Below are 61,831 nucleotides of genomic sequence, written 5' to 3' on the forward strand. Positions count from 1 at the left end.
CCTTTGGAGCACCTGTAATGGTTCTTACTAATTTCTGAGAAACTGAACAGTTTTGGCTATCAATGAGGCTGTCTGCAAAGCACTGTAAGCTTTTTACCTTTCTTGCATCATATTGATGACAGCAAACAGAGTCTGGCATTGTTAACAATTTCTCAAAAGCACTGATATCACCTAGGGCAAACAGCTCTGTATTTTGTATCTTTTTTTCCATGTTTTGCTTTTTAATGGGTTTGCTTTTATGAGGGAAAAGATCCCACATAAAACATTTGTTTTCTAGATCTCAAATATATCATGACATCTGACTCAAACCCCAAAGCTGAGGAGCCAAGTTTAACACCCACTTTATAGCAAAGCCCCAGTCTAAAAATATTTAGCAGTCCTAATTCCCTCTCCTTCCTCCTCTTTTTCCTTCACATGATGGGAAGCCTCTCAAAACCTCATTTTAGCATTCCCAAACCATTCCAGCCAACACAATCTGCCCCTTGAGAATTTCACAAGCATCACATAATCTAGCTATTTCCTAGGCAGAGCAGTGTACTCCTGGAAATTCCTAAAGTGCTTCTGCTACTAGCAACCAGTTGCAATTACCGTATTTCTACACACTGGGGGGGGGTGGAAAAAGCCTGCCTGGACAAATTCTATCAAGTTCCCACTGCTCAGTTCAGGTAAGCTGACATCAAGATAGCAAGTATGCGTGTTTAGCCAAATAGCACACATAGAATTAATTTTAAAGTAAACATTTGAATATTATCCTAACTGATTTATATCCATTTAGGTGTTTATACACATGAACATTACCATAATATGAGAAACCTGATCTAGTTGAAGATGTACCTACTCATTGCAGGGGGGTTGAACTAGATGACCTTTGAAGGTCCCTTCCAACACAAACTATTCTATGATTCTATGAATATTAAACAAAAAAGCATAAAAAAGTATTCAGAAATTAACTCAGTAGTCATACAAAGTCTCCATGTTGCATTAAGGCAGTATTATAGCTAGATATTTATGTTTTCTTTGTTTTTTGGGTTTTTTTTTTGTTTTGTTGTTGTTGTTGTTGTTTGTTTTTTGTTGTTTTGTTTTCATCTCAGAAGGACATCATTTAATCTAAGGACATATTACCTTTTGGAACACCAGAAATGCCATGGCTGAAGCATAACCTGCAACACATAGTATGAAGCAGAAAGAATGCAGGCATGGCCTTATTCAACATATTTATTCTGTGAAACAGAATTCAATTGAATTACTTAACCACTAGATTTCAAGACATTAAAGCACCTTTAATTTTACTAAGGTTACCTATTTTATTGAAAGAAATTACAATTCAGAAATTAAGAGTCTTTCAAATGTTGCTTCTTACATTTTGCCTTTTCCTTATTGACATTTTTTATCATGGACTGTTGCTGTGTTGTATGCAATTGCTTCACCAGCTTTATGTACTTCTGTTTTCTCTTAAAGCACAGATACTTCAACTTCACAGCAAGTTGAAAGCCACTAGGTGATAACTTTGCTCTGCTTAAGTCAATGACAAAGTTACCAGAATTTCAATCACTATGTGTACGGGCATGCTTTTAAATTCAATGTTCATACTGAGTAGCTAGCAGAATTACTAAGTATATAAATCATGGTAATAGTGATATAGTATTACACACGTCAATGCAGAGTGTAAAGTCCACCTACACAACTAAATTGTTGAAAAGTTGTGAGACAAGTTCGTGAACTTTTATATTGCTACAAATAACTTCCTAACTACAAAATCAGATAATATCACTGGGTGAAAAGCCCTTGGTTACATGTATAGTGGCAAAAGCTGTAGGTGAGTTCTTTCCCATCTGACTTAAGCCATCAAAGTATGATCATCAAATGTATGAGTTTCACAAAAGAGAACCATCTTTGTATTTCTAAACTTTTGAATTTGTATTAGGCACTTACAGAGATTAAAAATCACTTTAGATGATTAAACCCAGGAAAAGTGAGTCCTGTACCTAGTGTTTGACTGACTCCAGAGATGCAGGGGAAAAAAAATCCGAGGAAATAGACCTCTTGTGGACATCTTAATTCCACAGATGTAGTGGACTGCTGTGTGGAGTACTGAGACATTTCATAAGATGTCTTGTAGAATTCCAGTATTCCAGGTTTTATTTCCTTTTAGCTGCCATAGATTACAAAAACCACTCCAGGAGGATCATCTATTTGTATCATATAAAGGACAACATATTCTACTTTCACTCTGTAGAATCTTGGAAAATTGGATGAAATAATTTCATTTACTAATTCACCAAGCAAACAATGTTGAGGTTCTGCTCAGCTAAAATAGTATATGAGCTCATATATTACTTACAGATACTCTGAACTGACCTTAAACTAAAGAAAGGGATACAGAGATGCTCATTATTACTCACTTGAATAGAAAAGATTACATATTGTACTTTTTAGAGAAATTCACCAAATTAAGATTTTCTTATCACTATATCTAATTGCAAAATGTAATTACACTTTGTTTTATACTTAAGTAATAATCACATAAAAACCTCCTGTACAATTTGATAGTAAGTGGAACTAGAAGAATCAATGTTCCTATTAAAATTCATTGAAAATGAGAGTTCCTGTATTGTTCTCACGTGTTAGGAGTTCTATAATCTTTTCCTATAAAATAGAAACATTTACTTAGTAGTCTTACAACAGCTTTTAAAACATTACATCAGCATACTAATTAGGGAACAACTTTGATACCTTTCCAGCTTCCAGGTGGTTCCTTGTGAGGAAACAATTTCAGCCCCAGTTGCTGTTATCAGGTGAGGAGCACACTGAGAAGTATCAATGGGCTATCATCTCCCTCAGAAACATTTAGGGGGGGAAATGAGTCGTGCAACAGGCATTTTTAGCATTCAAAGAGCTGACATAGTCTGGTTTCATCAGTTATAGTATAGCTGGCCAAGGATGAATCACCATTCCCTTTGGACACAATTTGGACAGATTTTCTTTTCATTTTACTTTCTTACTTGTATTCTATGATCCTATTAATTGGAAGTGGGGTAATGTCATGATGGGTCCTTCCAAAGCAGGGATGAGCTGAATATGAACGCCACTACTCTAAAGCAAGCAGAAGAAATGGTTCTGATGAAGGTTCTGTTGGCAGAGACACACTCCAGTGTGTCTGTTCCATACTAGGACAACGTGGCTTGTTTCCTGTCTTTGCTGGAGTCTACTTTCAGAGATAATCAGAGGGTAAGTGCCCAGCTATGCACCTCTACCTTAAGCTTGTTGAGTTTATGATGTCATACATCTTCCATCTTTACAAGAAACTTCTTGATTAGTCTGTTAGTATCCAAATCAAATAAATACATTTTATACTCTAAAATAAACAAATTAAGAACTTACTCTTTTATAGTTGACAGGACAGACCATAAACCAGTAAATAACATAATTTTTTTTGAAGTAAAAATTTTAAACAGAGAAAAATGCTGATGACCCCTATCTGCATCATTCTTAGAAGCCGTACAAGATGTCACCTGACACTATGCAGCTAGAAGATTTCCAGTTGCTTTTGCTTATATTTCTGGAGCTTAGAAATAAAGATAACTCACCTGTTATTACCATTCTTTTGGCTTTTTTTTTTTTTTTTTTTTTCTAAAAAAGGCCTTTCATAGGCTATGTTATTTGTTTTGTGGTGTGCTCTCATCTTTAGCATTTTCCAGAGACACCTGAAATTTCTGCTAAGATTAAAACTTCACCTTGTCTGTGGTAGTTAGGGAGTGTTATATTGACTCAGCTTTCATTTCTAATCAATGGAAGTTCACTGGAGAAGTTGTGCCAAACCAGTGTTAATTCCCTGATCACCCACACTGTCAGAAGGCAATGTTCGCACTTTGTCCTCTAATTGTGCCTGTGGGGTACCCTTGCAGCAGCCCGGAGGGTGGGCTGGCAAAGAAACCATGAGGGAGCTTGGGTAGAGATGAGAAGGAACAGCTCTTGTCACTGTCATCACTGGATGTGGGTGAGCAAAATCTTGCCAGTGCAAAGTCAAGCAGGTTATGTCAAGCAATCAGTAACATGTTGTCTAGCCCTGTTTTTAAAATCTTAGATATCTTCAAGATGAAATGTTTTCCAGATCTTTTTGTGTGTCTAGGACCATGAATAATAATCATGATGCTTAGGATGAGAAAAAACAAAAACAAAAATAAAACACCCAACACTTGTAACAGGCGACAAGGAAAAAGGATTTCAAAATACCTTGGCTAGTTAGGAGTCTCCTGTTGTGCTAGTCATCATTAAAGAAGTAAAAGCAAAATAACTAGAAAGACCTGGGGCCACTCAGACAAGAAAATGTTTGTACATGAACTTAATGACTTTCCTTTATGTATTACTTGAGAATACTAAAGATATATCCTGGGAAAATATTCATAAAACATCGCTGAATTTTTCCACCCAGCATGAGCAGTTTTGTAAAATTACTCTTTTGACCAGCTTTAGATGTAGGACAAAAATTTAATTTCAAGAGCATCTTGGCAAGTAGAGCACGACTTCTAGAACAGACCACAACAATACTAATGTGGGACAGGCTATCAATTTTTCTACATTAAACTCTACTAGTTGCAACTAAATTAGGAGAGAGCTTTAAAAGCATGCTTATTGTATTAAGAGCTTTGTGGAAGCCATTAGGAAAAACTACTTTCCAAAAGTAGTAAGTAATATTTTGAAGGTTTTTTTCTTTCTCTGCTTATTTTTATTTAAAAAGAAATACTTGTGTGAACATTTCTGTTGCTCAGAAGTACATTTGTTCCACAGGGATTTTGATCTCAAGTCAGGAAAAAGCAGCAGCAGCTGATAAAGTCCTGTATGTGTATTTTTATGCAAATATCTTTAGTGATCAATAGAGAAAAGTGATAAAAAATATGCTCTAGAAACAGAATTATTTCTATATAAAATGTTTTCAGAATTTCCCATGAGAAGAAGGTAGTTTTAAAAAGTAAACTGCAAATGCCATCTTTAATCTGGAAAAAAGAAAAAAAAAATCTGTGCCAAGTTTTTTTCACAATATATTTATGAGCATAAAAGTAAAGATTAAAGGGTGCATGCACTGTCAACGTCGGAAACAGTTCCCATTAATTAAATATGTGCGCGGTTCTAGCTATTATGTTGAAAATATGCCTCTGTAAGAACATGTAGCTTAGCAGTCCCTGTCATCTAGTCACCAGTTTACTCTCAGGGAGAGCAACTACTCCAACAACCAAATATTTTAAGCCTCAAGAGCTTCAACAGGGCCCAAACACTGTCCATGTTTTACTACCCTTGTTTGGTTAGGTTATGCTGCTGTACTGGTTTGGAGTTTCAAGAGACACTTTGCCTTCTTATCATCTAATTGTTTTTTTTGCTCTTCCATTGTAATACAAATCTGTCCTTTCCCGTTATTCCTGTCAAACCTGGGAGCCCCCTGGTTCCCACTTCAGCTCTCTAGAATGCACAACATAAACCTGTGGTGAACAGGGAAACAAAGGTAGAGACATATATAGATGCACCATAGATCACCATAATGCATTACATTTGCTTGCATCATCACTTTTTACTCAGAGAGGTGAAGCTGCCAAGTCATTAAAAAACAACTTCCAGAAAACAGTTCAACTTAGGCTATTTTATCCTTGCACAAATACACAACAAACTTGAATCTGAGGCAACCCTCTCTGTCCAAAGAGCAAGAGTCAAAGCCCCTCCTTTACCCGTGTACCTTTCCTGTGCCCAGCAGAGCCCATTTCCCCTGTAGTCTGACTCCATCCCCCACCCTCCCTGAGCTGGTAGGTGCCAGGTAAGTAGGAGGCTAAACAAAGTTCAGATGACTTGAGTTAGTCCTTTCACCATGACATTTTGGCTCATAGAGGACCCATGCATACACATAGCCCCTTAGGCTGTTATCCACAAATGCAGGGTGAGCTGTACCTTTCTGATGTCAATTCCCCGAGACAAGAATCTGGCTTTATGTTCAAATTATGTTAAAAATTTCTTAATATCATCCTTAATTCCTAAACTGTATAGACAAGTCCCTTAAATCACTGTCCCAAGCTGATCATTTATCAGGTCAGAGTGAGGCCAGATTCACATCCTTCACTGTCCTTTGAGCAAAGAGATAAGGTATAGTACAAACCAGCTCAGCCTCAGTTCATCCTCAGTAAGAATTAAGCACCTTCATTTTGTAGTAGTTTCAGTATGTATTCAGCTAAAATATATTCACACTGAATCTAACAAATACTTGGAAAATTACAGATTCTTTCAAATGAAGGAAAATTACAGATTCTTTCAAATGAAAGACAATTTTAGGTGAAATTCTGAGACTAGTTAGATATCAATAGGAAAGTAATCAACACTGGGCACAAATAACTTCCTCTCTTGACTTCTTGCATGCACTTTCCACATTAAAAAAAATTCCAATTATTCATAAACTTCTCAGACAAAAGCCAAAAGTAATATGCAAACACATAGTTACAATTATGGAATCTTGATTAAGCATTTGACTGTAGGTGCCACACAGTTTAGGTTAAATGTGCCACGTTTATCAAACAGATCAAAGAGCATTATTATTAATAAAAATATTTTTATATTCCATGAAAAATTCAAATTCTGAATTTTTTTCTATTCAAAATTGGGTGAGGAAACAGTTTGAATAACACTCATCTCCAAAGCTGCTTAGGACAGTTAAACTACTTCAAGTATATAAAATATAACCAGTTGGGCTTGACTATTTTAAGGTAATTCCTGATATTCTTTCTTTTCAATGAGGAAAAAAGAAGAAAAGGAAAATTCAAAAAAATATAAAATGTTAGTTTAACATATTTGGAGTAAAAATACTAGTGTAAACAGATATTGACAAATTTAATATCATAATTTTGGCTAATACATATTCAAACAAATAGTATTCCCTGATGGAAAATTGAATATCAACAAATTTTCTAATGGCTTTGAGGATCAGAAATTAGATGAAAGAGAATGGAGGTAGAAAAAAATTGCATAAATTGGCATTCAGTGGATGTTCAGACAGCGTAATTTACATGGATTGGAGACAGAGGGACGTCATTAAAGGAAAAGCAAATTATGGGATAGTGTAAGTCAAAATCTGTTCCCTTAGAACTTTAATTAGTCACCCTCATAATTGCTTTTTCTCTTGCAGGCATTTCTACCCCTTCTCATTCAATCTACACTACTCTAGTGCAACACCTAAATTCAAGGATAAATTACATGTTTTAATAAATGCACCCATTGCCTGACAGACTCAGTCTACAGCTTGTCACTCTATGATCCTGCTAAAGTTAGGCCAGCTTCAATGGAAGACTTGCTTACTTACCGCAGCCCTGATTTATCTGTCACAGAAGCTCCTTACAGTGAAAATTTTATGGTAGCAAATATTTATTTTTAAGGATTATTTTATTTGATTAAATACAACAGTGCATACTGTTGCACACAACATGATTTATATGGCATGTCTGATATTACATTTATTTCATACTGTCTGTGCCATTTCAGCTCTCAATGTACTATAACGCTGTCAATTGTAGGTTTGAGTAAATAGTTCATTCATATGTGTAGGATACTTCATATTCCTCAGTAATCATCCTGTGATATCTTTAAGGCCCAGAAAGCATCACTAGATCATTTTATACTTGATGTATATTTTCAAGGCTGTTGCCACAGGACAAGGTCTAGGATGTTGTTTATTTATTTGTCAACTGAAAGCTCAGATTGTTGAGCATTGTTCCTGGGCAAGAGGTGAAAAATATTTGGACTGACTGTGTGCAAAAGTTTTTCAAATGATGACATTTTCAGCCCTGATCTTTCTGGCCATCTTCCCTATCATTACCAATTTTTTGACATAATTTTTGACTGTCATCTCTGGATGCATTTTCCTCATATTGATTTTACCAATGCTATTATATGAAGCATGCCATATTCCTACTCCTACTCACAACTCCGCCAACCACCCATTGTCTTGCCCAGCCAACTCACTGAAATAGGAATTCAGGATGAGTCAGTTTTCTGCTCAAAACCATGAGCCCTTCTGAAGTCACTGCTTGCCAGGAAACAAGGCTTCCTCCAGTGCATACAGTTTTATTCCTAAATATATAGATCAGCATTCGAAGTCTATTTTGTTTGAAATCTCCAAGGTGGCAGGATGAACCAGCCTGCAAGCGTGGCTGGTTCATCCTCTCCCAGGTTGGGCAGGGGATGGAGCTGGTCCTGACATATCAGACCCTGCCATGGGACAGGTTCCAGTCAACAAAGCCAGCATCAGCGGTAATGTCAGGACACAGATGCTGGAGCATGTCTCACAAGGTACGGCAGCATTCTCCCATTTAGTAAGCATTAGTAATATGTCAGGGAAAAAGACTTCAGAAGGCAAATAATTAATTGAGCAATAAATCACTAGTCATCTTTCTGCCATTCTCTCAAGCAATCTATCAAATCACAGTAAAAATGTTTGGGTCCGGAGATCACACATTATCATTTTCTCCACAATAATAACAATTAACAGTGCAGTTTTAAGTTCTTATGTATGAAGAATGTTTCAGCTTTTTCCAAAACAACAGAAAAAATAGTAAAATCTTGTGATATGCTTATGAGACACAACCTGTTAACAACTGCTGTGACTCCTTGGCAACTTACCCAATCTCCTCTTCTGATTTTTCTTTTTATAATAAATTGCCTTCATCTTACAGTTTGACGTAAAGACTAAATGGAAATGTTTGAACAGTACTTTAAGTATGGAAAAATCTTCCCAAAAAAGAGTGTGTTATTTAATGAAAAATATATTATTAGTAAAGTAAAATTGTATTATTATAAAAATTATATTCTTATAAAACAATAGTTATATCATAAAATACATATAATACAAATACTATCAAGTATTGAAGTAAATGAAACAGAATATTTAAACTCAATTTCTGCCAAAATAATTTAAGAATTAGCATGATTTGTATGTAGGCTTCTCTCAAGGTTTTATTTCTAAAAAAATTATTTTTAACATATTGTTCAACTTTGAAATTAATAGCATTTTACTGATAATCCTTTAAATTTCTTTTAGTTTCTTTATTCTCAAACCATTGGTAGTTATTTGCACTTCTGTGAGATCTGAAATGAGCAATGAAATGTTCTGTTTTAAAGCACTATATTGGGAAAACCTTTAACAAACTGAATTCATTAGCTTAAGTTGCAACTACGATGTAAACAGGCATACATTAAATACTATAATCACCATGTCCTTGCACTTACCTTTATGCTCATAGTTACAAGGTAAATTTACAGCTCCACAGAAATTGCAGACACTCAAAGCCTTGAAATACTTGCATTGCTAATCTAAATTTAGAGCAAAATGATGTAAGAGCTAACTTCCTGCAGCCCTGGTGAGGCGTGATGCCAGTGGAGAGTGGGTATGTCTGGGATAAGGCCATGGGGCCTGGGCAATGGGGTGGTGCTTGTGGCAGTGGTGGGTCAGCAGAGCTCTTGCCAGTCACTGAGTGGATGGAGGAGATGGGATCTGGTGGTGTTGCTTGTGCTGCTTTCTCAAGAAAGCGCCATGGCAGGAGACCAGCCTGCATGTGATGGGGAGTGGAGGGAAATCTCCCCATGCCTTGCCCAAAGAGAAGTGAAAAAGAAGCATGAGCTCATCTGCTGCTTGCTTCTCGGTGCTCAGACCCCTATTGATCAGAAATTAGTTTATAGGTGAGAATCAATGAATTCAGTCTTATTAGAAAGGAATTGCTTAAAGTTTATTTTCAGTTTCCAGAACCAAATCATGAGATGTGTTAAACATGTGCAACCTTTGGGATAGATCCGATGTCCTAGAATTTCATTGCTTTGTCCACAGCATGTTAAATCAAGTGTGCCCCAAATAGTAAGTAAAAGACAATTTACCTATACAGGCTGTTGTCATGAGATGTTGGCAAAATCTGACATAGGACTAATTATTTTTAGTTTCTAAAATTTACAGGGCTTTTAGAAAAAGTTTAGGGGAATGGATAAAGATGCAGGGAAAAAATGTTGAAAGGAGAAATAGACACATCCCTTGGAAATCTTTGCTCACAAGAGTACTATTGGTTAGACTACGAAAATACTGTTTTAAAGTCTCTCATCCTCCTACTTTGTCTTTATTCTTTGTTTCTTCACCAGTTCTTGGTGTATTCAATCTTTATTCTGCCCCCTGACTATGCCAATTCACGGCTTGTTCTCACAACCGGGAGATGCTTTATAGACAGTGCCACCGGCTTATTTGAATTTAAGGTAATGGAAGCAAATAACTTTTTAGTGGCAGAGAAATGAGTCCAGAACACTTACAGCTCATGCTTTTATATATTGCTATACTAAAGTGTTAAAAATGATGGCCTGTAATTACTTTAAAATACAATTTCCACTTTGAACATGCTAGAAAATGCTTTCTACTAGGTGAACTCTTAGCTCTTGACCTCTGTTCTTGTGCACAGTTGTGAACAGCCAGCTGGAAAGGTTGTATGTACTGCTACTCTTCCTGCATGTGCATATGGTTACTGACACTAAGGACTACATAGCAGTGACCCTTTAATGCTCCTTTGCCGGGCAAACTGTATTTCATTTTTAATTTAATATGGAATAGGATTTAATAATCATCTCAGAATGAATTTGAGAAGGAACATAAAGTCTAAATGAGGAGAAATCATTCAGTGAAAACCATTCAGATAACATACAGTTTTATCAACTCTGGTAATTTTACTACTATGCAAATGAGGAATTTGCACGGTAATGTGTTTTTTTGAAAAATGATTTGTGGCACATCACAGTCTTAAAAACATATCTAAATACAAGTCCTTATATTAATTTAATGAAAGTCTTTATTCATGTCGTTGCTACTCATTTTAAAGGTATATGAAGTCACTTAAACACCTATATTTCCTTCTTATCACTGTTTTTGGTGTATCCAGTGAAACAATTTAAGACTACATCAACCAAAATTGCCATAAAATATTTCACTAAAAATATTCAATCTAGCGCTCAAAAACATTTCATCCCCATAAAAATGAACTGCTAATGAGATCACAAAGTTCTGAATGAGAGCCAGAAATAAAATCAGACTAATCTAATAACTTCTTCATGAAAATTTTAACAAAAGACAAATTAATTTAGTTAAATTAAGTATGCTCACAGTCTAGGGTAAGAAACTTCAGAATGGTCCACTCACTTTTCTCTAGTAAACTAAGTGAAAATCACAGATACCACAAAATGGCTGAGGCTGGAAGGGACCTCTGGAGATTGCCCAGTCCAACCTCCCTACTCAGAGCTGGATCACCAGCTCTGCTACACCAGGCTGCTCTAGGCTGTGTGAAGATGGGTTTTGAAAATCTCCAAGGAGGGAAACTCTATACTCTTTTTGGGCAACCTGTGCTAGTGCTTGGTCACCCTAACAGTAAGGAGGAGTTTCTTGATGGTCTAGGGAAGTGATCATTCCCCTGTACTCGGTGCTGATGAGACCCCACCTCAAATAATGTGTTTGATTTTGGGCTACTCACTAAAAGAAAGACATTGAGGTACTAGAGAGAGTCTAGAGAAGGACAACAAAGCTGGCGAAGGGTCTTGAGAATGCTGAGGAGTGAGGGAACTGGGGCTGTTTAGCCTGGATAAAAGGAGGCTAAGGGGAGACCTTATCACTCTCTACAATTGCTTGAAAGGAGGTTGTAGCATGGAGGGTGTTGGTCTCTTTTTCCAAGTTGCAACTGATAGAACAAGCGGAAATGGCCTCAGGTTGTGCCAGGGAAGGTTCAGATTGGATGTTAGGAAAAATTTCTTCACCAAAAGGGTTGGCAAGCGTTGGAACAGGGTCCCCAGGGAAGAGGTTGAATTACCATCACTGGAGGTGTTTAAATGACGTATACATGAGGTTCTTAGGGACACGTTTTAGTGCTAGTGTTAGGCTAATGGTTGGACTAGATGATCTTGAGGGTCTCTTCCAACCAAAACAATTCTATGATTGTGATAATACAATGTTCAGACAGAACCTCCTCTATTTCAGTTTGTGCCCATTACCTCTGGTCCTGTTACTGGGCACCACTCGAAGAGTCTGGCTCCACCTTCTTTGGACCCTTCTGTCAGGTATTTATGCATACTGATCCCCCTGATTCTGCTCTTCTCCAGGCTGAGCAGTTCCAACTCTCTCAGCTTGTTCTCTTGTGAAAGATGATGTAATCTTCTTTGTGGCCCTGTCTAGACTCATTCCAGTAAGTACATATCTTTCATATACTGGGTAGCATAGGAGCGGACCCATGACTCCAGACATGTCTCACCAGCACTGACCAGAGGTGAAGAATCGCCTCCCTCAACCTGTTGGCAACTTGCTTTCCTATTGCAGCCCATTAGGTTGTTGGCCTTTTTTCCATGACGTGCATTGCTGTCTCATGGTTAGTTTGTTGACCACCATGACCCCCAGGGTCTTCTTTGTAGAGTCATTTTCCGGCAGTCAGCCCCCAGATCATACTGGTGTCTGGGGTTATTTCTTTCCAGATGCAGGACCTGGCGTTTTACCTTGTTAAACTTACTCGATTTCTGTCAACTCATTTTTCCCACCTGCTCAACGCTAAAACCACTATCTTATCATAGAAGGCTATCAGGTTCACTAACCACTATTTCCTCTTCATAAAGCCATCCTGACTGATCACGATCACCTTCTTGTCCTTCAGGTGTCTGGAAATTTTTTCCAGGAAGATTTGGTCCATTGCCTTCCCAAAGATCAAGCTGAGGCTGACCACATCAGGTTCCTCAGATCCTCTTTCTTGCCTGTCTTGACAGGAGTGATGTTTGGTTTCTTCCAACCCAAAGAAGGCTCCCTCAATTGACATGATCTTTCAAAGTGACACCAGTCAGGTCAGCACTCAAGAGTGTGTCACATCAGGTCACATGAATTTGTGTATATCCAGTTTGTTCATATGTTCCCTAATCTGATCTTCCTCTGTCTTCCTTGCTCTAGACCTTCCTGCTTGTCTCAAGGGCCTAGGATAACTGAAGGTCAGTCTTATCAGTAAAGACTGAGGTGAAAAAGGGATTGAGTACCTCAGCTTTGGTCTCATCCCTGATCTGGTCAGCTGTGGAGAGCATGGAGAGCATTATATATGTGCAGTAGTGTAGGAGAATTGGCTGTGTGCTGATGTAGAACCTGAACAACTCTTTTATACCCATATTGAGTCTCTCTCAAGACCTTTTCCATTGTGTCTGTGATGCCCTGTCTCTGTGGGAGATGAAAAGCCAGATAACAGCCATCTTTCCCCTCTGTCACTTCACCTGGCACAGCCCTTGCTTCCCATTTATTGTGGGTTATACCCAGCCTGGCAGAGTCTGTTACCAAAAGGGGCAAGCTGTGAGGACAGTCCTGCAAAAAAGTGTCACAGTTTGCACGTGGGTGGACTTAGTAGTGGTACTTGGTACAGGTGATGAAGAGCTGGAGGGAGGACAGCAGATGCACAACTAGCTTGTGCCATATTATGAACATATGAGATAGGATCAGATTAAAAATATCTCATCTATTATGGGATTTTTCAGGTCTGGCAACACAGAGAAAACATCATGGATGCTACTGTCATCCCTTTTTCCTCCTGCTCTTTGTTTTTCGCATTTCTCAGCTCACCTTTAATCTGTTTTCCACAGGTTGCTAACTATAAAACAGCTAAAAGGAAAATCTATCTGGGTAACTTGTGGACACATCTATTTGTACAAGATTTTAGCTGCTCTGAGGGGTTGTTTTGTTTTATTAAGCTGGATAACAGCTTATGGGGAAAACAGCATTTTGCACATATAATTAGGAAGGTAGGATACTCTGTTTCTGGAGATGTACAGTCAAGAGCTGGGAGATTTCAGCACTTACTGAAACAAATAACATTCAAACATCTGAAATTGCTCCTGAATATATTTTAATTACGGTGTAAGCATGGTAATAAAGGAGTCCCAAGAGAGAGAAAATATTTGGATTCAAATATTTATATTGTTTGGCTGTTTATCTCCCACACTAGAGCTATTAGGTTTCTCACTGATGAACCTTTCTGCTGGTTTGTGGAGTTAGAGTTGGGGTTGCCCTCTGCAAACAGGGTGCTGAGCCCTGCTTCAGGCAGAAACAACAGTTGTTCCCATGCTGGTCAGTGACAATCTCCCTTTTAGCTTCCAGTGTGACTTTTGGCTTTGATCCTTTTGTGTTTTGCTGTTCTTTTGACTCCTTTTCTTGACTCCTGCAGGCATCACTGTCATAGTCTTTGATTCCAGGTCTTGGCACTGCCTGTCAGTTGAGATACCCCTGGTAACAGTATCAGGTCTGCTAACATAGGGAAAGGAACTGGTTTGTTGTACTGTGTCTATTTTATTGCACTGGCTTGTGGAGTTCAGGAGGAGCTGGACCTACAATCAAAAGACTTTTCTTCTTTTTAAAGGGGTTCTGAAATTTTATTCCACTTTTCTAGATGGAGATAGAAGTCTTTCCATTTTGTGTCTTGTGACCAACGACCTGGTTTGTAGACATAGTACTTGTATAAAAATGTGAATATATTTTATTTTTTGTCCAAAACCCACCAAGTTTCAGAAATTAAGAAGGTCTTGGAGATATAACAGGCAACTGACCACAAACAGAGAAGAACAAGTCAATACTTACTATATCATTGCTAATTCTGCGAGCTATATCACAAGTGTTTTGATAACAGCATGATTTTTCTCTTGTTCAAGTCCACTTCTGAGGCCAAGATTTTTAATATTTTATTAAAAAAATAAACACATTGTTACAAAAAGAAAGCTGTAAATGAGAGGCCAGATGTTATTGAAGTCTCAGCACTCAGTCAGCACTTTCCCCGAAACTGTACACTCTTTTTTTAAAATTGCATAAATTTTAGAACAATCTGATGATTTTTGAATCTCTGGCACTGACAACAGTGATATTATACTAGTGTTTTAGAGCTTAGGGATTTTTTTCAATGTTCTCAAACTGCAAAACAGTTCCCCCATCTGTAATGTGAATACAGTTCACAAAAAAACAACCAAACAAACAAAAAACTAAAACTATTAACATTAATGAGGTAGATAATTTTTTTTTTAAAAAAGGAAAATCTCTAATAATTATTCAGCTGTTTTTCTCCTACTAGTCATTCAGCTGCTGTTTATAGAAATTCAATAAGTTTCTTTTACAAAGCTAGAATCAGAGCATTGAAGAACAAACAAAGCTGAACCTTGTCCTCTGATGTTTCAGAATTATCTTTAAAAAAAAAAAAAAAAAAAGGGAAAAAAAGGGGAAGGTTTGCACTTTAATCACCTTCAGCATCTTCTTTCTCCACAAAAGTTGAATCATTTATTCAAATATGTTGTGTAGCTTCTTCATCCATTCAACAGAGCCAAAACTGCCTCTCATTTCCTAAACATTGGTGAGAAACATGATGTAGGAATAATGTAAAAATTAGAGAACACAGCAGCACCACCATTTTGTACGATCTAATACAAAGTGTGCACTCTGATGTAGCCAGCAATTAAATGCTTGTCAGATGGTCTGCAAAATTAAAGCACCCTGATCCTCTGGACCACTTGTTTACCTAGATCCATCTCTATATGTAACACAGTGAAGCTTCACAGTCAATCCAAGTTACTAAAAGACATGAAGTCAAGTACTCAGAAAAACTATGAAAGGGTTAGAGCAGAGTTCAGAGTCAACTGATATGATTTTCCCATTGAGAAACAAGGCATGCATACTTATAGTAAAATTAGGATAGCCTGGCAAAATGAGATATACATAGGTATATGTATACAGTCTCATGCTAATAATTAACTTGCTTTGTAAAGGGTAAGCACTATTGAAAGTACTTAAAAAAAATATTAACAACCTTAGATATAGGTTGCTGTCAAACAGAATAGAACTAATTGCGATTGAGATCTGTAGCAGTAATTGATATAAACATTGACATTAATGCTGAGATACTTACCTGAAAGAATTCAGCACCTCATAAACCTCTTTCCATGCAAAAACTGACCTTTTAAGCTAATTACAGAGTTTCTTGCATGGGATCTCAGCATGCTCATCACTGCTTTTTCCCCAACTACCAGAACAAATTCCTTTTCTTCCTTGTTCTATATCCTTTTTAGGAAAGTTGCAGATCATGATAATGATAAAACAATTGCAAAATGGAACATAGTTAGTTGTTTAATCAATAAAATTTCCTTTCCTAACTGAGTAGTTTGTGCTAGAAATCGGCTGAGATCACTGCAAATCAGTATAATAAAATGATGATGACCAGTTCCTTTGTAGAAAACAAAGCAATAAAGAGCTTTTGTGTTAGCTTTATGTTTTTATTGATAGATACCATACTGGAGACCACACACATTACTGTTATATATGAGAAAAAACATAGCTGTTTCAACAGACAGAAAATAAAGTGCAGTTGATTCATGGGCTCCTTTAAGAGGACTGGCATCTGGACCACATGCACTTCAAAGTCAAATGTTGTACTGAGATGTGCTGCTTTGAAGTACAGCTGCTGATCCAGACAAATTTTGGAGCCTAAACCAGCATATGAATCTGCTGTACTTGGAAAAAAGATCTATTTCAGATGCCAGTTTTGACTCATTTTAGAAAATTGCTGTCTGGATCGGCTGAACTTCAAAGCAGAACATTGCAGTGTAGCATTTCCCTTTGAAGTGTAGCTAATCCAGACAGTGGGTTTTTGCTCCCTCCTTTTTTTTTTTTTTTAGGTAGTTAGAATTGGCATCTGACCTTACCAGTATTTCTCCTCACCCTCTGCACATTCTTCTTGCCTTCTCCGTTATTTCCTTTTCTTTTGACCTCTCTGAAAAATACAGCAATACTTAAGATCTTGTTAGCTCCTGCATTATCAAAGCTAGTATAGAGAGGGTGGTTGTGGGAATAGCCTATATAAAGTCATATAATGGAGAGTGGTGATGAAATTTGTTAATAAATAATGCTTAATTTTGCCATCCAAAAAAAAAAAAGAAAAAAAAGCTCAAAATAAATCTCTTGTAAATGCTTGTATTTAGACTATTCATAACCACATTTCCATGGTTCTGGTAACTCATGTTAATGGCCATTAGCACTGATTTTAAAAGTAGCTGAGCTTAGCAGCATTTCAACCTTAAGAAATTTTAAACTCTTTTGTCACAGAAAGGTCTCATTCACAGCCAAGTCAGGAAGGCCTTCAGAAAATATTTTTTTGGGGGAAGGAACAAGACTACCACAAGCAGAGTTTGCACCGTTGCTGGCAAGGGGAGACAAGGGTGAATGCAGAATGCTTACCAGGACAGGACGGAAGAGGAGCTAAGAGCTGGTCAGCTTGTAGGACCTTCCTGCAGTGCCTGTTTCACAGCAATCTCTTCTTTACCCTGCTAAGATCAATACCAGCTCCACAATGTAAGGGAGGCCAAGGGGAAGCAGTTTCCATCTGGAGAAGTGCAGAAAAGTCAATAAATAATTCTTCACTCTTAGTAAAGGCAAATCAGAAAACGTGTTCTTCACATTAAATGTAATCATGGTGCTGGTTGTTCAAATAACCACCTACTAAAGACAAGCCTTGAACAGACTAACAGCATTCACAGTTACTCTGACCTGTCAAAAGGTTTTGATCTTGCTAAGAGGTACTGAATCCTGCTGACTCATTTTTGCAGGTGGCTCATTAGATCCTCATTGGGGTAAACTTCTGAGGAGAAGGAAGCAGGCTGAACAGTCCTCAGGACAAACCTGGAGGAACAGGAACATCCGATTCTATAAATAAAAACAATTCCTGAAAAAATGGGTGAGGTCGATCCTTGGGCAGTGTTTGTGGATTGTATTTGGAAGAGGCTTATATCTCCTGAGTACCTTACATCCTGTCAAAGCGATGTCATTTTGCAGAGAAATGTGGGAGCAGGGTGCAGAGCACATGGAGAGCCACAGCATCTGCTGGGCTGCTCTAGCCACATGCGCAAGTAAGAGTTTGGCCTAACCCTTATGTGCTCAGACCTTACACATCATAGGTGAAAGCAGCTGATGTTTGTGAGGCTTGACATTCAAGGTTAATGTAGAAAGAACTAGGATTTTTGTCCTTATACCAAACAATGTGAACAAGAGAAAGTAACTGCTTATTTTATGACTGCAGTTAATTGAAGGAAAAACTACCATGCATTTTAACATTTCTATAATCTTTATATGCAAGAAATCCAGATAAACATTAGACAGGCACTATTTATTCATTCAGTTCCCAACTTCTGACTGAGTGGCTTTGCCACTTCTAAGATCCTTTTAGCAGTCTTCCTGTCTTACATACACAAAAGGGATCCTCCCATTTGCTTCTAAATTAAAAGACAAATCATGAACAACCGTTATAGTCCATTTAAACTGCTACGATAAAGACAAAAAAAGTCCCAACAAGCCACAAATAAATGCTAGTAGAAGAGGACAGTTTAATGACAGTATCTCTCATTGCTAAGAAATAACTCTGGAAAGAGGAAGAACTGGACAATGACCAGCATTTTATTTACACAGGTCATGAGACATGTCACCTGGGTGATCTGTTCTTGTCAGGGAGTCCTTAATTAGAAAATTCCTAGAGAGATCTCCTGCTCCCGCTAGGTGCTTATTAAAATCTAAAGACAAAAAGAGTTAGTAGAAAAGCCTGAGGAATGGATGTAGAACTCAGGTTATACTGGAAGGCAAGAGTCAGCTGCTACTAGCACAGGGAGAGGCACTCAGGATGGGATGCTGGATTTTGAATGAAAAACTCTCAATGCTGTTATTAGTGAGTATTTTTAGCATTAAAAATCTAATTGGATATATATAAATATTTTAACTTGTTTAAAAGACATTTTATGGTTTGCTTACAGTAATACTCCCAAGCTTAATGTAAAATTTGCTATAAAATATTCAGCAGCTTTTTAATAACTAGCCTTTAAAACATTTTAAAGTCATACTGTTTTATTTTTAATTATTTTAAAATCCATGTACTTTAGTTCTCAGATAAAGGGGATGGGGCTTGCACTTGTAATTGAAATTAAATTCTGAATTATGTTCAGAGGCTTTGTTGAATTGAGTATTGGGCAGTGAAAGGCATCTCCTCAGCTCATAACTTCCTCCATTTCTGGAATTATTTAATTTTAGCTTTTATTGCCTTTTTAGAGACCAGGCTAAGCCCTGTGTTTAAGATCAAGTTTACCATCACACAGTAAATGTCATCTATATCCTCACTGGGGATGCATGGATAGGATTTTAATCCTGCATTTGCTAAAAGATAGCCTCATTCCAGCAGGCATTTGTGATTTCTATCATCTGTGATCAAGAGCTGCATTGCACCCTGATTTTGAAATATCTCTCTGATACTTTTAAAACTATAACTATAACCACTTTTACATGCACTAAAGTTACCATATGTCACTAATCTGTAGCCTGTCTGCTTTGTAGCTGGTGTGGCTGGGACTCAATTTCTATTTGTTTATTGATACCTTCCACTGGTATGAAGACGAAGATGCTTACATTTATACACGGATTATGCTGGGAGTAAGTACAAGTTTGATTGTTGAAGGGCTCCACAAGAAGAATGTATGCATAGTCTGATCGTATTTACGTCCTTTATAATCATATTTTTGATCCTTCAACAGTAATTTACCCATATAAGAGTATTATGTTAATATAGTATTTTCTTTCTTTTGCTCTTCCTATACCTAGCTTGTAATTGAATTTCTTTATATTTTATATGTACAGTCAACCCTGGCTTGGGCAAGAGCTTCTGCAACATGCCTTAATTTTAACTGCATGCTAATCCTGTTACCAGTCAGTAGAAATCTTATTTCATTCTTAAGAGGAGCAAGCATTGTAAGTATCATTTCTCAAATAGTCATATTATCCTCCCTTTTTATTTCCATAATTCAGCTGTATTACCCACATCAAACGTTTTGCAAGGAATTTTAATTTTTCATAGAGAAGTCTGTACACTACTGCCTAGTTATTACCATTTAAATTGTCGGTATTCATGACTGAAGAGAAGCAAACTACTTGTTTGATGCAGTCCTCTAAATGCAACACTGATTTTGGCAGCCACCGCATAGCATGGCATCATGAAGTGAAAAGTGAGGAACTACTAAGCAGGGATGTAATAGTGAAACTCGGCCAAATGCAGAAAATACATAGCCATTATGTGTAGTTGCAAAGTAGCCATTCCTGTGTAGTTGCAAAGAGAAAATTGGAGGAAGAAAACATACAGATAGATAAAAGTGTCATAAGGATAATAAGGAACATGGTTAAATTGTTCTGAGTGGCCACCATTCGGGTCTTCCCTTCTTGTAAACAGGCGTTTTTGCAACGGAGTGATCATCTGCTCAGAGGCATTTACATTAACTTTGGCATCAGCTGTAGGAAGTACTTAAGGCTTTAGCTCTAGTAGCTACAGTTTCAACTTGCAGTGAATTGTTTCAGTCAGAGCAATTTCAATATCACGTTTGCGTAAAAAAATCACTGATCACTTCATGACTCCACAAGCAACAGGAATTTAGAAATTGTAACATTAATGTATTTTATTGTAAGCTGGTTCTTATTTCAGTTCTGTGTTTGTTTGTTTGGGTTTTTGTGTGGGTGGGTTTTTTATTTGTTCATTTGTTTTTGTCTTCAAAGTTAGAGTTACGTTTCAAGAAGTCTTTAGGCTGGGAATCAACACTGTTTTATAATTGTTTGAGTCCAGGAGCTGAGCATTTAATGAAAAAAAAATATAACATAACATAACATAACATAACATAACATAACATAACATAACATAACATATATGCATTCCCACTTAGATGCTGAGTAAGAACTTGGATAACTGAAACTCTTCTCACATCTAATATTTTGCTCTTCTGGACAATAATCTGCTCTTGAGGAGCATGGTACAGAGCAACTTGGCTGACTCCAGAACAGTCAGCACAGGGCTGGATCCAGTGACCCTTCCAGGAGGTGCTGTGTCTTGGCATTGCACCCCGTAGTGCTCCAGATTTTTGGAAGATTTATTAGCTGGGAAACAACGTGGATAAATGCCAGGATCTTTGCATGGCACTGTACCAGGTCAAGTGAGCAACCCAGACACCCACACTACTGTTCAGAGCGTGAATTAGGTCCATGAGGGCTGTCCAGGTTCCAGCAGAGTGTGTTAGTTTTGGCTCATGGCAACGTGCCCCGGCCCCAGGCTGGCTCTGCACAGAGGCACCCAGCTGGCCATGAGCACATCACTCTCCAGCACTTCCAATCATGGGAAGACAGCTCAATACCACATTAGCATGCAGCCACCTGAGGTCTAGACAGCCTCACCCTCCTGGGGTGTGCATTTCATGAAAGCAGCAAAAATGTTTTCATAGCAAGCTGGCTTTGCCAGCAGTTCAGCTGTGTAGCTAAACCTGGACTTGCAAAGCAGTGGTGGCCCCAGCCTGGGATCCTTACGCCAGCAAATGTGTTAATCACCAGCCCAGATAAACCACTCACAAAACACAGCTAAATGTAGCAGAGTTTTTTCAAACCTGGTTTTGAGCTCCTACATAGGCTGAATAGCTTAAGAAATCCTGGAGTGTCACTATGCTGAAAAGTTACCTGTGCCCCAAAGTTAAGGCTAACCTCAAATTTCCACTAAATTCCTTCAACGTTCAATTGTTAAACTTATTCAACTCCTCTCTTCTCCTCTCCAAAATATGAGTTGCAAATAGTAATAGTAATGATATAAAACAAGTTCTGATTTTTCACCAAGTGCTGTGGAGGAGCACTGAGGAGACAGCTTGACAAAAACATCATGTTTCACAAGATGGTTGCCCATGGAATAGCTGTAAATACAAGTAAGCTTCTTTTTTTCTTCTTCTTTGCCTTTGAACTGTTTTGAATTTCACAGTGATTTTGCCTTATGCTGTAATCGCATCAGCTCTGAAACATGTTATTTTAGTGCAATCATTTGGTGACTGCAGCTTTAAATACGTGTGGGAGTCCCATCTGATTAACCATTTGTAACCTTTTTCATTTGAGAAAAGACTGACTCTTAAGTCAATAAATTTTCAGCTAGATAGTAACTACTATTTGCCATTTAGTTAATGTGACCAACTTGTGTGCTCTTAACATTTAGTGTAAATAACTTTCATTAAATCTCTGAGAGCAGATGTTTGGGGAGATGACATAGTCATCATAGTCGTTACAGTCTGATTTCCTAAGAAAAGCGTGCTTATGAGTCACACCACTTATCCGTCCACTGCTACATCTTCTTCAATAATTTTTCAACCAGGTAATAAATTTAACCTGAATTTGAGACAAGTAGCAGTCTCAAAAACATTATGTTTCTAGTTTGGGTTTTTTTAAAAAATAGGTGATGGGTACAGGAAACTAATGGCCCTCTTGTGGGAAAAACTGCATCCTGAGATCAAAAGTTATCTTTTCTGCTTGTCCTAGTGACTTGCTGAGCTATAGGTGTTTGTTCACCTGTCTGGGAAGAAGACAGGGCACCTTCCTGTTTCCCAGGTGGTTAAAGGACCTGAGATGACTGAAGCTGGTTGGAATTCAGAGAACATGAGGGAAACAGGAGATAGCATGGACAAAAGGGATGTGCAAAGAAGGAGGAACAAAAGGCAATATGAGAAAGAACGTAAGCACATAGAGATGGAGAGGTATCTGGGGCCGACAGTTCATTTAGAAAATGTGAAGGAGACACAGAAGTTAATCAGGGTTTTTTGCAAGCACAAGACATATTAGGGTAAAGGTTCTACCTTCAGGCTGTCAGGGTGGCTCCTGGTCCAAATAATTTTTTCAGTCTACATGAGGGAGCTGCATTTGCATGTATAGACTGTTAATGTCCCTATGCAGTGAGACAAGAGACGGGACAATGCCCTTGGACACATGGTGTGAAGTGTGGGGTTGTCATATACAGGGACAGGAGTTGGACTCAATGATCCTTGTGGGCCTCTTCCAAATCAGGACATTCTATGATTCTATTATATGATAAGAATACAAAGTCAAAGAGAATTGGCATCAGGAATCAATAGCTAAAATTTGTCCTTTTTATGTAGTGCAAAAGGATTCAGAGGGGAAGGCTGGAGGATGAGAACGTGAATCTTAGAGTGTATTATGATGATTTACTTATCTGTCATGTCCATTCATTTATCAGTGTTCAGCTTCAGCATAAAGCAGATTCCCACAGAATGCAACATTGCTTCTTTAATTAACAAATCAACCCAGCAATGTAAATTAACCAACTTCTGCTTGGTGCATAATTTGTCATGCTCCAAAAAGAAAGCAAAACTGCACAGTCAAACCATTTATGTTTTTGGCTTTTACATATATATAAAAATGTTTGCTAGTGCATTAAGGTGGACAGCTTGGGAAGTGCAAGTCTATCAGAAAAATGATTACTTTATAGCTTCAGTAATTCCAAGGATAAAAGACACAGGAGTTGATGTGAAATGGCAGAAAGCGCCATTATTTAATTCTGTAACTCTCTAGGGAGAAAATAAGGGTTTATCGCTGTGTTGTTATCTGGGTTGCTTTTTTCTTTTTTTTTTTCCCCAGAATATAAAATGGACAAATAGTTGATGAGATATTTGAGGAAGAAAACAAAATACAGGGAAGACTAATTAACAAAACTTGGCAACTTACTAACTTATGCTTCCCAAACAGACAAGTGAGCAACAACTATGATATTTGGGAAAACACTACATCACTGTAGAGTCAGACTTGGGTAAAGAATGGTCAGAAACTCAGTTGCCTGAAATTCAATTTCAAATTCATAAAAGCCCCACAATCTACAGCACATATTGTGACAGAAAAGCAACATTTCTGAGTAAAGAGGTATCCAAAAGTATATTGAGTCTCTTTTTAGAAAATCTAACAGTATTAAAATGATGTGTAAATAGATGTCATTTTCCTCTCAACTGACACATTATTTATCCAAGTACTACCTATATTGCATTTTTGTTACACAAAAGCATAGTCAGCTCCTATTAGTCTATTGCAATTTAGTAATTCTTACTTAAATGAATGTTCTTGCCTGTATGATCAATAGCCTAAATGTGGCAGCGAGAAGTTAAACCAATTTGCAGATCAGATCAGTAAGCTTAGCCTCACAATATAAAATTGTAGACTAGTTTATTGTTAAAGTAACATGTATTCATCTCAGCTTGCCAGGTGGTGTTATTCCAGCATATTTATTTAATAGAGTGCTAAAAATAGCCTGTGCAACATTAGTATTGTCTGGCTTCTAACAGGCAGACAGCTCAGCTGAGGTGTGCATGGCCTTGGAAAAAGTACATCTGTACCTTTAATTTTTCATCAGCTCTAATACAAATTCAAGAGCAGACTTTAATTGGTCAGGTCATAAAAGGATATAATTAGAGACTAGTGGAAGAGGGAAGTTGGAGGAAGGAGAGAGAGTAAACAATGCTATCTATAATCAAGGGCATCATTGAAAATTCAGTAAAGGGAATTCTGCTTAGTTTGGCTTCCTGCGTTCTGCATGCCTATCTGTGATAAGAGCTGCCTGGGAGTTATTCACCCACTAATAAATCTTCCTTATAGACTTGTAACTCTGCTAAAATAAAATCATAGTTTCATGCACTCTCAGTTTCATCAGTGCAAATCATTCTACACTTTCTAATGCAAGAGACTTTTCAACTGAGAGGCAGTTCTCTGATACCTAAAGATACTTTCAAGAGATAGTAAACATAGATTTGTACAACTCCTCCTTATTGTATTGTTTTTACCCTCTTAAAAGGCACATTCATACTTTTTCTGAAGTAGGGAATTTTGGGGGGATTTTTTTTTTTACTTTGACAATTGGTACATATTTGGAAGAACAAACCGCTTCTTGTGTAGTTTTGATGTTTGCAGAAAGGCTATATAGATATATTGCTCCAACAACCTTTGAATTATTATATGAATAAAGCTTAAGCAATTAAGGGATAGTAGAGTAAGGATAGTGAGGTTTGTTGGAATTAGGCTGTTTGAAATGGTGGTTCCTGCTCCTTAAAAATTCCAGCAGTGTGATTTTCCTTAAAAACATGCAAAATGCAGACAGAAGTATAGTGATGCCAGGTATGTTTGGCTTCTGACAAGCACTGAAAAATCTCTAGCTAAAAATACTAGAAAACCTTCCCATTTTCAACCATGTTTCATAGTGGTGGCTATGTGAAGGGCTTTGGTGATCTGAGTCACATTTTTATGTAAGCAATGAAGTTTTCAGGGAAGCAGATGCTTATCTTCAAAAGTGGTTTAGCTGATATCTCAGCGCTGCACTTCCAGACATTATAGAAAGTCAGATTTCCATTAAACTGCATTTTTCTTTAGTCAGATTGTTTAAATCCAGACTTAGTGCAAGTACTAAGAAGGAAACTACATTAAATTAAAGATTATAAGCTTCCAGCTGAGATAAAAAAATACTTCAAGTCGTGTTCTTATTTGATACTTATGGCCATTCTAAAAGAATAAAAATCCAATGCAAGTATGTGTGTGGTCACTGTTGTTGTAATTTTTACACAACCTGCACTCTTTTAGTTCACAAAGGCAGCATGAAGCTGAATTAAGCACTTTGTGTAACTAGAAATGGCACAAGGCTGTGGGTGGCAAAAGAACCCAGGCTTGGTCAGGGGCAGAACTCTCCGTGCCTTAATTAGCTGCTCACAAAGCCGTTCTCTACACTACAGGCAGAAAGTCCAGGATTTGACCCTTTGATTTTATCATGATGGGTTGGTTAACCAAAACATTTAGCTGCTAGCAGCAAGCTCCAATTTGATTATTATCCTGTACAGGCATGTAGAAAACGAGAGAGTGAAATCTTGTCCTCAGATAAACACATGCAATTTCTGTTTAGTTCAATGAGGGTTGTGCATGCTTCACTGAAGGCACAATTGGCTGAATAAGACTAGCTAAATTGATCAGACTTTCAAGATAATTTAATTACATCTCTTTGTATTTAAGAATGTGTACAGTAAACACCATGCTCTAATAGCAACCCTTTTTCTTCCTCTCTTCTTCCAATAAAACCTTTTATTTGATCTCAGAGGTGGACTAGATAGAAGATCTCAGAGTCAAATACAAATTAATGTATGTTAAGTGCTTCAGAGGTTCCAGATGTTGTTAAAAACAACAGTCAAAAACCTTCGGTCTTTGTGCACAGTTGTAAAAAAAAGAACTTTGTTTAAAAGACTGCATGATTTATTCCATACTTTATATTGGGTCATGCACAATGAGGAAAAAATTGAACTGAAAATCCTGAGATGTAGTACCTTAAACTTTGCCCTCATGGTTAACTTATCTAAGGGGTGCAGGGAAAAAAAACCAACAAACTACTGTTGTAAGCTCAGATTTCAGAAATCTGCATATTAATTTTGGAATTGCTTAGGAAATTCTACACACTGCAAAGACCTTCAGAAAATGCACTATAGGGATGTAAACTATTTTAGCAAATGGTAGTGTATCCACTCCCAGACTTTTTAGTCTGCTGCAACTATTGTACATTAAATGAACCACACTGAAAATGGAATTAGATCTTTGCACCAGTCTTACCATTCAGCTATATATCATCTTTAGATTGCATCATTTTTTCCTAGCAGCACACAAAAAAATATCAGAAGTATAACACTCAAGGCAATAATCAAGATCACGGGACACTCAGGTAAACCAACATATTCGGTACATTGTTAATTTGAATGTTAATATTTTCCAGTGTATTACTATACCCTGTACATTAACAGCTACTGCAGAATAGCTTGCAGCAAAACCAACCAAACAAAACCAAACAACCTCTCCTGTTCATTCTGGAAGTCTGCTATACTTGTAATATCCTCTATCTGTTAGATGAAAGCCAGATGGAATATCGCCCAGAAGAGAAGATGCGGTAAATCCCAAAGAAGAAGGTGTGATGATATATCTATTGACAGTAGCACTTAGAGTAAAGCAGAACAATATGCAGATGGACAAAATGGTGTCCTTTAATAGCCTGAAGAAAAAATTCATTAGGTTAAGTTGCAGAAAGTGGGTCTCTTTTTACAGGGAAATGTTGCAACACGACTACTCTTCTTTAAACCTAGGGTCCTAGACATTCTTGAGAAGCTATATCTATTCAACTCGTTTTTTTCTGTTCAAGACTAGAAATATTCTGTTAGGAAACACGGACCTCTGTCTGGAAGAAACCTCCACCTCCCAAATTCACTCCCACTCCCAAAATTCAGCATATACCACATAGCACTAGGTTTCCTGTTGCTGCTGACACGACTAGAATTTGTACGAATCACAAACAATCCTGCACTTTGAGGAAAGTGCAAGATTTTGTAGCCTTCTAAACAACAGAAATGTATTCATTTCACATGAAGACTTCACAATCTGCAGTATCACTTTTAAAAAATCCTATGTGTTTCGAAGGTGAAAGAGAGCAACCATGTTACTCTATGAACACGGATTGATACCTCCAACTCTAGTCAATGTTGCTACTATAAGTGAGCAAGGATAGTACAAAACCTGCAGTTTATATGCTGCAGAGAATCCTCGGTAAAACAACACTATGGATCACAACTGTGTGAAACTCACAGGGTCCCAAGGCTATGGTGACTATTATGTCATATCAGAATTATAAAGAGCATCATGCAGGCATAGGGGACAAGAGGCCGAAGTGCCATTAGTGGTTGTGCCAGTAATCACTAGCAGATGCCAAGGTATAACTGCTCAGTAGAAGTCCACTCAGAGATTCATTGTCAAGGCCTTCCATCCTTTGAAAGACTTCTCTTTTCTTTCCCTTAGGCTGGTACTGAACTACACCCAGCATGTAACTCCACAACCTACCACAAACAGCAGTCCATTACCCTGCACTTCCATCCTCTGAGTCAGCTCTTTCACATGTCAGAGAAATCAGGTCCTCATCAAGCAGTGACTTGATTCCCTTCCAGCTGGATCTGCTAACATCCTTACCAGGCCAAAACATTTGTTCTTAAAGAAGCCCCATGTAGGAACAGTTCCCCCGCTTCCCACTCAGCACTTAAAACACTTACATACATAAACCAGTGTTTATATACTGCTTATACATCAGTTGTGCACTGGGGAACAGATTGCCACAGCCTCCACACAGCTGTCACCTAAATCTTGCAGCTTAAAGCGTCTTGGGCTTTTGGGTTTTGACAGTCTGCATCCACACATCTCTCGCTGCTTGTGGTCTAGTGCAACCTGCCTTCCCACGTCCCAGTGCTGACGAGGTGTTGGGAGCTCCCTCTTACACACAGGCTCCAGGAAGAGTCTCCCGCCTGATGCTGGCCAAGTTGTTTCACTTGCAGCACCTAATCCATAACAGCATATGCAGGACATGCTGGGTGACTGAGTCCAATACCCTCTAGGGCTCACAGTCACATCATATACGCTATTTCATAAAATGACCAACCTTCAGCCGAAAGCTGCTTAGATTGCTTGATCCCATTACCCCGTTTATTGAAAGGTTATTTCAGAGTGTCATGCCTTTGATGGCTTGAATCTGTCTTCTAATTTCCAGGTTCATTTTATATCTGTGCAGTCCATACCCATTTGGATTCAGTTTCCATTCTGCTGAAGTTATTCCAGCTTGTATAAATAATTTATTATTCATTCGGCCAAAGACAGAGAAAAAATGGGAGCTTTACTTTGCAGTTTGAGGTGCTCAGGATATTCACTTTGGATGCCTGTGTTAATAAATATTTGATTATTTTGATTAATTAGCCCAGCAACCAGGACATGTGATTTGGTTTAAAGCACTACTTTAAATTTGATCTAAGAAGGATTTTAGAATACTTCTTTCATCTCCCAGTGAGTATCTAGGCATGGGGTAATGAGGTAAAGCAGGTGTTAGGGAGTGGCAGGGAGGAGTCCCTAAGCTAATATGACGTTTTGAATGAAGTGCAACCTGACAGTCAACCAGCCACAGCACATGTACTGCTTTAGAAGGATCACCTCAGAAGAAGAGTGAAAATAACCTCTCTCCATCCTGCACACATGAGTTAACCTACTGATGGGTGGAAGAGTGTAATCTTCTACCTTTTTCCACTGGCTGCTTTAAACACTTCTGTGGCCAGCATCCTACCTGAACTCATATTCCCACACCCACAGCTCTCCCAGGCACTGCAAAGGAGCTGCCCTCCAGCATGCTGAGTGAGGGAGATTACTGAATGGATAGGCACCTAAAAGGCTTAGCAAGACCAAAATCCTTATGCGGTTAATCCTATGTTTTCGTTTATGATTATATAGTGACTAGCACAGTACGACATTACTTTCATGCAAATAGTTACAATTTTTAAAAGGAAAAAAAAAAAAAAAAGAAGAATGAAGAAGAAAGAAGAAAGGAGAAAGAAGAAGGAAGAAAAGAGAAGAAAAAAGAAAAATAGAAAAAAGAAAAAATAACCTGGTTTTGAGATAATATGATTCAGGGAAGCAGATCATATTTGGTTTACTACAAACACTGCGTTTAGAAAGGTTTTTTAAATGGTGAGGGACAGGAACAGATACACACTGAAGGAGAGATGATAACGGGAACCTAATTATGAAAGTTATTATAGAAATAGCATATCCTAATAGCTCTACTGTAAACATATAATTGTTTTTCATTGTCATTTTTTCATCCTCTGGCATTTAATATTTTGCATTAATTACTGCTTTCTTGTAACAGATCTGAGAATCTCAAATATCAAAAACTCAAACTCTGCCCCTAGCATGATTATGACTATCTATGTTAGCCAATAATAAAACAAAGTCCTTTATTTTTCCCTCCAAGGCATTTTTCTCAACTGAACATTTCATATACCCTTCAGCAGTAGGCCACAAGCAGAGCTGATATATGATGCTGAGGGCAAATCAGATCTAACACTGTGATTCAGACTTCTCCCTTAAAATCATAGTTCCTGTGCCTTCCCCAGGCTCCACCTGCATAAAGTAAGGCTATAATTGCTTGTTAGGGGACAGATTTCAGATCCATCCTTGGTGCAACTTGCAAACTGGTCTATGCCTGAAACAGACAAGTTAATGTCCTGTATCAATATTAGGCCATGACACTTTCTAGTAAATTATTAAAAAAATAGGGATTTTAATCAGTTTATCTCATTTTGAACAACTTTGAATCAGAGGCAAACACCTTTATATCATCTAAGAGGTCCCTGCTTTGGTGACACTGAACATTGCCAGGCACTTTACTGTAAACATGGGAGGTGACCCTGGAGCTGTTCCACTCCTCCTCAGTGTGAAACAGTTGCTTCAGTCAGACACGTATTTGATGAAATTTTCCTTTTATTGTCAGATTAACCCATGCAAAGTTCTCAGTTTAAGCCCAAGCTTTTCAAACAGCTTGTAGCATGCTTAATGAAGTTCCTTCTGGCACTGTGGATGCGTACAAGTGTATCTGTAATTTCACACCACTTTCTCTCATGCAGCCATCCATATTGTTGCCCACTTGATCAACATTGAGCGGTATCATACCAGCCAGTCAAAGGAAGCTGGGGAGCTACGAAATAAACTTTCTGGCCTTGGCAAGAGCCCAAATGAAAGCTACTTGAACCCAATCAGGACCTATGAAATGGTAAGCTGTCACTTTTTGTTTTTTCTCATCTAAAACGTTTTCCTCTGTGGATTCTATTGTCAGTAAAACTGTATTTCAAAGCTTTTTAACCAGAGCGAGAAGGTGCTGCCAAAGGTTAAACTCAATTTCAGTTGAAAATACTTATGCAGAGCTGCAATTTCAGGTTGCTAAGCTCAAATAAATGTCTACAGTATTTTAATTAGTTTGCCACGAGACAGTTAAGGGGGGATAAGGAGTATTGTGAATAGCAGACAATGAAATGAAGCTGCAAATAATTTTTAAAAACTAAATTAAACTAGCAGTATATGGAACAAACCCAACTTTTTTTTTTTTTTTTTTTTTTTTCCAGAAAGAAAATCAAAACAAAAAAATCACATAACAACATTTCTTTCACAGCTGATATTTCTCCCTCCCCATGGTTGTGCAGTATCTTCCCAAACTGGGGCTTGATTCTGCCCTGTGACATGTCAAATGTGGCTGTCCAGGGAAGAGCATGTGCATAACCATCCACAGGTTTGATGTATTTAGGAGTCAGTGCACTGGAAAGACAGTGCTGGTGTGTGCTCTACAGAGACAAGTAGGACTGTGTCCACCTCAGTCCTGAAAATAAATGGCTTTTCTTGCTTTTGGAAAGAAAAGTGACTGTGTCTCCTGTCTAACGCCTTGCCTGTCTCAAAACAGCATAAGCTACTCTTTTCAAGTTTGAAGAAAACAAAGCAAATGAGTGGTCTCAATGATGTGAACACAAAAGTCTTTATGTTAGTGCTGGCAAAGTAGTTAGGTTTATCAGAACAGGACAGCAAGCGCAGACTAAGCTGCCCAGTCTTTCTGCGCACCTGGTGCCCCCTATCACCACATGCATGTGATATGTTCCCCAAAAACAGAACAGAGCTCACAGCTCTGAACAGAAACCTGCCATCTTTCAGCATGAAAGAGCTTTGCTTCTCTAATTAAAGATCCTAAATACCCTTGAGGATGAAGGCTAGCATTTTTTGAGATTCTTTCCCAGATTTCTCACAGTAATATGTCCCACAATTACCAGCCTAGATTTTACTCTAACCTCTAGTATTTATATTTCTTGTATTGTCCACTTGTGTCTCAGTAGCTACACTCAGAATTAATAAATTAAGAAGGAAAGCAAAAAAAGTATTGCTTCTAACTTCAGAGAAGACAGTTTGGAGAGCAACAATGCAGGCATTCTTTTAAATTGCATCCTGCCCTTGTAGTAGCAATGCGCTAAGTGCCTTTGACATTTTTCCTTGTTTCATCTCAACTTTCAAACTAGCCACTGTAATGTGTTCAAAATATCACCTAGATCAGTCCTGTTAATATGTAATGGGATCTGAACACACTCTTCACAGGCACCAATTTGAAAATGTACTGTGTGCTGTCAACTATGAACATTTGAAAGAATCATTTTACTGTAAAAAGTGACTGTAAAAATGGCACGGTGGAATTTTATCACCTCTAGGATTTCCAGATCAAATTAGTGCACTTTACAAGTACAATACAGGATTTTTTTTCTCATAGTGAATTAAGCTCTACAACCAACCCAGGATACAGAAGCCATGCCGAGCACCTTCATTCATGTGCATCAGCTCCAAGAAACAGATATATGCGCTTTTTAGAACAAATGAAGACTTCAGTTACACTCTACTGGCATAGTTAGTTTGAGTCTCATCTTGTGTGTGAGATTTTTACTGCTGTTCTTAATGATTTGCACTCTATAACTGAGATAAGCATCTGACTGCTGTGTTCAAAATACATCTTCATTCTCACTTCAGTTTATTTTAGTGAGTTTAGACAGATGTAACAGACCTGTGTTGATGTCTGTGAGTCATGAACAAGAAGGAACATGTTCTAGCCCTGTATATTAAAGTTTCATCACTGACAAGCATAAAAATGTGAATATAAATATGTCTTTTTAAAAATAAAACCAAGTATTATCCCATGTATCCCCGGGTAAATGTAAGGAACAAGTAAATGAGGTATGCTGTTCAGGTCAATGAGAGTGTGCCATTTTTGTACACCATTTCAGGACTGCTAAAAACCCACAAACTTTGAAGTAAAGTAAACACAAAAGAGACACATCTTTATGATTGCAGGTGTCTTAGCATCTCACTTTATCACTCTCATATGAATAAGTTGTTTTCTAGTGCTGTTTTGCTTATTAACATCTCTAGGTTTAATATTCTCATTGCTTTAATATTTTTCCCTTTTTTGCTGAGACACTTTAACATAAGCAAAATGGATAGAAGTACTAATTTCTTCCTTTCAAGTCCTGAACCAAATGAGTGGCAGCAAACATGTACACATCTGTCTGGGATAAGTCTGAGTGGAAACAGAACAGAGGGATGGTTTTCCATGCTTTTTTTTTTTGTGGTAAAATGGGGGTTTGCATTGCCATCATGTCTTTTCCTGGTTTTGTTCCTATGCTGAACATATCCTCTAGATTTTGGCTACACATGTAATAGCAGCAACAGTAACAATAGTAACAGAAGTAGTAATAAAAATAACAATTATAAGAACAACAACTACTAATACTAATAATGTATTCTTATTCTAGAACACAACAGGAGAGGTACTTACCACCATAGCTGGAGTAACTGGAGTTGTGATAACTGTGGCTTTAATTCTGATCATGACTTCATCCACTGAGCTCATCAGAAGGTCATGCTATGAGGTGTTCTGGTATACCCACCACCTCTTCGTGGTTTTCTTTATTGGTTTAATAATCCATGGTATGGGGTAAGTGTCTGCCTAAACTACATGGGGTATATGTACACAGTTTGAGATAAAACATGATTTAAATCTATAATCCTGTGCTTTTCTATTAACAAACTGCTGGTATCTTTGCTTGGAGACAGATTACAAAACAAAAGCATTTTGAAATTAAAACACACCACTTTTCTGAGGACTAGAAGTGTGATTTAGTTTTTTTGAACCACTCATAACATCTTACAACCTACACCTTATCAAGGCATCAGCCTGAATGAACTGTCATCCCTGAGAACTGGGGACATTGCAGATTAGGAATCAGAAATTTGTGGGTTCAAAGTAATAAAGGATAGACCTTATGCTCATAGCTCTTGTAATGTATTTTGTGAGAGAGCTTGTACAAGCTTGACAAGCTTTCAGCATGTCAGCTACCTAGTGGTGGATGTCCCTGTGCCCATTCCTCAGGGCCCAGTATTGGGGTCAGGTCTGTTTAATACCTTTATCAATGACCTGGGTGAGGGGATTGAGTGCACCCTCAGTAAGTTTGCTGATGATACCAAGTTGGGTGGGAGTGTTAATCTGCTGGAGGATAGGAAGGCCACACAGAGGGATCTGGACCGGCTGGATCAGTGGGCTGAGGCCAATTGTATGAGGTTCAACAAGGCCAAGTGCCGGGTCCTGCATTTGGGTCACAACAACCCCAGGCAGCGCTACAGGCTTAGGGAAGAGTGACTGGAAAGCTGCCTGGTGGAAAAGGACCAGATGAACATGAGCCAGCCGTGTGCCCAGGTGGCCAAAAAGGCCAACAGCATCCTGGCTTGTATCAGGAATAGTGTGGCCAGCAGGACTAAGGAAGAGATCATCCCAGTGTACTAGGTGCTGGTGAGATCCCACCTTGAATACTGTGTTCAGTTTTGGGCCTCTCACTCCAGGAAAGACATTAAGGTGCTGTAGAGAGTTCAGAGAAAGGCAACAAAGCTGGTGAGGGGCCTGGAACATAAGTCTTATGAGGAGCGTCTGAGGGAACTGAGGTTGTTTAGTCTTGAGAAAAGGAGGCTGAGGGGAGACCTTATTGCTCTCTATAACTGAGAGGAGGTTGTAGCATGGAGGGTGTTGGTGTCTTTTTCCAAGTAGCAAGTGATAAGATAAGAGGAAATGGCCTCAAGTTGTGCCAGGGAAGGTTCAGACTGGATATTAGGAAAAATTTCTTTATAAAAAGGGTTGTGAAACGCTGGAGCAGGCTGCTCAGGGAAGTGGTTGAGTCACCATCCCTGAAGGTACTTGAAAGATGTGTAGATGAGGTTCTTAGGGTCATGATTTAGCGCTAGAGTTAGGTTAAGTTTGGACTCGATGATCTTGACAGTGTCTTCAAACTGAAATGAGGCTATGATTCTGTGATTCTATGATTCCACGTTTCTATTATTCCTCTGCATCTATAAATGTAAAGTGGTTTTGCCTTTTTTTATCTGTAGGGAAAAGAACCCCAAATTTCCTCACTGTAGAGAAATAGGCAATATACTATGAAATAGGTTTAAATGGCCACAGTAAAAAAACAACTCAAGTTTATGACTAGCCCAGTCACATGCCATTAACAGAGAGGGATAACAGCGAGGTCACTGATTGTCTCCCTGTTCCTCAGCACAAGAGGAAGTTCTGTCCTGTTGGTACCCTTCCCCTCTGTCTCTGGCAAATGCTTTAGAACCCAATTTCAAAAAAATATAATGAACCCTTTAAAACTTCAGCTTTGTAAGCTCCCTCTACCTAGCCAGCTGATCGATGTTCCCCAGCAAAAGACTTCCCTGAAAAAGGGACACTTATTTAACAGTCCTTTGGATAGCATTCAGTGAGCACACTGCTCACTCCAGGCTGGGAGTGCTACACAACAGAACAGTTGCCTGCTGCCTCAGCACATCCCTACCACTGCATCATTTACGAGGAGTCAAAACCCAAAGTTTCATCTACTTCCCCATCTCTTTCCCAGGTGACTGAACAAAACTCAGTTAAGCCTACCTCCTTTTCTGTCTTTCTCTCTGAACTGCTGACAGCTAACAACACTGCCATGTAGAAGGCAGCAGCACTTTCTTATGTCCTTGTCTCTCATTAGACTAGTGGGCAGGACAGGCTAACGCTGTAGAGCCAAAGTAAGGATGGAAGGGAAAATTCAGGGAAACATTATGAAACAAACAGGGTTTCCTCATAAAAATCTTCCTTCTCTACCCATAATCAGCACCAGCTGAAACTCATTTCAACTGAACAGTCAGAATTGATATGTTTGGGAAAATTCACTTCATTAACATTCTCTGAAGAAGCTAGAATTTAATATGTTTAGAGAGTACACATTTAATTATGGTCCTCCAACTTTATTTGCAGCTTTTAAAAATGCATTTAGAAAGCAGCAAAGGAAAGAGAAGGTCTGTTACTATTACTTTTTATTGTTTTTCTAAACAATACCAGATGCTCCTGTAGAGGGGAGGTCAAAGTGTCTGCTCCAAAGAACTTGAAAATCATTCTAATTTTGCCACAAACAGCAAAATATACATTTTCTACACAAGGACTCTCTGCACTTCAGCTGCATTGATGTGTACCAATACTATAGCACACTTCTTGCATTGGGTCAAAAAGTCATGGCTAAACCAAAAGAAAGGTAATTTGACAAGAAGGCAGAAATAGAGTTAAATGGCCGGTTCTTGACCTTTCAGGTATCTCAGAATCTGCATTTGACTACTAGTGCAAAACCTACAGATGCACAGAAACCTTGCAAAGCAGCATATCTCTGATGACCATTTTTGTTTTAAGCCAGCTTGTCCGAGGTCAGACGCCTCAGAGTCTGCTGCTTCACAATGTCACTTACTGTAAAGATCGCTACTGGGAATGGGAGAACGCCACTCAGTGCCCTTTGCCGCAGTTTTCTGGCAACAAACCTGTGGTAAGAATGATGTTTGTGTTTTGTTTTTAACTTAATGTGCTTCCTTGGCAGGCCAAATATCTTAGGGAGCAGGGTGCTGGAGTGTATGTTAGTGACTGGCACTTAAAGTCATGTTTAGAGAGTAGTTTCCCATTTCTGTTCCGTGGCCTCTCCCTATGCATTTAAATAGTGATCCTGTCTTCCTATATAATCAGCATAGGCAGGTACAGAAGAAGTGTGTTATGTAAAATTTTTCTGTTATTAATAAAAATTTCTATTTCTGGAAGATTCTTTAGTTAGGCAACACTCCTTTTCAAGGGTATACATTACAGAATTGTATTCACCAATATCTTTGATGTATACAGTGCACATACAGAGCCTTCAAGTGAAAACCTTATGAGGGTAGAAATTCAGAAAATACAATGGAACAGTAAAGCTAGGGATGCAAATTACTATTATTATTTTAACTAATAGCACTTTAATATGGATAGTCTATATATCAAGGGAGAATAAGTTGGAGATAAAATTATGTCCTTGCTTTGGGGCACATGCTTCATATCATCCAGCCTTGATGTCTTAAGTTAGGTAAAAAGGAGAGAATTTGAAATAATGAATTATAAAAAGGAAAGGCAAAAGGCAGGAAAAATGTCCCACAGAAGGGTGGTTTCGCTGCAACGAGATTGCAAATCCACAGGGGGTAATTAAGTAGCAGACTTGTACAGTATGTCAGATGTCTAGCATCCAAACAAAATCATTTAACATTTACAGCTCAAGATATAGCTTGCTCATATGCAAGTTTTTCTTGTTTCTTCCAAAAAGTGAAAACATACCAAAGGAAATCTTAAAGGAGAAAAATTAGCATTCTGTGTCTTGTAGCTCTTTTAATGGCTGACATAGATTTTTCTTAAACTAAACTATTGTTAGCCGCTATCCAACCTGCATATTAATGAGAAAATGAATACCTCTCTAAAAATTTCAGCTACAATGTCACCATAAAAATCAATACATGGCTACACACCATGAATACAGACACAAGCTTGCTTCTAACAGCATGTCATCCCATTCATTATCATAAAGCTAACTGGAGAGAACTTCCACTTCTCTGTGTTAAACCTATTTTGCCACACTTTCTTGCATATTCAAGGCCATACTTGCAAATTCATATTACTTTAAATGAATTGTGATAATACCATATGGCATATAGATCATGTATAAGAACGGTGCTTTGCTGGATGGGTAATGTGCTATGGCGTGATACCTGTTACATCGCAGATAGACAGCACAAATTCATTCAGAGGCTAAAAAGTCATGGCAAGACCCATGCAGCACCAGCAGGGACAGGTGGGGATGTGATGGAGCAGGGAGAGCACAGCCTTGTGCATACCTGGGATCATGTGAGGTGACACTGGAGCACGAACCCCACTGACCATGGCTCCCAAGAGAGGTTAGCGCAGCAAAGCTCCTCTCTCAGTCATGCCACATCTGCTCCCACACCCCATATTTCAGCCCATGGGAGCCTGATCTGATGCCTTAGTTGCACCTGGGTCATCCGGACATTTGTCCTCACAGTTTCTCCTGAGCCATCACTGCCCCATCTCCATTCATTCTCATTACAGGAGGAAACACCACTTGGGCAAGAATACAGATGCCCTGACTAGCCAGCAAGGAGCCATGTTGCCTGGGCAGCCCATCCCTCCTGGTGGATGCCCTGTCATCCCAACCCAGCAAAAAGATATTTTGGATTGAACGCTCTGTTGCACTGGAGCGATGGCACATTTGAAATCTCAGCTGAGCTCTCGCACAGGGTAGCCTACAGCCTTAACATTCCTGTCACATGCTTTTATTTACAGGTAGCACAAATGGAAGGGAGGAAAAAGAAGCCTCATCATTATTATGGCTTGATATATGCAAATATATTCAAGACATGAGATTACCCACTGTGCAGAGACACCTGTAGTATTTAGGGACAACGGATGTGTTGAGTTCCTGCTTTAACTGAGAATCTTCTGGCTTATGCTGGTTTCTTCCTATTATTAAATCATGCCTTTTTTTAATTTTCAAGACTTAACCTTGGGAAATTGCAATTCCATCCTCTTAGCACTTTCTAAGGAAGCCACATAATTTTATGGCTTGGTTCTCATAAAAGATACTTTATATCCCCCTTACCCATCTTGTGGAGCAAAATCCATGTTTCAGTAAGTGAAGTTACTCTTTGAAGATTTTAAAAGCCATATGATTGCAGAGTCTACAGTTTGCTAGAATGAGCTGTGTGATTAACAAAACTGGAAATAGAACAGTGTCTCTTGTAGAAAAAAAAATTAAATCATGAAGATTCAATTACATCTAATTATCTTAGCTATCAATGCAACTCAATGAAAACAGCAGCTAGTATATGTGAATAGCCAAGTATCTTTGATTGTTACAATAATCAGTACATACAACTACCAAGTATAAGCACTGCAATCCTCCACAATACTTAAATTATAGTAGTGTAGTATCCTAGATAAAAAATCCCACGTTTACTGATAAAGAGACAGCTAATGGATTAAATGGAAATATATCCCATTCCTCTAATTGAATATTTGGGACTTAATGTTTTCTCATGCAGCATCAGAAAACTCACGGCTGACAGTAACAGCTACTCCTATCTGACCCTTTTGAAATACTTTAGACTTTGAAGAGCAAAAGGATAGTAAAGCTATGGGTAATATTTTATAAATGTATGCAGCTATATGTCTTCAAGTCCAATGACATCTATATGTAACACCTAAACAGGTTAATGTTTTTGCCTTTTAGTAGGAAAATATTTTAAAGGACTATTCTTGGCCAAAATACAGATAGATACTAGCACTGCTTTTGGAGTACATCTGTAAAGGAGTCCCATATGTCTGTTTCACAAGTAAGCCAGAATTACTACAGCAGCAACTGAAATAAATACTTTCTTGAGAAAGATGAACAAAAATCACAGCAGAGAAAACAAATAATTTAGGCTACTGGTGATTTAAACCAGAAATGCAAAATATTTTTCTAGAAATTGAAATAAATGTGTTTGTTTTGTTTTGTTTTGTTTTTTAATATGCAACTTTCTGCAGGCTTGGAAGTGGGTTTTAAGTCCTATGGTGCTGTATATCTGTGAAAGAATTGTTAGATTTTGGAGATTTCATCAGGAGGTGGTTATTACTAAGGTATGTAACATAGCTTGTATGTCTGAATGAAAAAAAAGTTATGTCGATGACTTTTTATATTTTATACACAACTGCTTTATATTATGTCCTCATTTTCACTCCTAGCTTCAGTAGCTCTTCTATCATTACCATTATTTCAGCCAAATATTGATTTTAGGTTTCGCACTTATTCCAACAGCAAGCCATATGAATATTCTATTCAGGGCCAAATTTGGTTATCTAGACTCATATCACCACGACACAAACTCCTGCACAGAGGATCTCTTTTTTTTACTGAGCTGAAAGCCATGTGCTGCTGTGGTAAATGGCAGAGACGTGCCTTTGGAGGACTCTTACTTCAGTAGGACACAGTTTTTTCTTTCAAATCTGGAGATTTGAAAGAGTGATTGTTACCACTGTAACAATTTATTCCAGTTGTAAATATTTCTGTGTGCTAAGGGCCTATTTAACTCACAGTGAATGGATGGTGAATGCCACAATTCAAGCAGGCAAGCCCATACATATCAAGCCAGCAATCAGAAACAGGCTTATCTCATGTGATGGGAAAAGCATGTCGGATAAGTCTTGCTACTGATTTCTGAGTGGCTGTGATCTGAGAATCTTACAGTACTAAGCATGACATATAAAACTGGCTGCTTAACTGAGATCATCTCTTAATAAAAGTATATTAGAATTGAGCTCACTGGGCTTTTTTCTTCTTGCCAAATCAACAATAATCCCATACATGTTAATTGTGTTACATCAGAGTAAAACTGCAAAATTATTCCAGTCTATTAAGGAATACTTTTGCATAGGCTCTACTAAGATTGAAAGCTGACAAAATGTGGAATTGTTACAGCCTTTCCTTTGCCTTTTAGACTCACAAAGTAAGCTGTCCCACAATACATGCTGTACTTGCTCTCAGTCTACGGTGCAGCAACAGCATTGCAACATGCACTTTAGACCATAATTCATAAGCCATTTAAAAATTACTGTGCATCCCAATTGCTTGCAAAGTCACTTGTAACTTAATGGAAAGAAACTCTTCTCAAGGAAAACAAAATAGGCCCTTTTGTTCTTGTTTAGGTGGTGACACATTCCTCTGGAGTGCTTGAGCTTCACATGAAGAAACGTGACTTTAAAATGGGACCTGGTCAATATATCTTCCTACAGTGCCCATCTGTCTCACAGCTGGAGTGGCATCCTTTCACCCTCACCTCTGCTCCTGAGGAGGACTTCTTCAGCGTTCACATACGGGTCACCGGGGATTGGACTGCAGCTGTCTTCAAGGCCTTTGGAGCTGAGGAACGAGCTTTCAAGGAACTGTGGACATTACCAAGGTTTGGATTGCAAACAACACATTTTAAAATGTTAATTCTACATCTTAAAATAAATGTTAACATTTTAACTTCAATTAATTTTGTGTGTGTTCTTTATGACACAGTATTAGATCATAATTATGGATCTATACATAGGCCATTATGCTAAAGACCACAAATAAATGCAGTCATGAGCTTAGCCCAATAGCTATCAAGAAGACCTGATGACTAATCAAGATCTAAAGTCCATATCAATATTTACATCTCTGCTGCTATCATCTAAATCTCTGACATCTATATCCACACCTAAAGAGAGGCATTTTGACAAATAGGTGCTTATGAATGGAATTTAAATGACACCAGAAGCTCTCTGCTAGCTTTTTGCCCATATGTTTATGCTCTGAGGGCACCCATCACCTGCTACTCAAACTTCCAGCTTTTTCCTTTCAGTTGCTTAGATATTTTGTGGCCCCAAGAACGTCTTTCTGAGCCTGACTTCTTTCCAGTAGTCTCCCTCAACTCTGTCTCCAGTCTCCAAACCCTTCTCCTCCTTATGAAGGTTTTCAGCATTCAAATTCTGTATCTATGGCAACTTAATCCAAGCAAAAGGTTGATGCTTCATGTTGCAAGTCAACAGGGCTCTGCTGAAGTTATTGGAGGCATCCAGACTTACACCATCTAAACATCTGGCTCTATACGTGACAGATTCAAACCACTTAGCTCCTTGCAGGCATACCAGAGATTTCCAGCAAAGAAAAGTGTCTGGCACAGGATCGTTTCAATTCTGGTGGAGTATGTAGGGCCTGGGACTGAAGGACCTATTTTCCTCCTGGAAAACTGCTTTTGATGAGTGAGTAAAACTGAACCGCAAAAAGCACTATTTTAACTACATTTATATAATTTAATGGGACTTGGATGCTAAAGAACAGTCACCAAAAAAGCTTGTAGACACCACTGAGCTACAGAGGCACACCAAAAGGTGGGGGCAGACAAGAAAGAAGGTCCAGTCTTTGTATTATATCAGCTAATAAGAATTAGAAATGACACTCATGCCTTTGTTAAAGCAACTGGAATGAGAAATATGCCGTTTCAGCAGAACTGGAGCAAAAATGGTCCAAAGTGAATTACAGCCAGTGTAAAGAATGAGAAAGAGAAAAATGTTATCAAACATTGCTGGCCACAGTGCAGGGCTGAAATTAACAGTGCTTTCATATATAAAGACTCTTCTTTTTAATCTTGTTAGGGTGTCTAATGCCATCATTCAGTTTCTTTCTTGCAATATATTAAAAGGAGTATTTCAACAGTTAACCTAGCAATAAAGGGGAAAAAAAAAGTCTTTTTCACAGATTTCAATATGTAAAACTAAACACCAAATTGGTGACTACATTAAAAAATAACATATAGCAGAAACCAAGCAGAAGACAGAAGCCATATAACAACTGAATGACAAGGCAAGGTTCTAAAAATAAAGCATTTGTATCATAACTAATAAAGGAAGATTAAATTAAAACATATCTGTATTTATATAGGTGGAAAACACAGCTGTGATTGCTTGTCAGTTTGAGAGATAGTACCATATAATAGACTATTGCCATGAAAATAATTGAGTTCCATACTATGCCTCTTAGGGATTTTGGCTCACTTAATTGCCCTTTTAGTATATTTTAACACAATACAACTTTTCTTATCGTCAGGAGTACAACATAATTACATTGATCAGCAAATATTAAAATTCTAAACATAATACAAGAATCCGCTCGTGTTCCTTTTCCAAAACTACATACTTCTCATGAATTCTCCAAAATTACAATGCTTCTTTCTGATGAAATTGTGTAGATGGGCACAAAGAACATGGATAATTCAAGCTAGAAACATCTATAACCCCTATTTTCTACTCCCCCCTTGGCAAACGCAAATGTAATATTTTTTGTCAATTTGTTTACTACCTTCTTACCTTCCTCCACCCTCTCTAGATCAAATGAACAGGTTGTATAGCGCAGTTTCTCTTCCTCCACTTTCTCCTTCCTACTTCTCTTTGTATTCAGCTAAACTCTCTTGCTATGGCTGAGCAAGGCATTCAAACCAATGATGGGATCTCTGTCACCTGAGGATTTAGGAGTAGGTTGATGATAGAAATCTCTGGAAGGAATGATTCAGAAATAATTTATCCTGTCTTATAGAACAGTGACAGATTAAAAAATCTCTTGAAATTCCTTCCAGAACATTTTTTTCTCAATCTACTAACAATAACGAGAATTGCTTTCAAGCCCACATTGTACTAGATAGAAAGCTTACCTGAAAGCACTATTTAGGCACTTTACATACATTCCCTAAATTAACCATATTTTACAGAAAGTTTCAAAAGCTCAACAAGTACAGGGCTGGGCAATAATCTGAATAACAATAAATATGAAAAAAAAAAGGCAAACTTATTTTGTCTATATCTGAGGCCAGATTTTCAAAAGTTATCCTTGAGTAGCTGCTTCATTTGCTACTGCACTTGTAGAGCACTGGGAATATTGAAATAAAAATAAACCATGTGACCAAATGAAAGGAAAAATGTTTGCTAGGACTTCAGGTACACTATAAGAATGCAACAATAGGGTTTCAGATATGTGTGTCCCTATATTTGTGTGTACCACTGCTTAGTGATCCCCCTTTATATTCCTGTTAAAATTCTTCCTATGTCTGCATATTTGCTTGTAGTATTTAAGTCAATTTTAAAGATGATTCATGCAATAAAGAGCACAGAACAACAGAAAATCTGAAGCAAGAAAAAATCTATTTTTTCCTACAGTCTGGGTGTTTAATAGTGAAACCGCCTTCCAGAGCACTTATGTTATTTAAAGACAGACTGGATGGAGCACTCCAAAGTACTGTGTATATTTACATTCCATGATGCTAGAGGAATGAATCTGATTATTTAATAGTTTTTTTCAACTCTAATTTTGACCAAAATGAATCTATCAGCAATGTTGATTATAGGAGCTACTAATATAAAGCATAGTTTCTCTGTACAAATTTTGCCTTTATGTCAGATACTAAATACAGTATTACTGCTAAAATGTATTTTTGAAATATTGCATTTTCAGGTAGACATGAGAAAGTAGTAGTTTCCTTGCATATGATGACCTTTTCCTTGCTTTCTCTTTTAACACATATAAAGAAATTTTCAAAATTATTAATATAATCCATTCATCTTGACTTTGATATATACAAAATGAAAAATAAAGCTCTAAAACAGGATGCTTTTCAGTAATTCATAATTAAATATGCAAATTCCACAGCTAAATTTGGACATGCAATTATATGACTAATCACATTTCAGAAAGCCAGAAAATTGCAATTGCATGCTTAAATAGATGGCCAGGCCCCAAACCCACATGGGTGCTCTTGTTCTCTCCTTTCAGAAAAAACAGTTGCTTTGCTATTAAATTACATCCACTGAAAATTAATTGCGTAACTTATATGCCAGTTTCTCTTCTATTTTAACAGAAGTTGATTTTTGAAAATATGTAGTCCAACAAATTTCTGTTGTTTTATCTGTTGCTGACCCTTGATTGAATGTCTTGTTGCTGTAGACTGGCCGTGGATGGACCATACGGATCTGCAACCACAGACGTCTTTCACTACCGAGTGAGTGTGTGCATTGCAGCAGGAATTGGAGTCACACCCTTTGCCTCTATTTTAAAATCCATTTGGTATAAATGCTGCAACCTTAACACAGCACTGGTGCTGCAGAAGGTAGGTGGGAAAGTTTATTGCTCCATCAAGAAGTTCCACAAATGAGCCTATTTTCCCAGGTGAGAGAGACAGTTCCAAGCTAGAGACTCACTTGAGTGCTTTAACTCCCTCTCAGAAGCAGCCACTTGCTTTGCAGCTGCCTCAGAAGCTATTGTGGGGTAGAGTCTCTTGAATTCACTGTCATTTCCTGAGGAAGAAGGGATCTCTAGCCGCAGTGTTTTCAGTAAAAGCTGAAGAACCAAATTTTCGACAGCAACTGGAGATGAATGTGGAACGTCTGTCATAGCTAGACAGATAGTCAGACAGCTGCAAGATAAATTTGTCCTCTTTCCTATGGAAAACAAAAAAAATTGCAAGGTCATCTCAGAGGTGAAGGGCAGCACTTGCTCCTTGTACAGCTGCAGGTTTCATGAGGGCTCTTTGGCTGGGCGTCCTGGTTCTGAGTGCTGCATTCAGCAATCATTAGCTGCTTTTCTCACCTTGCAAAATCAGGGTATTAGCCAGCATAGAAGGAATTTTAAAAGGCATTTAAGCTCTGGATGAGATGCATATATCGAGGTGCATATTACTGCCTCAAACCACTTTAATTATTTTGTTGAAAAAATATATTGGGGTCTGTAAGGCATAGATGGCACCAATTAAGTTAACATACTCTTGATCTGGTAACCTGTTATGTATCTTCTGGTAAGGATATATGAGACAACACTGGGGGAGGACAGATGAAGAACAGATAATGTGTTAAGTAGGGTTAGGGATAAGAAAGAAAAAGAAAAAAATCAGTGTTAAACATTCTCTTTCTTATCCACCATGTCAAGTGGTAACTTGCAGACCTTACAGCTTCTTTTAGCTCTTTTTCCAATACAAAAGCTGAATGAGGAACTGTTCAACGTTTCACATTTAAGGACAGATGTTGAAATTGCATTGGAGTGGACAGATCTCTGAGAGGGTCAGTGCATACAGAGCTGATTGCAGGACCAAGGGGCTGATCTTTTTAAATGGAAGAGTGTTAAAACTGGCATCTTAATGACAAGCTGCCACTGAAAAAGCATCTGGGATTTTAGTAACTGAGGAGTTGAGGACAGGTTCAAATTGCCAGGAGGGATCTTTGAGGCACAAAAAGCACTGAGAAGGGAGGGAAATAAAAATGAAAATATGTGCTAGATGTGAAAAGAAGTGTATTTGCAAACACTACCACTGTACCGGAATGATCTTTTCCACTGTAAGGACAGCTACATATACGTTATATATGTATATTATGTATATTCTATTTGTATAGAAGTAAAATTGTTACTATTGTCATTGCTGTTGTTATCTTAAGGGGAAAAGAACAGAATTTAACTATGCATTGAGAGTATAGTATATCTCAGGGTGTTCATCCACAGCTTAGGGAGAATCTTGGGTAAGTCTGCCTACAAAGACAAGTGCGTGGTGCCTTCTGCCATGCTTTTCTGCTATAGAGTTCAGTTTTTCTGAATTCCTGGGAAATACAAAAGTGTAATGATTTCTATATATCCTTTCTCTATATCTTGGTTTCCCTGTTGCTGCAGTGGGAATAGTGATGCTTATTTTTCACAGGTGTTATAAGGCTAAACTCCATTGGTATTTGTAAAGTATTTTGTAAGGTGCTGGGGAAGTTCACAGCATTACTTAAAAAATTTAGCAGCCATCTTAGTTGGAATGATTAATCTCAGGGTAGCTCCACTTTTTTTTTTCCATTGGTTAAAAGCTTCCACTTGTGGTATAATTACAAATAATTTAATCTTCCTCAAAGTATTCAGCACTCTCTTTCTGCCATGATGAGTACCATAGAAATGTCTATTAAGGAAATAAATAAGAGGTTTTTCTTTTTTTAACAACTTCATTTTGATTTGAGTACAGCTATCATTACGCTTATTGAACTAATATTTCTTAGTGTTGCCCACATACGGTTCAGATATAAATACTCATAGCTTCTATAATGTCTGCAGCTGTATAATTTAAAAAAACCAGCAAATAGAAAGGAGTACACATTTATCTAATTGATTCTTCACAATTAAATAGCCTTAGAGCCTTCATTTCCCCATCATTTTTTGTGATGAGGAAGGACGCTACTACTAGTCATGGCTGGAAAGTTTTTACTGGCTTTAGTTATGCATAAAATGATTTTTTTTTCACATTAGTGGTCTCATTTTTCAGACCAATTTCTGCTGAAATTGATAAAATTGTACTAATTCATCAGATGATAATATTAGCAAATATACACTTTCTCTTTCACCCTACATAAGGACATAAGAAAGCTCTTGCTGGGTCTCACCAAACATCCATCTAGCCTAATATGCTGTCTCTGAGAGTGGCTGTTCATGAACACCTAGGGAAATGTATACAGTCCAGAAAATCATACAGCAATACTTCTTCAGTGGACACCTTCTTGCCTTTGAGCAACTTGCAGTTCAGTAGTGTCTTGATACAAGAGCCGCATCTCTGTGTTTCGTATCTCTTAGTAGATTTTTCTTCCATCAGTTTGTATAATTGCTTTTTGAACCCATGTAGAGCTTTGACAGCCACAGCAAGTTTGGCAATAAATTCAGCTACATGCAGTGAGAAAAACAATAACATCCTCTTCCATTTGTTTTGAGACCAACTTTCCCTGCCTGAGGTAACCTTCTGCTTTGAGCTCTACCGCAGCCCATGGCCTTGTCTGCAATACACCTCCTCCCAAAGACCTAAAAACCTGGGCTCTTTTTGCTATCAAATGTAATTGTCTTTCTGAGCTGTGTTTGAGAACAGTTTAGGCCCCTGCTTCAAATTTAGGGGTATAAATTAAAACCTTGTCCTGCATTCATGCAAACTGCTGCTTGCTGCCACCCTAGCTCTAAACGGGAGCCTTGTGCAGGCTGATGATGCCCCATCTCCTGTATGCCCCAGACTGCAAGCACTGCTCCCCCTTCCCTGTAGTGGCCCTTTGAACCAATTAATTGGGCTGAGGAAAATCTCTGATCTTTTTTGGTAAGCTACAGCCCAAGGGCAGTGTGGTATATTCAGGAGTAGGAAGTGCTAGGTTTTGCAGGGAGTAGTCATGTCTAAGAGGGAGCAGCAAGAGCCAGGGATGAAGGTGCCTTCCCGGGCATCACTGCTTCACCATCGTTTATACCCCTTACACCCCTCTCGGCTGGGACAGAGTTAATTTTCTTCTAGTAGCTGATATGGTACTGTGTTTTGGATTCAATATGAGAATAACATTGATAACACACTGATGTTTTAGTTGTTGCTAAGCAGGGTTTACACCAAGTCAAGGACTTTTCATCTTCTCATTATCCTGCCAGTGAGAAGGCTGGCAGTGGACAAGAACTTGGGAGGAGACATAGCCAGGACAGCTGAGGTCAAAGGGATATTCCACACTATATAATGTCATGCTCAGCATATAAAGCTGGGGGAAGAAGAAGGAAGTGGGGTAGTGTTCAAAGTTATGATGTCTTTTCTTCCCAAGTAACCATTACGAATCATAGAGCCCAGTTTTCTTTGCAACAGCTGAACACGTGCCTGCCTATGGGAAGTAGTGATTGAGTCGTTTGTTTTGCTCTGCTCATATCTACAGCTTTTGCTTTACCTATTAAACTGTCTTTCTCTCAGCCCATGACTTTTCTCACTTTTACCCTTATGATTCTCTGCCCGATCCCATGGAGGGAGTAGGGCACAAAATGAGGTAATGGCTGTGTGACGCTTAGTTGCCAGTTGGGGTTAAACCACAACAGCCCCTTTGGTGAAAAGCTGGCTTCGCTCAGAGCCGCAGCTCCACCTCTATCTTCAGGAAGCAGGTAGAAACAGAGGGATGGTCATCAACAGGTAACTATCAACAACTTTCAACATGATGGAAGCTGATTTACAAAGTGTGTTCTTTCACCTTACAGGAAAGAAGTATTGGAGGCCTTGCTCTTGTCTATTGTACAAAATTCAGGATGTGGGAAACTGAATGATAAATACAGATGCATTGCAAGAGAGCGGAGTATCACAGAAAAAAGCGATTACTCAACCCCCTGCATTACAGATCTGATTAATAGCAATACTGCATCTAACTCAATTTGCAAAAAGAGCACTTGGAAAATTTAAGACAGTTTACTTGGGCAAGCCATCAGGCTGATGAATGTAGTTGATGGGGGTAGGGTGGGTGCAGACTAATGAAACAGAAATCTATAACAGATTTTTAAGGGTCCTCAATAATTGCAGTCAGTTAATAGTATGAGGCTTACAAGGAAAAAATATAGGATTCAGAATAATTGTTTAATTATAGAAATGCACTGAAGCTGGCTTTATTCTACAGTTTTAATAAGGATTAATTTTATTGTGCATTTATTGTATTTTAATTATACATGTAATACATTGTGCTATATTATGGGCAGTCAGTGTAATGAAAGGAAGACTCCTTTGTAAACAGCATTTATTTTAACGTATTATACTAGAAGTCCTCTTTGATCGAGAGGAAAAGGAGACCTTTTACTCACAGGCCATCCTTCTTCACGGTGTCCTTTCTAAGATGATAATCATGGCCAAAAATACTTCTTATAATGACAGTTTTTCTTCATTACCAAATGCTCTCCACCTCTAACATGCAAAAATTAGAGGCAGTGCAATGGATACTGCTTCAGCGGAACTGCACCAGGGATGAGTTTAAGGAATTTCTGTGGCTTCAGAAAGCTACATCCTTTCTCAAGAGGACTCTGCCAGAGGCAGCTTGACCTAATACAGTTGGACTGGCTGTTACTGTGACAGCTAGGTCTGCAACCAGCTAAAAGCACTGCTTCAAGCTCCATAGGCTGATATTCTGGAAAATGGTCCTCCATATTCAAGACCATGTTGTCTCAGCTCTTCAGCTGGCTTTTCTTCCTCCTTCCCTGAACGTGCTTGGCTCCCAGTCCTGCCCCACACTTCCAGGTGCTACCCCATGCACATTCATTATTCATTCCTCTCCACACATATGTACCAAATATACATGTCCACGAAATGAACTGCTGAAAAGACCTGAGAAATAAGGTGATCAAGTTGAGGCTGGGGGAAGAAATTTCTCACTACAAATCAACAGCCGCAGTGTGATACAGACTGACAGCACTCAGTGGCCTGATTTTTGAGGCGCTGAGGATGATGAACAAGAGAGGAGTTCAGGATTCAGACACAAAAAGCCACATAAAGGTTAAAGCTATAAATCTTACCTAGTTTCAGTAATTTAAAATAATGCTGTTGTTGTTCACAAAAATGAAATGCTATAAAGTGAGTGAACTTGCTTTTTTCCCTCATAATCTATGCCATTGTAAATCAGCAGCAACCCCCTGTAAAGAAATGAGGTTGTATTTAAGGCAAAACACTGAAACAGAAGGGGAAAAAGCAAACAGCCAAGATGGTTAGTACTAAAGTTCTGCAGACATTCTTATTCCTGGGCTGTAAAAATACCCTACTTAACCCTGAATGCTTTCTCTCTGTTTTCTGGGATGATACTTCATTTATATTTCTTACAAAAACTGCAGATGGTCCCTTACAGTACACTCAGATCTAGGAAGCATCTCAAATTACTGTTAGTTTCTTTCACCAAATCTCCAGTGAAGCATGGTGTTACCACATGTTTTTTCAGACCACCTTACCAGAAGTCTGACAACCTAGTATATTAAATCTTTGGGAAATTTCTTCATGGCTTTCTAGTTTCTTCTCTGATTTTTCACTTCCGAAGTGTCTAATATGCATCTTTATCGCATAGATCCTACAAAAAAAGGGCTACAATTTCCAAATCATCAGAACTTCCACAACTATTTCCTTGGGGACAGACCTTTAGGATTACTTTTGATATTGAGGTACAACAAAACAGAGGGGTTGGTGAGCACAAAGAGACATGCGTTGGAGAAAATAAAGGGATTTTACAACAAAATAAAAATCACAGTCACAATAATAGAAGTTCCAGCCATCCCTTTGTTATAAGCTTTTACATTATCCTCCATACTGTTCCTTTTTTAATTAAACAAACTCTGCTCTGTATGTGACTGACTGCTGTAGAGGAATAAGTAGAAATAAATGATAGGAATGATTAAACAATGGCAAGTTAGACTCTCGGTGACAGATCCCAGGATTGTTTGGATTACCATAGAGAAGATTATAGCATGAGTTGATCCCAGTCTCTAATTTCTACCTGGGAACAAAACTTTCTTAACAGGTTCTCCAATCCAAGACACTAAAATGAGATGTGGCACACAGGAGATGAAGCTAGAGGAATCTGAATGAGAAAAAATGTGTACATTTTTCATAAAGAGGATGTTTTCAATCAATGGAAAACCAATCATGGGACAGCATTCTGTAGCTTGTAGGTAGGGTATCTGCCTTGAAGAATGCAACTATGTTTTGACCACATCAACTGTTAACTTATGGCATATGGTCTTGAGAAACAGAAATTAATTGCTTCAGTGAGTAATGAAACTGAAATTCCCTTTTTAATATGACTGAAAATAAATAAACAAATTTCAATAAATAATCAAGTTATTTGTGACAAATGCAGGGTTAGGTATTATAAGTTAGAGATGCAGTGGCAGGGAGAGATGGGAGACTTGTACATTGCCTATCCTCACTAACATATTAACCTATTCACTCAGTCTTTAAGATGAAAATTAATTTTTTAAAATATCAAAACTCTACATGATCAAAATGGTGTCTAATTATGTTTAAATTTACAGTGGAGAACAGTCACATGCTATGTACTTAATGACTTGAACCAATGATTGGGAAGTTTTATTGAAAGTTTGTTGTTTGTTAAATATCTTTACTTTTATCTGACAGGTTTATTTTTACTGGATTTGTCGAGACCCATCAGCATTTGAGTGGTTTGCTGATCTTCTGTTCCATTTGGAAACAAAAATGGCTGAAAAAGGGAAAAATTATTTTCTAAGTTACCATATATTTCTTACTGGCTGGGATGAAAGTCAGGTAATAATGAAACTCTTACGAGTCTGAGTTAATGTACCTTGCTTTTCCAGTATGGTAACATATGGAACGGGAACAGCTGAATAAATGATGGATGAAGCAGAGAGACAAAGAACTGTAAATAAAAAGACACCAAGCTGTCTGTTTCCATCTCACGTTTAGGAAAACAGGAATGGAGAAATCAAGCCAGTTATCCTTCCAGTCCTATATCTTGGCTTGGGCAGTGCTGATTACCAGGTGTTTTGCAGAAAAGCGCAGGAAGCCTTTCAGGAGCTTGTGAAGGGGCATTTTGTCCACATCTTTGGAATGGTCTTTCAATAGATTCTGGCATTTTTGCACTGAAACATGGAAGATTGTATAAAAATGTGGGGTTTACTCTTATTATTTTGTAGAATTTTTGTTGCTCACATATACATCCAGTACACTTTTGAGCTCTGCTGGGCTTAGGACATTTTGGCAACCAACTCTAAGGACTAATTCACATTGTTTGAAAATATATTTTCTCTGGTTGACTTCAAATTTGCTCTCTTATAATGTATTCGGATCATCCCAACTCGAGGCACTTAATTGACTGGGTCAATTTTATTCAATTTCTTTAGTCTACCTAGACCCAGATGGAGGTGATTTTGTCTCCCTCTTATTTTTAATGGATCACTTAGATGACACTGAGATCAGAGTTAGGCAGAAAAACTCTCACAGGAAAGTCTTTGCTCTACTGTTTTATTTCCTGCTGTCTCTGTTGAATGTAGGACTGTCTGGCAGAGATTTAAAAAATAGATTTCATACAGTTTTTCCCTTCTTACCTCTGCTGCCAGAAAAACCCCACCCACTGTTTCTTCCTGCTTTCCTTAGGGCTTCTGTCAATTAATTAGGTATGTGCGTAAAGCTGTATTCAGAAAAATCTACTCCCATCGTGAGGTATATGGCAGTTACAGAAACCACCACTGTGCATTAGCAATATCACAGGGTATTACCTAAAAACTGTTTTCTAAGAAGCCATTGAGGAACCTCACAAAACACTAGGTTGCCCTCATCTCTCAACTGCCATTATCTCACTTCCCTCTTGGGGAAACATCAGGACACGAGTCAGGCAGGGAGACAACTATTCTTGCTGGGATGCCTGACTTTCTTAATTCATGTGCCCTGCACTTTTCTGAAGTGCCTCCTTCTTCTCTTCAAGCCCCATCATCCAATCTCCTGTCAGCACTGCCTCACTATTCTGTGCTGCTGGTGACACAGGAGCATCGCTGGAGCTATGTTGCCTCCCAGCCTACACTGGTACTGCTCCTGCTCCTGGAGCGCCCCAGCATCCCACCTCTAAAGGGCTGTGGGGGAAGAGGAATGCTTTCCAGTGGCTGCTTCTCCTACTCTGGTCAAGCCCAGGGAAGCGTGCTAGGTAACAGGTCCACATTCTTTAAAAATCCACAAAGCTCCCTCATCTTATAGGTCTTACTTGTATTTAGACGAATACCTATTCATCACTCCTCAAAATTTGAGCTTCAGCAACAGTAATATCTGAATGATGCTTTGCTTTACTTCTCCCTTAGCAAACAACAAAACGAACCTCATTCTCTCCCTGTCTCACCACAGAGATGACCAGTAGTCAGGTGAAACTGAACCCAAGCTGGATGGGCAATTTACATCTCCTAGTGCACCTTCCATTACTGACATAATGTTTGTTCAATGCTTTGATCTCTGTGTTGTCATTGGATGGGCAGACAGATAATGGCAAGTTTCTGACTCTGCTTCAACAAGAAATCATGTTTCAGCCTATTGCTCCTTGCAATGCCCCTGAAATTCGTAGGCAACTTTAATGCTGTGAGCTATAACAATGGCTAACACCAAAAATCCTGAAAAAGTTCCACTTAATATGAACAGAAATAGCCCATCTGCTCAGTGGCACAATTTTGCTGTAAACAATTAAAAGATCTTGCAGTTCCCCACCTCCCATTCCCACCAAACACTTCAAGTTATTTCTCAGACTGTTCCCAGTCTTCCATGACACTGGCCAAAATTAACAAGAGTCTTTTAGAAACATGACCTCTTGTGACGACTGTGCTTGACCAGAATAATTGAGTTGTTAAGCAACATGGAAGACTCATTAGCAGGAGAAATATACAATATTCCAGGATATGGATCTACATTTCAGCAACCACTTCTGCAAGAGATTATAATGATGCCTATTCATGCTAGGGCGTGAACTAAATGCAAAGCCCATTTTTAAACTTAGCTTTCCTGTGGTAATTTCTTGACAGTGATAGCAATGATGATAGTCTGTAGTGAAAGCAAGCACATTACTCCTACACAATAGCAGCATAATTAGGAGAGACAGTGGTTTTGTTTTTAAATGTACCTGGGAAGTACTCACATAGTATTGTAAGGGGTGTAGCTTAGGACGTGAAAGACAGTAAATGCCCATGAAATCAGGATTTATTTTACTGGCACTGGGAGCTGTGCAGCTCACTTAGTCGAGTGCTTTACCTGAGCTGATTCACTTTATGCATCCACCTCCACCCGAGGAGAAGAGTCAAGACATTCAGGGTTTTACCCCTGCCAAGCTGGTACATCCATTGTCTTTTCCATCAGCAGCAGAATGCTCTGGACTTACTTAAGACACATGTAATTTCTAACATCTATTGTCAAACTCTGTTACAGTACATTTCACTCCCTTTCCTAAACTCCAACTTAGCTTTAAAATGGTGACTGTCATTTTGGGATCTGCAGTGAAGGAAGCGTAGAGTGAGATATTCAAAGGCTGATAAGAGGTTTAAGAACCTAAGACTGCCACTAAAAGTGACTGAGGCACTTAGGCCTAGGCTAGTAAAAACAGAATTTTAATCCCATCTAATTTCAAACATTTCATCTCAAGAAACTGAACTCCTTTGAGGTCTTGGAAACTTTTAGAAGAGGTTTTTCAAACTTCCAGTAATATTATGAACTCTTGAGTATTCCTTCTCTCCTCTCCTCTCCTCTCCTCTCCTCTCCTCTCCTCTCCTCTCCTCTCCTCTCCTCTCCTCTCCTGACAATTACAGTTTCCTTTCCCTCATTAATACTTTCATCTTTCACAGTGAAGCAGCATTATTGCTTTTCTGTCTTACTTGGAATACATGTTGTTGACTCTAAAATTATTATCTTTGTAACTTTGTCTTTAGGCTACTCACATAGCCCTGCATTATGACGACAAGATAGATGTAATTACTGGTTTGAGACAGAAGACCTACTATGGAAGGCCAAACTGGGACAATGAGTTCAGGAAACTAGCTGAAAACCATCCTAGGTAAGGCAGATTGGCTTGAGGTAACTCTCAGAATAAACAGTGGGAGAAGGTGAGGGCAAATCTTTCTAAATGACCCTTTTAAAATAATTTAGGGGTTTTTTTTTCTGTGTGGAAAGAAGATCTATGCTTAATGAAGCTTTTAATGAAGAAATCTCGGAAAGAGAATGCCAATAAAATCTAATTTTTGGACAAGAAAATCTAATATTTAGAAGTATTTCAATATCCTGGCCTTTGTCCAGATATAATTGAAACACACAATCCAATTACTGTTCTGCACAAAGGACAAAGTAGCATTAATTTCCCTTGAAGATGGTTATTAAAGAGATAAACTGTGATTTTTTTCTTATGATGTCAAGGATATGTTTGTTCCCTAACATATTTGGCTACTCTTGCAAGCCTATGCTGTGCTGTTATTAGTTTGTCTCTGCTGGCAAAGACAGTTCATGTGAACTTGGTAGATTTGCTAGCGGTCTAAGAAAAGCTTCTTTGTTCCTGAAAGCCTTTGAAGCAAGAATTTGAAATATTTTGAGTTCAGCAGTAGAAAAGTCCAGAATCTTTGTGACTCTTTATGATTTCCAAACATTTACCTGCTAATGCAAAATAAAGGCTTGCACTTGGGAGACAAAGATACAAAAAGAAGAAAACTTTTTTTAAAGATGAAAAAGACTCAAGAAAATGCTGAAAGGAAGGAGATCAAAGAGAATGCAGTAAGCTACAAGAATACCATAAAATTGCAAAAATAACTGTAATAGAGAAACCACTCGATGGAGGTCAAAATAAATACAATCAGGATATATGAAAGATTAAAAATAGAAAAAGGGCAAGAGCAGAAAATATGATTTTTGAAAGACCTTTTATAGGGATTCTACTGCATAATCAGAGCTCTTATAGTTGAAGCATTACTTTGTGTTACTTTTCTCAAGTACAACTGAGAAAAATCAGGGAGGGAGATGAGCATTAACTTTCTGTACTGGATCTTGTGGTATTTCTTAGAAAGCCAGTGCTAAAGCAATAGAAAACTCTGCATTTGCTTCTGAACCTAGATGGCCATGTTATGGTCAATGTTGAACCTTTTAAAGAACACCTTGCATGAAATAAGGATTCCCTATGAGAAAAAAATACCCTACCTTTACTTGCTCTGCGTTACAGAAGGTTCAAGAGGCAAAGAAACTCAAGAGTTTCTATTGTGTGATGGAACAATCAACTTTTACAAACTGACTAAATATTGGGTCCCTACACCTAGGTCCATGGAGTTTCCCTTGATTGCAACAGTGTCTTTCAGCAGATTAGCAGAAATAAACCACTCCAGGTTAAACCTAGTGCAACCGAGCTCTGGAGTAATATGGGTATGACTTATGGGGACTCTGTCTTAGACACCCAAATCATATCTACAGCTTCTCCTTTAGAGAAGCAAACGTTTTGGAACTCATGCTGTCACTTGTCACTTGCAATTCATTTACATAGATTCAGCTTTCCCCAGTAGCACAGCATGTGTATCTGTGTGTATCTGTGTGTACATATATGTTTTAAAGGAATATGTACTGTATACTTATTATAGAAGCAAACCCTTTAAGGCACTTTGCAGGAAGGAACCAGGTTTCCAGTTCCTTGTAACAGATTTGTGCCCTTATAAACACAATTCTTTGCTACATCGGTCATGTTTTTATTGTTTTATAAGAACTATCTATCTACAAATTTTGTTATTAAATCAGCCATTTAAAAAATGTCCAATAGGCAGAGAAGTGTTGAAATGGGGAAAAAAAAAAAAAAAGGAAGAAAAACCAGAAATAACTGAGGAGGTTGTGCATTTTTTAGAAAAAACCAAACAAACAAACAAATAACTTCAGCTGGAGAAAAAGCATGGAAAATTTTCAACCCAAGCTGCATGTTTGTTTCTATGATTAAAAAAAACCCTGTGAAGATCAAAATCAAAGAACTACCACTTAAAATCATTTGTGACCTCTAATATTGCAAGCCAAATAAATAATGCAATAACACATAATAAACATTAAAGTATTAAAATAATTATACTGTAATATTTTGTGACAGCACACAAATTTTTTCAAATGTACTTCTAAAAAAGCCATTTCAAAAGATGCAGACAAAGCTGGAGGCAGCCAAAAGGTACAGTTCATCCATTTACTCTGCTACTCTCATGTTTTTGTTGTTATTGTGATTACAGCAACAGTATTGGAGTATTCTTCTGTGGACCCAAGACTCTCTCTAAGATCATTCAAAAGATGTGCAACTCATATTCATCAGTTGATCCAAGAGGAGTTCAGTTTCACTACAACAAAGAAAGTTTCTAAGCTGTACTTCTCAACTACATAATAGGTGCTACCAAATTGCATATTTTTTTCCTCACCTTCTCCTGTCCTAAACTCATTCTGTAGCATTCATGTCAGATATTAGGAGTTGTAAGTTGAAGTAGGTGTGTTGACTTCAGTGGAAAAATACCATCCTGTGCCAACTAAAGATATGGACCCCATCCTAGCCTTTCCTTTGAAGAACTGAATGGTCGATATTCCATTTCTTACTTGACTGTGCTGTGAATCCATCCACACCTGTGTGAAAGCAAGCACAAACCACTAAACTTTGAAGAAAAAGGCATGAGTAATATGAACATTTAGAACTGTACTTCACTGTTGTCTATGGTCAAACTACTACCACAGGCAATACTTGTGTTCCTACTGCTTAAATTGTGCCCAGCCATTGAAGGTATTTTCCTTCCTGGTGTTCTAATTTTGCACTTCTTACAGCATCCACGTCCACATCAGCTTTTGTGCTGTAGCAGTACTGTTTAAACACACCTGTTCAACAAAATCCTTTTGCCCTGCCAAAATATGCATAATTTAAACTTGCCATTTCTGCAGTGGTGGTGGCTGTGCACGCCATAAGTTAATATGTTCTGAGGGTTAATATGTTAAGGGGACTCCAGAAATTTTTGCACTCAGCAAACAGATCCCCTGAGACAGGCAACAGAAACTTTGGAAAAAAGTTTCAGGTGTCTTTTAAATTGGGCATGGAAGAATGGGCTTTAAAAGATACAGAATCACAGATATCATGGAGTGATTGAGGAGGGAAGGCACCCCTGGAGATCATCTACTCCAACCCCCCTGCTCAGAGCTGATTCTGTGAAAACAGGAGTGACATTTACATTCTTCCAGTTCTCAGGAAGACCATGACCTTTTGAAGATATTGAAGAATGGCCAGCTCCCTCAGCGCTCTTGGGTGCATCCCATCAGTTCCCATGGCTTGCTTTAAATGCTCCCTAACCTGATGCTCTTTCACTGAGGGTAAGTCTTAGTTACCCTAAATTTTCCCACTTGCCTCATGGGCCTGGGATCTCTGAAGGTCAGTCTTACCTGTAAAGACCAAGGTGAGAAAGGCATTGAATACCTCAGCCTTCTCTATGGCTTGCATACCAGGTCTCCCACCTATTCAGCAGTGGGTCAATGTTGTGCTACGCATCCTTTTGCTACTTATGCATGCACAGCAGCCCTTCTTGATGCCTTCACTTCTGTCACCAAACTCAACTCCTGATGACCTTTGGCTTCCCTAGCCCCATTCCTGCACACTCAGTGTCTCTATACTCCCCCTGGGCTACCTGTCCCTTTTGCCACCTCTTGTACAACCTCCTTTTTGTGCTTGAGTTTTGTCAGGAGGAACTTTTTCATGCATGCAGTCCTCCTACCACCTTTGTTTGATCTGCTCCACAGCAAGATGGATGATTTTTGAGCTTGGAGGAGGTGATTCTTGAAAATCATCATGTTTGACTGAACTCTTCTCTAGGACCATATTGCATGAGGTCTTTCCAAGCAGGTCCTCCAACAAGCCAAACTTTGGTCTCCTAAGCCCAGGGCTGTGATCTTGCTACTTGCCTCACAACTCTTTGGGCCTGGTCATCCAGCTAGTTCTTTGCCCAGTAAAGAGTATGCCCATCCAAGCCATGAGCTGCCAGTTTCTTCAGAAGAATGCTGTCGGAATAGGAGAAAAAAAATATAAAAAATACGGGACTGTTGTAACATTCATGTAAGATAGAAAAGTGAGAAAAATATTTCCCTATACCGCAGCCTAGAAAGATAAAGAAAAACTATATTCCAGTTGGACTGCGGTGTAACAGAGCTCACTTGGATCACATAATGCATTTACTAAGCCACACAATAAAAATAGAAGTCTGAAAACATCCTATATCTGTCAGCACTTGAATAAAACAACTGACAACATTATATATGTATACTTATACACAAACACAAAAATGTCCACTAGAGAGGACATAACTATATAGACAAAAGAAACAGAATAATAAAAATTATGCCACAGAAGACTCCAATGTTATTTTATATCTTTTCTATTAGGGGATACAGTTTGTGTGAACTGAGATTGTTCTACAAGATACAGTTATATTATTATTAAGTTTAGGACAATGCATCTTTGTTTTAAAATTGTTGGAGGTTTTTTTTTTTTAAATGCCTGGCTATGTGAAATGATTAATGTGGTGCATACTGTGTAGCAGTCAAGTGAGTAGAGAATTAGAGCCTCTGCCAGTTCACCTAGAGGCATTTATCTTTTATTTTTTTCCCTGGTGCCCGTGCTGAGCCTCAGGGTAAGCTGACACATTTTTTAATATAAATTAAGCTTCTTTTTTTAATGTGTGTTGAAAATCTTGAAGGAAATGAGAAATGTGTGTAGGCACCAATACCAGCTGCCATTGCATGAAAGAAAGAGGTGACAATTTCCTGCAGATTCTGAATGATTGTTTTAATGGGGTTGGATTGGAGGTAACAAGCACAAAGATATTGTGCTGCCAGAAAAACAGGATCTGTTCTCCCCCTAGCCTCATGCAACAAGATGTAACATTTAGCTTCTGGCTCAACATGGCATCTTTTCACTGCTTTGATTTATTCCCACTTTTGCAAATCACTGTGGTATGCTACAGGAGATGCATTTAGAGCCCTTGTTATAGTTCATTGAGTAGCACTGCTGTTATCACTACCAGAGGAGAATTTCACTTGTATCAGGACTGAGTGACCTAGAATAAAGGAAAAATAATAATAATAATAAAAGAAGTGAGGAGGTTTGTTGGACTAGGATGAAACTGCATTTAGGTTGAATGAAAATCCCTTTATTACAAATACAATTTAAATCAAAATGGGAACTAGGAAGAATTGGCTTCTTGCCTTGTTTTGAATAACACTGAGCACACAGCAGCTATGATAATGTGAGTGCATATGTAATGACTCTATTATGATGTTTATATATGGAAACATCATTCACTGTCAGGGAAAATGAAAGATATCTTCATGGATTTGTTCATTCAGCTTCTTCAGCAGGAAGTGTTCAGCCCTGTGTAGGAAAATATTAGTAAATAAATGTAGTCATAACTGCATAGACTCACCACATCCTGATACAGAAAACTAATCATAGACACGGACCGTAAATATACAGATTAATTACTTTGGCTCTTACAATAAAAAGAGTGGTATTATAATGACTGAATTTGTGTTACAATAATTCAAGTTTATTCACTAGTAAGTGTAAATTGAAATATACAGGTTTATATGTTCTGGGTCTACTCCACCTCCCAAGTCATACAGGGAGAAGAAATTATTTAAGTAAGTTTACTTCTTAGTTTACACTGAGACATTAAATAGGAACTGTGACTCCTAAAAGAAAGTCCATCATATGGGGCCTGTACCATGTCATCACCATTACAAGGACCTTCCTGCTTCTTTCCTGCTTTTAGATATAATTAAATGGTTAAGAGGAAATACTGTTAACTGAAAAAAAAAAAAAAAAAAAAAAGTGACATACTTTTCATAGGTTTGAGTACTCCTGATTAGCAGGAGATTTATAAGAACTGCCTTAAAGGCAGCTTAGCTGCTCAGGAAAAGTAATAAACTAAATGACATGGTAGGTTTATAATCTCAGCTGGTCAACAATTTCAGTGATTTTTTTTTTTTCTTTTGAGAGAGAGAAAAATCACCTGAATTTCTTCAGGAACAGAGAAAGTGAAAATAAAAATTTGACTGTACTTCCACCCAGCTTGCCCTGTGAAGACCAAAAGCTTAAATTAAACATGCATAGCTGGTAAAGTAAAAAAGAATGCAAATCCATGACAGTCAAAGCAGCAGAGCAGGCAATGGACTGGAAGGTGCAGTACTGTGTGCAGCAGAGGCAAATTGTCCCTAGGCCTTCATCTCTTCTCCTGATACTTTGCAGACAGTCACATACCAGGCAGGAAGTCACCATGGTGACCACTTACAAGACACTCTACCAAGGACTGGCTGGCCTAAACTGGCTAAGCTGAGGCTTTCTCACCTCAGTCAGGTTATCCATTCTGCAGCAGCAAGTCCAACTCCTCATGCATGATCACTTAATTGTCCAAGAAATTCTGCATTTCCGTGGAATAAAATTGGGCATCCATTTCATTAATGCTGCAGCTACAAAAAGAATAATCTTCGAGGAATGTCTACTTACACGTTACTGAATGTGTTTGAATGAGAGGGAACCAATTATTTGGAGTTTAAAACTCTAACCCATCAAGTCTATTTAACAGGAGTCTTCTTGACCTTCAACAAAACATATCTTATAGTGAAAAAAATCTCAGTTACACAATGGCCCTAATATATGTGAACAAATGTGTTAGTTGACATGGAAACATACTTTTTCTCCTTTCAAAAGCAAGAAAGGACAAAAAAGCTTAAACTCTTTAAAAGATACATTAATATCCTTTCAGAATACATAGAAACAAACAAAAGTTGTTTACTATAATGAACCACTCAAAGCAGCATATTTCAAAGTCTATCTGCTTCAAATATTTGCAACGATTACTTCTAAACAATAATGACTTCTAACATGGTAAGACATTTATATTCATTGAGGATAAAAGCCCTGAGCCTGCCAATACTCACACATGTGCTTTTACTGACTTCAAACAATCTTTTTACTGTCCTAGAGAACTAAATATGGTTTCCTTTGAAGCTCATGCACAGAAGACTGATGGCAGGCTCAAGGTTGGGTCCTGAAGGCTGATCTGTATTATTCAGCTATTAAACTACTGGACTATCTTGATTCTTGTCTAGAGACCATTTCTCTGGTACAGTAATTCTGAATATGAAAGACAATTTACAGTCACACTCGCCTTAAGGTACACAGATAAGATTGCATTTACACACTTTAATAATAAAGGCCTGGTTTTCAGTGGGCTTGTAGTTTCTGTTAAGCAAAAAATGAGGGTTTGGGGA

The 61,831-nt window shown here is 38.2% G+C and overlaps 1 protein-coding gene across 1 annotated transcript; it reads left to right on the top strand.

Annotated features, from left to right (window-relative positions):
- Positions 1-18,707: 18,707 nt before the first annotated feature.
- Positions 18,708-56,893, top strand: NOX3 (NADPH oxidase 3; the record flags this gene model as incomplete). Its single annotated transcript, XM_080341733.1, has 13 exons — positions 18,708-18,752; positions 19,412-19,507; positions 19,712-19,822; positions 21,717-21,801; positions 30,379-30,524; positions 33,091-33,272; positions 36,039-36,168; positions 39,240-39,332; positions 40,398-40,651; positions 44,212-44,374; positions 51,164-51,310; positions 54,460-54,584; positions 56,767-56,893. 13 exons carry the CDS (start codon positions 18,708-18,710, stop codon positions 56,891-56,893), a joined length of 1,704 nt encoding a protein of 567 aa, XP_080197859.1.
- Positions 56,894-61,831: the final 4,938 nt, after the last annotated feature.

The sequence above is a fragment of the Nesoenas mayeri genome, assembly GCF_963082525.1.
Source record: "Nesoenas mayeri genome assembly, chromosome: 3".
Lineage (NCBI taxonomy): Eukaryota > Metazoa > Chordata > Aves > Columbiformes > Columbidae > Nesoenas > Nesoenas mayeri.